The following is a 72,089-nucleotide window of genomic DNA, read 5'->3' as shown; positions in this document are numbered from 1 at the left end:
AGCTGCATCCAGCAACAACAGAATCTTGAATTTACTGGATGAGCGTCATTCTTGCATCAGACAGGCACTTTGATGGAGCTAGGTATCTCTCCATTTGTGACATTTGGTTTAATTATGCGGTTCCTGGCTGGAGCCAAGATCATTAAAGTTGGTGACACACCAGCTTCAGAAGTGTGGGTATTAATATCTTTGCCATCATGGAAACTTCTTTTCTTCTTAAAGGTAAAGGTAAAGGTCCAGTCGTGACCAACTCTGGGGTTGCGGCACTCATCTCGCTTTATTGGCCGAGGGAGCCGGTGTACCGCTTCCGGATCAATAAAGCTAATACTTTATTGAATTGTATTAACCATTTTGATGAATTTTTGTAGTTATTCCTTACAGTTTCATCTTAACACTGTAACTAGAGCTGCCACAAAAACATGCAAGTTTCATTCATTCATTGTCATCACTGAAGCATCCTTTGAACTGCCTTCTTCACTTACCTGGAGGGCAGTGAAGGCTGTAAGACTTCTGCATCGCCTCCAACCTCCTGCACCATCAGGTTTTGATGATACTGGAAGTGGTGTTAAGGTTAAACTTCTGGATAACTTCATGGCTTAAATCAAAAGTCACATTGTGTCAGCTACAAGCATACACACACTGACAAATTGGTGTTATAAATTTTTTTTAGGATATATATATATATATATATATATATATAATCATAAATGTACCAAGCAAACACATATATAAATATATAAACCACAGGTCTAAAACGCACAGGAAAAGTCCTAAAGCCATTTTGACTCTTTCAGTCACCTTAAATATTTCTCTACAAGGTCGAAGGAAATGCAGAAACCTCCTCATTGTCTCTGTCGTCACAATTCCTGCCTTAAGGGCACATTTAAGGTGTGAATAGGGTGAGCCTGTGACCTAGCTCAGGAATTAATTATTATCATTACAAAAGAATGGTCAGGCTCCCCAGGTAATCCAGTCAAGTGACCATTAACAGGTAACCGGGCAGACAGGGTAAAAACAACACACTCAGATTTCTGTTGTAGACCACCTTTTCTGTGATGTAGGTATGATGTATCTGGGGGGTGGTCTTGGGCTACACCCCTTCTGTGATATATGTATGATGTATGAAGGGGTGGTCTTGAACTCCAGGGCAGGGAATTTAAAATGTCTATATGAGGCCTTGCACACCATTGTTCAAGGTCCTCCGCCTTTCCTGCATGTGAGGGGAGCACCCTGTTGCAACAGATCAATAAAGATCAGGCTTACTAGCTGCTTTGCTTCTCAATATTCTCTGGTTGGCCTCTGTTATTTTCTCCTACCGATAGAGGACCTGCAAAAGGACTCTATATGGGCTCTTGGGTACCCCCATAAGGGAAAATGAGCAGTTGTGTTTTTTTACTTATATCACTAGGATGATGAGACACTTAGAATTATCCCATCCTAAAGAAACGCTAACTTGTTTGTTTTCTGTTCTTTCCCCAACTGTAGCGTTATTTACTTCATTGTGATCCGAACAATATGGGTTAAGAGCAAAGCTCACGCTGTCATTGTTTCCAACTGCTCAGGTAAGTGAATTGGGGCAATCACACCCAAGCATTGAAACTAATGACATTGAAAGAAAGTGGGTATGCAGTTGCCACATGTCAGAGCTGGCTCCTGGTCCCAGCTCACAGAGGACCAACGCTAGCCGGTAGTAATGTACAAAAGTCTTTATTGAAGTACAGTTTCCATTCTCAAGCCGGAGCGCCCCAGCTCTACGTCTAGGGTTTAGACCGGCGAAGCTCCATCTGAATCTCCGCCCCCTGTACACCAGTTTAAGATTCTAGCCTTACTCCACCTCTTCCGTCTCTCCTTTCTCCTCTGGGTCCTGCTACCCCCCGGGGTCCCTTCCTTCCTGGACTCTTCCGACGCAGACGTTGACCCCCCTGACTCCTCCCTCTCTCTTCGGCGGGCTTTGGGACCTGGCTCCCTATCCGGGCTGCCAACTGCGCCGCCCTCCTGTACATTTGAACTTGGCGCGCGCGCCCAGCCTTCAACCTTCCTCTCGACCGTTTCCTCGCTCCCCGATGTAGGCGTGGCCAGTCCTGCCTCCTGTCCTCCTGCTGGCAGCGCGCCGCCTGATCCCGATGCCTGGGACTCCTCCCCCCTACTGCACTCTGGTGTGGACGCTGGTCCTGATTTCCAACTGCTGCTCTCTGAGTCCCCTCTGGCCCCTTCTTCCTGGGGTGTCCCCCTAGGCACCCCCCTTGCCCTGACCCTGGGAGCCCCTTTCTGTGAATCTTCCGATTCGCTGGAAAGACTCAGAGACCTCGGACCGCTGTCATCGCTGCCATTTCCTTCGGACTCCTCCCCCTCGCTCTCCATTTCCTGTGCCTCTGCTCCTGAACCCCTGACACCACAGATCATTAAAAAGCCCACTGTTGATCAAATCTCCATGAGCTGCCAGGGGCTAAATTGCCAAAAGCATTTAAACATGTGCTCACCAGGTTGGCTGGACCCTAGTCATTTTACCTGGAAGTAGTAAGAGAAAATGACTGAGTGAAGTCTTATCCTAATAACCTGAGCATAACCCATGAAAAATACACACTAATTCCTAACTGAGGACCTAAAATCCATCAACAGTGGTTGAAATAGATTAATGTAAGCAAGGGAAAAATCAAGACTCTTTCTTCTGAAACACTAATTAATCAAATAAACATTGTAAATATTCAAAGGAAAAGGAAAGGAAAAAAACTGAGCCAAGCGTACTGTTACCTTAATTACTGCTTTAGAGACAGGAAAAGAAACATTGTGTTAATACATTCTAATGAATTCACAATTAGCTTTTCTAGCGTTTTATTTTTCTTTGGTTTCCACAAGTTATCTCATGCAAAGCTGTGCTCTGTTAAAAGTTTAAACTAAGAATTTCCAGAAATCCTTCCAAGTTCATCATGGATAGAAATATTGACCAAGATTAAGCTGATCAGTTATAGCAGAATATTCCCAAATGTCTGACTGTCTGTGGTTTCTTCCATTTTTGCCAATTGATTGAGAAGATTCTGGAGCACCATTTACATTTCCGTTTGGAGTGTGAAATTTTAAATTCAAAAGTTTCAGTTTTGGCAGGCTTCGCAGATGAAATTTTCCCCCCAAATAATTTTTATTAACAGGCTAATCAAATCGCATTAATTCCAAATCACATTAATTCCAAATTACACAGCCAAATTTTTAATTTTTTGTTGGGGGTACCCATGCTTCGAGCTCAGAACGGGATCCAAACATCTCTCTTGCTGCTGCTTTAAGCAGATGAAATCTTTGAGCTACAAAGTAACATAGAATTGCATCAAAAAACATCAAGAAGTTCTGCAACTTCTTAACGCACACAGCAGCTACCCCTCTCGAAATTGCCACAATTTGTTAGGATCATAGAATTGTAGGGATGGAAAAGACCTTTGGATCGTATTATCCAATGTTATCAGATCCTAAAGGCCAATGTTGACCCAGCTATGGGGACTACCACAGATCATGAATAATGCTTCATCTAAGTTGGAAAACAAAACTGGAAGTAGACCTACAGCAAGGCTCTTAGCAAAGATTCTGCTTATGAAGGCCATATGGAGAATGTCTAATACCCAATTATTCTTCAGCAGAAAATTATGCCCATAACATCATTTTTCAGAGGGGAGGCATTAACAGGCCTCTTTCTTCATTACTGGAGCCCTCTGCAAGCTGCTACCTTGTCTCTCTTCCTCAAGGTGAGCTCTTTTAGCCCTCGTGGGAGTAGAATGGGCTCCCAGCCAAAGGAAGTGTTAAGCTGAACACTCAGAGAGCTTCATTAAAACTTTCCAAGTGTTCAGGTTTAATATGCTTTTCAGGGTGGGCACAAGACTGCTTGCCTAACTCTAGCATATGGTCATTGGCTATAAACAATTAAAAATAAATAAATCTGTATCTCTAACATCTCTCTCCCCCTGCAAAAAATAAAATAAAAAATAAGGCAGGAACAGTAAATTGGGAGTTGGAAGGCTGTGAACCGGCATCAAAATTGTGAGAGTGGTGGTGTCAGCAAACATTTTAAAATCTCCCCAATTTACAGCTTTGCTTTGAAAATCAAACCTCACAAAAAATTGGCACGGTGCACTATTATGTTGGCTGTTCTGCAGCAGGATGGACCGAGGAGATTGTTTTACCTCACAGCTGGTAGCTAAGGGAGATGTCTTCGCAACTTGTTGAAAGCCACATCAGATAGCTGTTTACATTTTTTAAAAAGCATATAGCCACATCTATGATAAAAAAAAATCTCAAAAGATTGTGTTGTGTTGTGTTGTGTTGTGTTGTGTGTGTTGTGTTGTTTTTAAGATGCTTCAGCATAACTGAGGTCCTTGTGATAGGCTAGGTGACTGTGCATTGCGTAAGAATTCAGATAAAGAATCAATAACTAATGGGACAAATTGATAGGTTAGATGATATTATAGATGGTATATGTATTGCGAAATTGCTCGAGATTGGTCAGCCTAAAAATTTTAGGTGACACATTTCAGTCTTGGCTATGCATTTCTTAAATTTATTTTTCCCTTCTCTTCTCTTTGCAGATGGCAAATTCTGTGCTAGCTACACCCATCGGGGACTCATATCAAAGGCTAAAATCAAAGCTATCAAGTACAGTGTGGTAATAATTCTTGGTAAGTGACGACATATGCCAATTAATTAGACATCAGTGACCAGAGAAAGACTTTATTTTTTAAAAAATGGCTCTGTGGAAGGCTCCAGAGTTGCCTCCATGGTTTTGTCTCAGATCCATTCCATCCATTTCACTTCTTTCACTTCTGCTGCCACAGCAAGAGCGGCTTCTTCTGACTGCCTCAGCCTTTGATAGCCACATTTTTACTCAAGCAAGAATGTATACTGTTTTCTTTTCTTATTTTTAAAGACAGTAAATCAGGTTTTCCATCGCTGAGAAGCCCCAGTCTCTGCACCAAAATAAAACTTTACAGACAAGCCTAACCATAAGACAAAGTAGCATTAGCTTGCTTAGTAACTGAGGGTTCTTCAAGATTCAATTATGAGATGCTATTAAAAAGCTATTGTGTGCTGACCTTTTCCCAAGGATTATATCTGCTATGACGAGCGGAGTGGATAATGGACTGGTTTCGCTGTAACGTTCCTGGTTTCATAAAACCACCAAGCCTGCATGCAACACACACACACACACACACACACACACACACACACACACACACTTGGGCCAGCTCTTTACTTGCAAAATAAGAAAACTGTGATTTAATGCCAGTTTACCAACCAGGATCTGAAACCACAGTTTGATTCTGTTTTGAGATCTTGTTTGTAAAGTGACATTTCCCTGTCTTAGACTGAACAAGAAACTGTAGTTTAATTCAATGTGGATTGCAGTGACAATAGGAACGAGAGGAAGGGAGGGATGTGCAGTCAGACTGTGCGTACAGGACGCTGGGCCATTGGCCTGTTCCAGCAGACCCTTCTTACATGCCTTGTTCGTTTACACAAGCAGCAGATAAAGTGAGAAAACGATTCCTGGGCTGTAATTGTTCAAACTGCAGGAAAGGGATTGCATGAGTGAATGCTGATGCTTTTTTTATTATTTAACGTATTGTGGCTTTCTCAAAAATACTCAATTCCCCACCTGTATAGTCATACCTCAGGTTGAATGTGCTTCAGGTTGAGCGCTTTTGGGTTGCGCTCTGTGGCAACCCGGAAGTAATGGAGGGCATTATTTCCGGGATTCGCCACTCGTGTATGCGCAGACGCTCAAAATGACGTCACATGCATGCGCGGAAGCGGCAAAATGCGACCTGCAGACATACCGCCGCGTCTTCCGTTCCATTCAGGATGCGAACGGAGCTCCGGAACGGATCCCTTTCGCATCCGGAGGTACCACTGTAGTATGAAACAACAACAACAACAACAAGAATTTATTTATACCCTGCCCATCTGGCTGGGTTTCCCCAACCACTCTGGGTGACTTCCACCAAATATTAAAAACAATACAGCATCAGACATTAAAAACTTCCCTAAACAGGGCCGCCTTCAGTTGTCTTTTAAAAGTAAAATAGTTGTTTATTGCCTTGACATTTGCTTGGAGGGCATTCCACAGGGCAGGCGCCACTACCGAGAAGGCCCTCTGCCTGGTTCCCTGTAACCTCACTTCTCGCAGTGAGGGAACTGCCAGAAGGCCCTCAGCACTGGACCTCAGTGTCTGGGCTGAACGATGGGGGTGGACACGCTCCTTCAGGTATTCAGGACCGAGGCCGTTTAAGGCTTTAAAGGTCAGCACCAACACTTTGAATTGTGCTCGGAAACGTACTGGGAGCCAATGAAAATCTTTCAGGACCGGTGTTATATGGTCTTGGTGGCCACTCCCAGTCACCAGTCTAGCTGCCACATTCTGAATTAATTGCAGTTTCCAAGTCACCTTCATAGGTAGTCCCACGTAGAGCGCATTTCAGTAGTCCAAGTGGGAGATAACTAGAGCATGCACCACTCCGGCAAGACAGTTTGCGGGCAGGTAGGGTCTCAGCCTGCGTACCAGATGGAGCTGGTAGACAGCTGCTCTGGACACAGAATTAACCTGCGCCTCCATGGACAGCTGTGAGTCCAAAATGACTCCCAGGCTGCACACCTGGTCCTTCAGGGGCACAGTTACCCCATTCAGGATCAGGGAATCCTCCACACCCACCTGCCCCCTGTCCCCCAATAAAAGTACTTCTGTCTTATCAGGATTCAGCCTCAATTTGTTAGCTGACATCCATCCTCCAGACACCTCCAGACGCTCGCACAGGACCTTCACCGCCTTCACTGGTTCTGATTTGAAAGGGAGGTAGAGCTGGGTATCATCCGCATACTGATGAACACCCAGCCCATACCCCCTGATGATCTCTCTTTGACTACTACAGTGGTACCTCGGGTTACATACGCTTCAGGTTACATACGCTTCATGTTACAGACTCCGCTAACCCAGAAATAGTGCTTCAGGTTAAGAACTTTGCTTCAGGATGAGAACAGAAATCGTGCTCTGCCGGCGCGGCGGCAGCAGGAGGCCCCATTAGCTAAAGTGGTGCTTCAGGTTAAGAACAGTTTCAGGTTAAGTACGGACCTCCGGAATGAATTAAGTACTTAACCTGAGGTACCACTGTATATCTACTGGTTTCATATCTTCTGAGCAGGGGTCCTTCTCCACTTAAATTGTGACAAGACAGAAATGTGAAAGTTGCAAAGATGCAATCATTGCCGCTGGCCCTTTTCTGAGATAGGCTGAAGTAGCATTTTGGATTCTGTTTTGTTTAGCCTGGTGTGCTGCAGTAAAGATTGACTCACCCAGCGGATATAGCTGAGATCGCTTCCACGGCAATTAAAGCCTCCCTCCATGGCAACACAGTCACAGATTGCCTTTATCATCAACACAGTCAAGTCCTGTTCTACCTACTCTGTTCTGCCTCCCTCCCACCCCCATGAAATATTAAATGAGTGCTTATTTCTCCGTAGAGTAGGGTCATTTCCCCCCGCGGTTTTCCAAGCCCCTGAAATCTCTACAAGCTTTAGAACCACCTGTATAGCAACAAAATAGATTTTTTGCCAAGTAGTTCTACTGGGGGTTGCAAAACTCCCATTTCTGGTATGTCCCTGTGCTTCATACCATTTATTGAATTATTTCAAACTTTCCTGTGTCACCTTTCGGTGGGTTACACAAATTCACAAAAGCAACCAAAGGAAGTTATCTCAAAATCAGTTTTTAACAACAACAACAATAAAGAAAAAACTGATTTTAACAGTTTCTTTAAAGAAGCAGCCCCACACAATTTTAAAGAAGCAAAAGCTCATGATAAGCACCAGGATAGTGTCCTAGAAAGTTGGGTGGGATCCTTTATGCCGACAGATATTGCTAGACCACTACTTCCATCGCCCCTGTTTATTATCTATTATTTTTCTTTATTACATTTGTTAGTTGCTTTATCTTGCCCAGGGCAACCCAGAACTACTTAGAGTTGCAACTTTTAAAGGGTCATTGATTCGCCACTCCTGTCTTGTACTAGTCAGGCTGCTGGTCCATCTAAATCAGCCTTTCTCAACCTTGGGTCCCCAGATATTGCTGAACTGCAACTCCCATCAACCCTGACCACTGGTCTTGCTCGCTAGGCATGATGGGAGTTGTAGTCTAGCAACATCTGGGCACCCAGCGTTAAGATCTGGCTCAATATTTGCCGTAACTTGCCAAGACACCCTGGGAGCAGATCAGCACATGGCTTCCCCCAGGGTTTCCCAAACTTGGGTCCCCATTTGTTATTGGATCACAACTCCCATCATCTCTAGGTAGCAGGACCCGTGGTCAAGGATGATGGGAGTTGTAGTCCAACAACAGCCAGAGACCTAAGTTTGGGAAACCTGCACTAAAGAATCCTGAGGACTGTAGTTTGTTAAGTGTGCTGGGAAGTGGAGTTCTGTGAGGGTGAAAATAACAACAACAAAACAACAACAATTTATTATTTATGCCCTGCCCATCTGGTTGGGTTTCCCCAGCCACTCTGGGTGGCTCCCAACAGAATATTAAAAACACGATAAAACATCAAATATTAAAAACTTCCCTAAACAGGACTTCCTTCAGATGTTTTCTAAAAGTCAGATAGTTGTTTATTTCTTTGACATCTGGTGGGAGGGCGCTCCACAGGGCAGGTGCCACCACCGAGAAGGCCCTCTGCCTGGTTCCCTGTAACCTCACTTCTCGCAGTAAGAGAACTACCCGAAGGCCCTTGGAGGTGGACCTCAGTATCTGGGCAGAACGATGGGGGTGGAGACGCTCCTTCAGGTATACTGGGCGCTGTTTAGATTACAATTCCCAGTATACTTTGTACGATGCCATGTGCTTTAAATGTGCATTGAATGTGCTTTAACTTTACGTCGTGAATCTGCCACTGAGTTCTTGAGGAGTCTTTCCCAGCCCTGCCTTGAGATGCAAAGTATTGAACCTCAGAGGGTTTTTTATGCAAACTATACGCTGCAAGCATTATGCTCTTTGATTTCCATTGTAAGCTTTTCTTTTTTTTAATCTGCCTGTCTGCAAGCATACAGAAGGAGTGACCTCCATTAGCCAAGCGATTAGGCTTCCTTTTTTTCTTATTCAAACTTAAATATGCATTTTCTGCAGATGCTATCAAATGCAAAACTGAAGAATCCCCGGCTTAGGTGCTGGAATTTATATTGATTCAATTAGGCTGGCTGTTAATGCAAGGGGACACAGGAGAAAGTGCTCCTTGGCATTTGATAATGATTTAATTGGCTACACATCTGTGTTTAATGTGATTATATTGCTGTCGCTCAGTGTTTTGTTTGTCCGGATTAGTCCAGAGGGACTGGCAAACTGATATAACAGGAGGAGGGTGTGCTATGCACTTTCTTCTTTGCAGATGGGATGTGCAAATAAGGCTGCACCAGTATTCCTGATCCTTTGCCGATGAACCTCAGGGAACTTGCAACAAAAAGATTATGCAAAGAGAAACACTTAGTTCCCTTCTTTGAGAGCCAGAGGCAGATGTAGGAATGCCTTTGAGGCTCTCAGCTTAGAAAGCAATGTCCTTTCAGTATTTAATGATGGCCAGCCATTAAAATAAGTTGTTACATTTTTATTTTATTTAAAGCTTTGTATATTTGCAGCTGAATCCTGCACTTTAATAGATGGGATTTCAGCTGGAACTCAACAGGTTGGTTCTACATAGAACCGCCATGCAAAGGTTTACCAGATTTCAAAGCAATTCCCCTTTTTTAGTGAGAAAAACAGAACACTTGTGAGAGTAGACAAGCCAATTTTGCCCAGATCTCCTAGTGCTACTTTCCCCATTAAAACTGAACACTTTCCAAACCATTTCCTTGATTTCTTGCAGCTTTTGTACTCTGCTGGAGTCCTTACTTTCTCTTTGACATTCTGGACAACTTCAGCGTCCTCCCGGAAACCAAAGAACGCTTCTACGCCGCAGTGATTATTCAGAATCTGCCATCTTTAAACAGTGCCATCAATCCCATCATATACTGTGTTTTCAGCAACACTCTTTGTGATGCTTTCAGGTATTAGACGTCTTGGGTCCCCCACCCCTTAATGGGATTTATATGGGCAAAAAATGCCACCAAACAGTGGCGTAGCGTGGGGGGTGCAGGGGGGGCCGGCCGCACCGGGCGCAACATCGGGGGGGGGCGCGCTCGCACTCACAGCTCTCTGCCCCTACCTGGCTCACTCACTCTCTCTCACTGCAGTGCTGGCTGTACGAATCCGATCCGAGCCGCCGGGTCACCACCCACTGTGGAGGGGAGGGTGCCAGGCGTGCGGTGCAGTGCGGTGCGGTGCGGAGAGAGAGCAGGGGACTATCTGGGGGAGGAACAGTGCAGCGGGGGGGGGCGCAAATTACTTGCCTTGCCCCGGGTGCTGACAACCCACGCTACGCCACTGCTACCAAATAATTGCCTGGTTACACGTTGCGCTCTCCAGGTGAGTAATAGGACTATAACAGAAGACTTTAGAAGATACAGCTACCTCATCCTGAAGTCCTCCTTATTCTGCATTTTTGATTTGTGCTCATAATGGTATTAGGGAAGTTAAATGTGATCTTGCTTTCAATACTGTTTGCAGCTGCAAAAACTTCAGGGCAGACATACCGCTTCATTTCCAATTAGTGTGTGGCCTACAATTTCCTGCTAGAATCCTGCAACTTTCCATATCACAAATTTCTGAGGGAGGGGGAGTCTTGTCCTGTTTGTGCAAGAGTGCAAGAGTGCCCCTCCAGACACACTGATGTATTAAAATTGGGAAAACATTACAGAACACCTAATAAAGTAGAAGGATGGATGGATGGTCCAGTTTACAGTGTTGTGAGATACCCCCATAACAGAAGTTGCCCTCAGTTACCATCACACACAGAGGCAGGTTAAGGTCCAAAATAGTTTACTGCTGCAGAAGATAAGGCTTCAGTAATACATTTCCAGACATTGATATATACATACAGCTTGTAGGCTTTGCAGATACATATATACACAAGTACAAAGTATTTCTGAGGCTTCAACAATTCAAGGTGTAACACCGACTCTGACTCACTTCTCAACACACAGCACAAGACCCCGGCATCCTGAGCTGACTTACCTCAATCGCTTATATAGGCGGCACTGGGCTGTTGCCATAGCAACTGGTTTGACAGGCCTTGCACCTGTTATCTTATCTCATACATGAGGTGATCTGTAATCATGAAGAAAATTAACCCCTTCCTCCAAGTCCAATTAGGGACGCGGGTGGCGCTGTGGGTTAAAGCCTCAGCACCTAGGACTTGCCGATCGAAAGGTCAGCGGTTCGAATCCCCGCGGCGGGGTGCGCTCCTGTCGTTCGGTCCCAGCGCCTGCCAACCTAGCGGTTCGAAAGCACCCTCGGGTGCAAGTAGATAAATAGGGACCGCTTACCAGCGGGAAGGTAAACGGCGTTTCCGTTTGCAGCTCTGGCTCGCCAGAGCAGTGATGTCACGCTGGCCACGTGACCCGGAAGTGTCTCCGGACAGTGCTGGCTCCCGGCCTTTAGAGTAAGATGAGCGCACAACCCTAGAGTCTGTCAAGACTGGCCCGTACGGGCAGGGGTACCTTTTACCAAGTCCAATTCCTCCAACACCCCTTCTGTATTTTTGCTCATGGCATTGCTTTAACACAGGTATTTGATATTGGCATGTTTAGACCTCTGTTGGACTTTCTTTAAAACTACTTGGCTCGTATGCTGTACACACGGCCCATGCTGTAACCATTCAGGAGGCATCCCTTTTATACTGCATTTGGACCTTCTGGGAATGAATTCTTATTCATGTTTGAATTCAACCTCTCCTAAACCTGACTCTTCTTTTACATTAGATTCATTGCAATCATTGCATCCGTACTGCAGAATACAAGGGGGAAGAGCAGCTGCTAAGTTGAATGGAGTGGTTTAAACCTCTCCACACTCACACAGTGCTATGTTTACTCTCTCTTTTGGCCACCACTGTCACTGGGGGGGGCGGGGGCGGCAAAATATTAGCAAGCGGGAGAGGATCAGGCCCTTGGACCAGGGTTAGCCACCCCCAGTCTAGACATATAAATTAGCAGATAAAAAAGGAGCGCGTGTGCACCACCCTTATACTGTGAATTCATTTCAAATTTTCAATTATTGTTGTTATTCCTTTGTTCTCTAGGCGAAGAAAATCAGGAAATTTGGGGACTTTCAGAGAAAGAACAGAAGGGCAAGAAATGCAGGCCGTATCCAAGCCGGAATATATTTAGAGTTGATATGTGACTATAAAGGCCACATTGAGTCTGGGGGATGAAATAGAAGCCTCATCCTTGTTTGGAAATCTATTATTTAAGAATGAGGAGCAAAAATCATTCCTTGTATACCCTGGTGGCCAAACAGAACTGCCATGGTTTGTCCCACATTTGCAGTCAGTCCTTGCTTTTCAAAGGCGCCTCCACTGAGCGGTATGTTTCAGTGTAAATGGCTTTTCTCCATATGGGAATATTTTATCTTGAAAAAGCTGGTGCCAAATTTCTTCATGGTACCACACAGCTCGTTTTTGCACAATACTGTCACCGAAATCATCAAGACCCTTTGATGGCTGAAGAGCAGGAATAGCCTTTTCTCTCCTTTCCGAGAAAAGAGCATTCCCAGCGCACATCAAGATACTTTATCCCTGCAGCCCTATTTGGGGGGTTGCTGTGGCTCAGTGGGAGCGCATCTGTTTCACAGGCAAAAGGACTCCGATTCAACCCCCAGGATCTCTTGGTTGTGTTGAGATTGTTCCCTCTCTGAAACCTTGGAGACCCACTGCCAGTCAGTGTTGAGAATATGGAACTAGATAGACCAAGGGACTGACACCATATAAAGCATGCTTCCTGTGTTCCTATATATGCTTCGCCAGAAAATCCTGACCATTGTATAATGCGCTGAGAGAACAACATCTGAAACAATTCTTACGCAGTGATGGGAGAGGTTTACCTACTGAGTGGACAAGATAAATATGCAGTGGCGTAGCGTGGGGGGTGCAGGGGGGCCGGCTGCACCGGGCGCAACATCTGGGGGTTAGGGTTAGGGGGCGCAAATCCACAGGTTAGGGGGCGCAAATTACTTGCCTTGCCCCGGGTGCTGACAACCCACGCTACGCCACTGTAAATATGCCACTGTGAAGATTGCAAGTTTTCCATCTGTTGTAACATTTCTTTCTTTCTTTCTTTCTTTCTTCCTTTCTTTCTTTCTTTCTATTATTATTATTATTAATAATAATAATTGAATTTATATACCGTCCTATACCCTATACCCAGAGGTAACCTGTGAGAGGAGAGAATGATGTGTCTCTTGTCTGGGAGATTCAGATTTTTAAGTTTGCTTCCTGCTCCTCTTCATTTAGGTTTTGCATAATTCTATTCAGATTTGTGTAAATTCCTTTCATCTTAATCTTTTATTTTACTATTTGTTAAATGAAGGGCCTGTTCTCTGCCCAGGAAACTCGAGATTTGAAGTTTGGTTTTGGTTGTCTTTGGGTCTGGGTTAACTTCTATTGGTGTTACTTTCCTATTGTCAAACTTTTGTTTCTTGCGGAGGTCTGATGACAAATAAATGAATCTGATCTGCTGATCATCTGACCAGATCACCGGAAAGCTTCCAAAACAGGGGAGGCTGCTGATCCTCTCCCTATTACAGTAAAGTGGGTCACAGGTGGTGGAGGATGAAGATTCATCTAGAGTTAGCTGTCAGGAAGAGAACCAAAGCAATCCAGGCAAGTCACAAATTGCTGGCCCTTCAGCCCAGCAAGAACATGGCATTTAAATTTAGCCATGCCCCTCCCTTGACAGGCACAGAAAAAAATGGGATTTGTTGCAATTCCTGACTCCAGCAGAAAGGTACAATCCAAAACAAAGGAATAACAAAGGAATCAGTTATACACCCAGACAGTTGCTTTGAGATGGAGCCTAATAAAAATAAAAATAAAAATTATTATTTATACACTGCCCATCTGGCTGTGTTTCCCCAGTCACTCTGGGCAGATTCCAGCAAAATATTAAAATACAATAATTCATCAAATATTAAAAGCTTCCCTAAACAGGGCTGCCTTCAGATGTCTTCTAAAAGTCAGATAGTTGTTTATTTCTTTGACATCTGATGGGAGGATGCTCCACAGGGCTGTGGCCACCACCGAGAAGGCCCTCTGCCTGGTTCCCTGTAACCTCACATCTCACAGTGAGAGAACTGCCAGATGGCCCTTGGCGCTGGACCTCAGTGTCTGGGCAGAACGATGGGGCTGGAGACACTCCTTCAGGTATACTGGGCCAAGGCCGTTTAGGGCTTTAAAGGTCAGCACCAACACTTTGAATTGTGCTTGGAAACGTACTGGGAGCCAATGTAGGTCTTTCAAGACCGGTGTTATGTGGTCTCGGCGGCTGCTCCCAGTCACCGGTCTAGCTGCCGCATTCTGGATTAGTTGTAGTTTCCGGGTCACCTTCAAAGGTAGCCCCACGTAGAGTGCATTGCAGTAGTCCAAGCAGGAGATAACTAGAGCATGCACCACTCTGGCGAGACAGTCTGTAGGCAGGGAGGGTCTCGGCTGGCATAGCAGATGGAGCTGGTAGACAGCTTAAAGAGAAGTCATCAAGGCATCAACTAAACGGCATGACATGGCAGAGCCTAGAACCCTGGTTGGCAATTAGTTATCCAGAGTAGCCACTTGAAGTGGGAAGGCTAGATATGGAGAACCAGTGTCTTAAAAATGCACCCTCTATTGCAGGACTGTACCACTTGTGACCCATCTGCTGGGTGCAGCCATCGCTGGTGGCCCACCTAAAGTTCACATGACCTGCCAGCCTTGCTGACTGACTGCTACTGTAAACAGGGCAGGAGCTTGTCAAGCCACAATTCATGGCTGCTGGGCAACGTTTGACTTAAGAAAGCCACAAATTATGTACGCCTGCCCTATAGTGACATGCCAACACGCAGGGGAAGAGCAAGGTGGGGGCAGTGGGGGCTGTTCACCCCAGGTGTCACCTCTGAGGGAGGTGACAAAAAGCTGTGCGGCACTCAACATCTGTGAGAGACACTGTGGTTCTGGTGCGCACAGGCTTCCTGCTGCCAAAATGTCCGCCCGCTCCCTTCCCCTCAGCTCTAGGGCAGCAGGCAGGCACTGCAAAAAAGAAGGCTCAACAACTCTGGCTCCGCAAAAAAAAAGTTCAACAACTCTGGCTCCCCACAAAAAGCTCCACAACTTTGTCCCAGCAAAAAAAAAAAGGGGGGGGGGTGAAAAGAAATTTTCCACGCTGGGTACCACCTGACCTTGCTACACCACTCCCAACAAGTGTCCCGTTCACCTTCGCTTTTAAGTTGACAGACTAATGGGAGGAAGCAGAAAAAGTGGCGGGGCACTCCGGAAAAACGGTTTGGGCCAGATTTTGCTAAACTGCACTTTGTCTGGGAGCTCCGGCCTACATGTCTTTAAGGATTTGTTTGCAAAAATCGCTACAGTGGATGCTCAGGTTGCGAACGTGATCTGTGCGGGATGCACATTCACAACCCGTAGCGTTTGTCTGCGCATGTGCGGGTTGCGATTTGGCGCTTCTGCGCATGTGCAAATCGCGATTTAGCACTTCTGCGCATGCGCGACCGCCGAAACCCCAGATAGAAATAAGATCGTTGCATTTTCACTAATTACAAGCAGGAATTCAAGAACTGTGTGGGATGGATTATAACAGGAACTAATGTGATTTGGATAATGTGATGTGATTGGCCTGTTAATAAAAAAAGAAACCCGGAAGTAACCCATTCCAGTACTTCTGGCTTTTGGCGGTCCGTAACCCGAAAAATGCAACCTGAAGCGTCTGTAACCCGAGGTATGACTGTATTTTAAAAACAATGGGTGGAAACATGATATGACCCAATAGTCTTCCCATAGAAGTGCTGGGCTAATATATGTATGTGGCCTCAGATGTTACAAATTGTAATGCACACTGGTGCCCCTTTCATCTTGGCTTCTGTTTACAAAATTGTGCTCCTGCCTTGGCTGAAGCCTCTGTTCACAATTCAAGTGCTTGCAGGGCTTGTGCTTTATGGTTGCCATGGTGACACTGACAGAAACTCCCAGAGTTTCTCAGGTAATCCCCTTTCCTAAAATAAAAACAAATCCCTTTATTCGTTTCCCCCTTCATTTTCAAGGAAAGTTATTTTCATTCAATTTAATCATAAAGTCCATCCCAGTATGTTGACAGTTTATACCTTCACTAGTTTTGAAATTGGCTGTATATATATTTTCAATCTGCTTTTCGTTTCTCCTGCTGTAAGACTTGCTTTCCTGTGCAAAGTGAGACTTGTTAAAATGGTCTGTAATGCCTTTTAATTTAAAATAAAATAAACTTTTCCAGTCATCACGTTCTCTGCAAAATAAATCGTATGCAGTCTGTGCTTTAGCTTTTCTGACTTTGTGTCTCTTCGAACTCTATGATTCTATGATTCTATGATTCAGTCTTATTAATTATTGACCTCCACCATGTCTATTAATTTTACTAGAATCATAGAATCATAGAACTGGAAGAGACCACAAGGGCCATCGAGTCCAACCCCCTGCCAAGCAGGAAACACCATCAGAGCACTCCTGACATATGGTTGTCAAGCCTCTGCTTCAAGACCTCCAAAGAAGGAGACTCCACCACACTCCCTGGCAGCAAATTCCACTGTTGAACAGCTCTTACTGTCAGGAAGTTCTTCCTAATGTTTAGGTGGAATCTTCTTTCTTGTAGTTTGGATCCATTGCTCCGTGTCCGTTTCTCTGGAGCAGCAGAAAACAACCTTTCTCCCTCCTCTATGTGACATCCTTTTATATATTTGAACATGGCTATCATATCACCCCTTAACCTCCTCTTCTCCAGGCTAAACATGCCCAGCTCCCTTAGCCGTTCCTCATAAGGCATCGTTTCCAGGCCTTTGACCATTTTGGTTGCCCTCCTCTGGACCCGTTCCAGTTTGTCAGTGTCCTTCTTGAACTGTGGTGCCCAGAACTGGACACAGGACTCCAGGTGAGGTCTGACCAGAGCAGAATACAGTGACACTATTACTTCCCTTGATCTAGATGCTATACTCCTATTGATGCAGCCCAGAATTGCATTGGCTTTTTTAGCTGCACCCCTGAGAATTTTTCTCACTCTCCTGAGGCAATGTTCTTCCGCTATTTCATCTAGCGGATTCACAGGACAGCCCATAATATCTTGTGCTGTATTCACCACCCTCTGTAGGCACTTCCTATCAGATGATGTCAAACCAGCGCTCCATAGAAAGGCCTGAATGAATAAATATATCTTCAGACGGTGCCCAAAGGACAATGCTGAGGCACACAATGGAAGGGAAATCCATTATTGGACATGAAATATACTCAGAGTCGAGAGTGGATTTCATGCTCTTTATTCAGCTCATAGTGGTGAGGAGGAATGAAAGTTTCCCCAAAGTATCTGCTTTATATACATTATTTGCGCAATGGGCTGTACGTGATTGGCTAATTCTGGAATTCTCCTGTAGGCCAATCAGGTTGTGGATTCACTTCCACCTGGAGCTGGATTGGGTGGCTCCTGCAGACCAATCAGACTGCTGCATTGTTCTAGGACCAATCAGACTGCTGCATTCTGAATCCTATTGTTCTAGGACCAATCAGACTGCTGCATTTTGGATCCTATTCAACTCAGTACATAACAGGGAGGCCACGGCATGATGAGAAGTGGAGGGGGGGTAAAGAGCTCCTTTCCTGCATATCAGCCTACATGGGGAGAAAAGCTTTGAGATCAGGGCCACCTAAGACATTTGGGCACCTGAGGTGAACCACAAAATAGTGCCTCCCCTCCCCACCAGGGAAGAAGAGGTGAGTGAAGATCTACATGAGGAACAAGAGGGGAATAAAGATTGGCATCGTGGTCTGCTGCCCCTGCAGCTCCTGCCGCCTGAGGCAATTGTCTCATGTTGCCTCATTGGCGACACAATGAGAGGCACAGTAATGTTTCCAGAACAATGCTTTTTCATATACCCTTTAGCACATCCCCATTCTTTTAATAATTTCTGGTCCGATTGTCCCCTTATGAATGCTGTCGGTCTTGCCAGATTTATATATTCACAAAATTTACAGTGTTCTGGAGTAAGCATATCGGTATGTAATGAATGATGCTATGCAGGGTTAAAGAAAAAGAAATAGGGTGTAAAAAGTATAATCTACATTACACAACAATTTAGAAAGAGTAAAATTTTTGATGTCCTAGAACAAAGGAAGGAAGTCAATATGTGTATATGTATGTAATGACTAGATTAGAATGAAGATATGGTTTTATTTGTAGATGTGTGCTTTCTGGTTGTTGTTTTTCTTTCTTTTGTGTTCTGTTTTTTTTCTTGTTTGTATAGTTTCATTTTGGATTCAATGTTTGTAATTTTTGTTGTAGTTTTGCATTGAAAATAAAATTTATTTTAAAAACTATAAAAAAGAGAGGCACAATAATTAAGGAGAAGTTATGCTGGAGGGAAGATGGCTACCATTTTTCTCTCCTTACTAGACAAACCAAGGTCAAGGTCCCTTTGTGTAGATGGGTAGGTACTTTGGAGATGCAATTTATAGGAGTGTGTGAGGATCTACCCCACCTAAGAAGTCTCTTCATGAGTCCTTCATGTGGGTATGAACTTGGATATGCAATTTATTGTATGTGTGTGTCCATCTCACATAAGTTGTCCTTTCAACTATTCATTGATTTAAGCAACTGGCTAATATATTATTGATCTGGAAACTTGCATACACTTAAAAATAATGGAAAATATTCCCGAATAAGCTGTGCTTCGCATCCATTTTGCAATTCAGAATCAGATGGGCTACAAAAGCCCTCTTCAAACAGAGAGGTTGAAGGGTTGACAGCGGTATTTGCTCAAGGGTATAATAAATGCACGGAGGCAAAAGCACTCACTAGTAAAAGCATCAGAAAAATTAGCTGGAACTATTTTTTTAGATGCAAATTTAAAATTAAGCCATGAGTCACACATGGTTACAAATATAGAGGCACTGCATCCAGCCTTTCAAAAATTAAACTTCCCACAAATTACTGTGGGCAAGGTACTTACCGGTAGGTCAAACAAATATATAACAATAATATATTTAAACAGAATTTAAAACTAAAACCACTGGTAACATTTGCCATTTCCTTCAAATGTATAATTTTAGCTTCGTTTCATCATTTGACGATGATCAGCTGAGGGTCAATTAATAAAAAGCAAGCCAAAGCTGCAGATAGTCGGTAGCTAGAAAACGACGCCAAAAATAAGCATTTCATAATTATTCAGTTTTGCGTGTGTTCTCGTCTGATCACGTATTTACTTTTAGTGAGTGTGCCTGTGTCATTTACAGAATTCAGGTATTCTGTTTTGTTGACATCCGTCAGTCTCGGGAGACAATGGAAGAAGGTGCGTTGGGGGGTGAAGTCAAACGAATATTTTGTATAATCACCTCATAAAAAGAGTGTGTGCGCCTTGAATTGATAGAGTCATTTTAAACATATAGGAAAGACCACGTTGTCCATCATTAAGTCTGCTTGGTTGGGTTGTTGTCAAGCTTTTGCACCTTTTAAGGCCTTGGGCACATTGGGATTTTTGAGTGAGGACCATCACATGTCACTCCTCTGGTCTAAACCACTGAACCTCTTGGGCTTGCCAATCATAAGGTTGGCGGTTCAAATCCCCGTGATGGGGTGAGTTCCCGTTGCTCGGTCCCAGCTCCTGTCAACCTAGCAGTTCAAAAGCACGCCCAAAAGTGCAAGTAGATAAATAGGTACCACTCCAGCAGGGAGGTCAACGGCATTCTGTGCGCTGCTCTGGTTTTGGTGTTCCGTTGCGCCAGACGCGGCTTAGCCATGCTGGCCACAGGACCCGGAAAAACTGCCTGCAGACAAACGCCGGCTCCCTTGGCCAGTAAAGCGAGATGAGCACCACACCCCATAGTCACCTTTGACTGGACTTAACTGTCCAGGGGTCCTTTTTACCTTCTGGTCACTTTTTCGTTTGGCAAAGAGAACATATTTTAGTTTTCGAAGGGATCTGGGTACAAGTCAGACCCAGCTGAGTAACGGTGAGCCTTGAGAAGCACAGAGAGCTAAAAGAGAAGTGGGAAGGAGTCTCACTCTTCCAGTTTTCTTCTTTAGCTCCATGTACTTTTCAAGAAAGGGACGTGGGTGGTGCCACAGAGCCTAGGACTTGCCGATCAGAAGGTCAGCGGTTTGAATCCCTGCGACAGGGTGAGCTCCCGTTGCTTGGTCCCTGCTCCTGCCCACCTAGCAGTTCAAAAGCATGTCAAAGTGCAAGCAGATAAATAGGTACCACTCTGGCAGGAAGGTAAACGGCGTTTCCGTACGCTGCTCTGGTTCGCCAGAAGCAGCTTAGTCATGCTGGCCACATGACCCGGAAGCTGTACGATGGCTCCCTCAGCCAGTAAAGCAAGATGAGCTCTGCAACCCCAGAGTCGGCCACGACTGGACCTAATGGTCAGGGGTCCCTTTACCTTTACTTTTCAAGGGGCTTTGTGGGAACCGGGGGAAAGAGTGCTTTTGCAAAGCCAATTGCTGTTTGTGTTCATAAACTACTTGCTTTCCTCTGCAGCAGCCAACAGAATAATTATTTGACAGTTAATTTAATTTTTCAGTCTCCACCAGCTGTTTTAGCTGTAGAGTGTTAGCTTGTTTTATTCTCACTCTAATTAAGGCTTGGTATTATTTTGCTGGCATTTGCCCCTTTCCGATATATTCCCTTATCAATTAACTTTTCTGAAGTTTAAATGTTGTATATTCTAGGAACGGAGGGAACTGTATAGAGAGTCTTTGGAGATAGACAAGGTAAAAAGTAATGGCAAGGAACATCAGACCAGGAATGCTGAAAGTATTTTGATTGGAAGGGCATTGGTTTTGAGAAGAAGCAAAAGCTAACTTAAAGCTGAAGAACCCCAGACAATTCACATTAAACCAGCCATGTATTAAAAACAGAATAAAATCCTGGTTTTCACAACAACAGAATGTGCTGATCCTCACTACGCAACTTATACGCTGTTCAGACTGCAACACTTCAGGAGACAAAAGGGATCGATTCAAAATCCAGCTAAATTAGAGCTCTTGAGCCAAGCTAATTTATCCCAATTGATTTCAGTGGGACTTAATTTTAATTTTACACAGACTTTGGCTTAGTAGCAGTAAGGCAGTGAACTGTGTCCTAACCCTCCCCTCTGTACCCCATCTAACTCCTGCATCAGGACTTCCTCCCCATTTGTTCTAGTGGTGTGGGACCTAAGCTATAAGATTCCTGTACTATTTCTCTGTTCTTTAGGGCGCTTAGAGCATAACACTGAACTGACAATAAATAAATGTTGTAACAGTGACTGGGAAAAGTGGTTCATAAGAGCATAAAATGGTTAAAAAAACAACCCCCCATCTGGTCCAAAAATCAGTTCTCTGACGCTGTTATACAAATGAACTAAGCAAGTTTTTCCTGGGAATAAAGGTGCCAATTTCACAAGGCCCTGTTCCCGTGTGTTGATCTGTAAACCTTAGCAGGTAGCAAAGATGCCCTGAGGTTCTTATTATTTACTCACTCAACCACTCACTCAAAACCAACAACAATTTTTAACAAGGTTACAAATTCCCTTTTCATCCATCGAGTCCAGTGTGTCTGCTCCAGAAATCACTATCATTTATTTGTCGATCTTACCTCAGACAGTCTTTCCAAAGGTGTCAGTGGTGGTGTACATCTATGCCCCAACTGAACTGCACATGTAATAAAGCAATTCCAAATTGCTTGGAAGTTGTCCATTGCCATTCCTTTTCGCAGTGCGCTACCCTTGTGTTTGAGTTTTTCCATTAACGTCGTTCCTCAGAATTCTGGGTTCCAACTATGCAGTAAGCTATATACTCTCAAGGTCCTGTTTCCCCCCTAGCAGTAATTGAGTTCAATGTTTTCAAGTTTATTGTTGTAAGACAGGCAAGGAATAATATGTAATTTGTATATTCACTTGGTGCTTCGGCCATTTTGTTCAAATGAGGTCTTCTCCTAAGAATAATTAATGTTTCCACTCTTCACCAGGTGATTCAGTACACTTGTAGCATCTCTGCCAAAACTAATAAAATGAACATTTTGCTCCTTCATGTACTTTTGGATAATCCCTGGATTGCTTTGCTCCCACTGAAACGTGCATCTCTCTCTGTTACCAATATGAGAAATGAGACATGCGCGTATCAATTTGACTAGGGCTAACAGGCTTGGATCCAATGGACTCCGAGCATGAACAGAAGGCCATTGTACTTGTGCAACTGTGCCCCCGCATCAAACCCCATCCCAGAAATCCTTGCACTCTTTGTAGCGGCTTTGTGGTGCTCTATTCTCCAATGATGTGCATGCAGGTGATGCTGTGGTCTAAACCACAGAGCCTAGGACTTGCCAATCAGATGGTCGGCGGTTCGAATCTCTGCGACGGGGTGAGCTCCCGTTGCTCGGTCTCTGCTCCTGCCAACCTAGCAGTTCGAAAGCACATCAAAGTGCAAGCAGATAAATAGGTACTGCTCTGGCAGGAAGGTAAATGGTTTTTCCGTGTGCTGCTCTGGTTCGCCAGAAGCAGCTTAGTCATGCCGGCCACATGACCAGAAGCTGTCTGCGGACAAGCGCTGGCTCCCTTGGCCTATAGAGCCAGATGTGTGCGCAACCCCAGAGTCGGTCACGACTGGACCTAACGGTCAGGGTGGGTACCTTTACCTTTACCCTCCAAACAGAACTTCATGTGTAATTCTTAGCATCCATGTCATGGTCCGGCACAGAAAATGACATAGGTGCAGCTTCAAGTTTGAGAGGGCTCTCAACACAGTGCCCCCTAGATGGCCCTTTCCTATATCAGTGCCTCCCCATGAGGCCTGGCAGGCTTACTTGTGGGGAGAGGAAGTGGGCACAGCACTGGGGCAACTTGATGAGCACTTGGACAGCTTCAAATTCAAATTTCCTAAAATGCCCCGAAAGTATCATTGTTCCAGGGCTTCATAAGAAATTAAAATGGTATCTGCACACTTTCTGGAGCCTCGGAAAATAAGGCCTCAAGACAGGTGGCAACTTTCTGTACATCCTCTGTATGGAGGAGACTGTGACATACATCCAGTGGAGCTGTATGAACGCTTAGCAGAGTTCCGCAAGAAGCGAGGCTGTGTAGGCATGTGGCATCACGATTTTCTTTATTTACAGCAAATCAAAACAACAAAACATGGCTAGTGTGAACAGCATCTCTCACACGCGTCTCCTCTGTCCGAGAGCAGAGAACAAAGAGCAGAAAACAAAAGCACAAAGAACGGAAGTTCTGTATCTGAGTTTCCGTTCCACACTTCCAGCAGTGTGGAATGTAAATAAGGATCACATGATTCTGCAATGAGAGAATGAAATACTGACAGCAACAGTGGGCACTGCCTGGGCCCTGGCAGCTGCATGAGGAAGTTGTGTGCTGATGCCAGACCCACCCCAAAATAATATGAGAATTGGATATTATTCATTCATCTGGAGGGGAAAGGGCTGGAGGTGAATCTGCTGTGATGCACAGCACATGAAAGCTGAAGGATAGGGTTAGGATAATCGCCATCTTTCTGTGATCAGAAGCAAACGAAACAATAGCAGACAATTGATGTGTGACATTACAGAGATGGGCGATTGCCCACTTGAAAATGAAGAAGGTGCTAGCAGAGTTGCCCTCTGCCATCAAGTTGAGCCACGTTTCTCCTAAAATGGGAGGCAACACATTCAAAAGAGGTCCCTGCAGAAATGCCTGGCTGCATTCTAGGTAAAGGTAAAGGTACCCCTGCCCGTACGGGCCAGTCTTGACAGACTCTAGGGTTGTGTGCCCATCTCACTCAAGAGGCCGGGGGCCAGCGCTGTCCGGAGACACTTCCGGGTCACGTGGCCAGCGTGACATCGCTGCTCTGGCGAGCCAGAGCCGCACACGGAAACGCCGTTTACCTTCCCGCTAGTAAGCGGTCCCTATTTATCTACTTGCACCCAGGAGTGCTTTCGAACTGCTAGGTTGGCAGGCGCTGGGACCAAACAGCGGGAGCGCACCCCGCCGCGGGGATTCGAACCGCCGACCTTTCAATCGGCAAGCCCGAGGCGCTGTGGCTTTTACCCACAGCGCCACCCGCGTCCCTTGGCTGCATTCTAGAACACTGCAAAACTCATATTCCATTACAGAATCTCTTTTAAAGTTCAGGGCTTTCTCTTAATGTTTCGCCAGCACCTACCTTGTCTTAATAATGCAAGCTCATCCTGTTTGAAGAACAGGAGAGGGGCGGCACTCGTTTTCCCTCCTTCTAAATATCTGTCATGTCTCCAGCTCTTAGCAGATTTCAACAACCCATGGAGACTTCAAGGCACCGTTCCTGCATTTCAACCAGCTTTCAGGGTCCAGAAAAAATACCATTCTGCTTTGAATTTTGCAAACATTAGTGGTGGCTCTGCGAGCACATTTCATCATGGTGGCAACAATAAGAATGCTGTGTTGGCTTATCTTTCTGGATTCCTGGAAAGGAAGAAGGTTCGTTGACAAAATCTCAGCCACACATTAGTTTGCAAGCTTCAAGTGTTACGTAAATATTTTCTTTATTTCCATAAGCTAAACCTCTAGCTCAGTATATGCTGAACAAAACATATGGGATCCCATCTGGGACAGCTGCATATAATTTCTCCAAGGAACATCTTTGCAACCTGCTTTACCACTTCTGCAAAGAATTAAGCATAATAATCTAGCTTTAGAAAGATCACAATCCTTGCCCCATACCCAACCCAGAAAAGTTGGACAGGGAGGTGTTAGGTACTAAGCTTGGATCCTAGAACAATAGGCAGGTAGGATCCTAGAATGCAACAACTGATTGGCTTGCAGGAGAAGACCAATCAGGCTCCAGGAGGAAGTTAATCAGCCTATTAGGCTGGTAGGATCCTAGAATGCAACAACTGATTGGCCTGCAGGAGAAGACCAATCAGGCTCCAGGAGGGAAGCAGAATCAGCCAATCAGACAGGACTCATTGTGTAAATAATGTATATAAAAGCCTGAGGTTTGGGGGGCAATTCAATCACTGTTTTACAAGCTGCAATAAAGAGCATGAAATCACTGCAGGACTCCAAGTATATTTCAGAGGGGTTATAGCGTCATTGAACACAGTGGGACTTATCCCTGTCCTGAGTGAGTGTGCATAGGGCTTCACTGTGTACATGAAGCTAAAGAACCACAAACAGACCTTGAATTTTTCAACAGGCGAGTCTTTCAGGGTGGGAAGGGGACTTGTGTTTCAAGTGTGCCCCTGACTCAAAAATAATAAAAATGCCTCCTGGCCCTGGTCTTATTGGAAAGACCTATGAATTCATTCTCTCATTATGCACTCAGAACTGAAAGTCCCCCACATTCTTTCTCTTTGAAGGGGTGTGTGTGAAAGTACTGGAAAGTACTTGTTTCAGCCATGTAAAAAGGTAAAGGACCACTGGATGGTTAGGTCCAGTCAAAGGCGACTATGGGGTGCGGCGCTCATCTCACTTTTCAGGCCAAGGGAGCTGGCCTTTGTCCACAGACAGCTTTCCGGGTCGTGTGGCCAGCATGACTAAACCACTTCTGGTGCACCGGAAGCCAGAGTGCATGGAAAAGCTATGTACCAACTCTTAATAGATGCTCAATACCTAGACAGAGGGGGGTAGTGAGAGAAAAGGAGGCATATCTGAATGTGCAGTTCACAGACACAGAGTGGATAAGTGAAGCCCATTTCTGCAAAACGTGGGAACAGGACTAAAATTAATACACAGGTGACATTGAATTCTGATTTAACTTAGTTACATTAATCTGAATCTGTCCCCTTTGTGCTGCAGAGGATGTTCAATTAAAGGTGTACTGCTTTACCCATGGTGAACCTTTGAAAAGGAACTGAAATCCCGGGGAACAAATTTCATTTTAATAAGCTAGATTGTACTGCAACCTGAGCTACCTGACCCTGCCTGGGCACTTCTATTTTTAAAGATGGAACTTGACAACCCCTTGACGCACAAAGTACTGATACTTAAAGAGCTAGTAGCTGCCAGGCTGGAGAAATTTTGCCACTGGAAAGATTTGAGGAACCCCTCTGTTAATAATTGGGAGAGGAGGCTCTGGTAGTCAGCTTCAGACAAAAAATGGACTCCACAATGTAAAGGGTCAAGGGGAGAAACATAATCAGAAAAATTATTGGAGTGTTTGCTTCCTATTTATTACTTACACTAAGGCAAGAGATTCAAATGCTGCTCCAATTTCTTTTGGAAGCGATTTTCTGGTCTCCAGCTATGCAAGCATGATTTTTCTTTTATTGCGTTGTAGGCTTACCTGTCTGTAACAATACTACAGGAGGTTACTTAATTGTGGGTTTCTTTATTGTTGTTAAACAATAGCAACAAATTGATTTAAAAAAAAAGAATCAGAAGGGACTTTAAAAGGTCATCTCGTTCACCCTCCTGCTTGATGAAGGATCTGTAATGTAGAATCCAGCTGCAACAAGTGTCCTCTTTAATGGAGAAGAGCGATTGTGGAAGCTTCTGCAGTTGGTCTGTGCATGTTTAGTTCACAAAGCTGGACTGCTCAAAGGCCACAAAGAACATCTACAGCAAGGATGGAGAACCTGGCTCTCCAGATATTGTTGCACTGCAACTCTTATCATCCCTGACCATTGGCCATGTTTCCTCCCAGGTAATTTTTCTCCCAAATTCCGAAAAATTCTATGCTCAGTAGATACCCAGTCTTTAAAATTTATCCTGAAGCATACCTCACAGTCTGAAAATGAGAAACCATTGTTGATTTTGAAAAATGGTTCTACTGCAACACATTTCTTCAGCTGCCACTATTTCTTTGCAGGGAAGCAGCTGTAAGCCTGTGCACCTTAATTCTGTCTATTCTTCAGCCCTAGATTTCTTGCCATATACATATGTTCAAATAGCAGGTAGCAATGCTGCTTAGCTGGCTGGTGAGCCCACTCAAACAGATGGTTTTCTCGCTTGGCAGACTTGTAGCCATAATTGAAACACATAGACACTAAAGCTTCAGAAACAAATCCAGGCTGAATGATGAAGTCTTTAGAACTGATGGATGCATTATCATTTTGGGGGGTTGGGTTTGCAACTTTCCCACACCCCAGGTACTTAGTTGAACTAATAGTCAACCGAAGCACAGTGCCCCAGTCAAGGGAAGTAATAGTCCCATTCTATTCTGCCTTGGTCAGACCACCCTGGACTACTTTGTCCAGTTCTGGTACTGCAATTTAATATTGACAAGCAGGAACGTGTGCAGAGGAGGACGACCAAGATGATAAACGGTCTGAAACCAACCTTATGAGGAAATGATTGAGGGATTTGGGTATGTTTAGCTTGGAAAAGAGGACACTGATATGACAGACATCTTCAAATATCTGAAAGGCTTTCACGTGGAAGATGGAGCGAGCTTTTTTCCTCCTGATCTGGAGAGTAGGATCCAAACCAATGGATTCAAGTTACAAGAAAGAAGATTCCAACTAAACATTAGGAAGAACTTTCTGTAAGAGCTGTTTGACAGTGGAAAAGTTTCCTTCCTTGAAGGTTTTTAAGCAGAGGGTGGATGGCCATCTGTCATGAATGCTTTAGTTGAGATTCCTGCATTACAGGGGGTTGGGTTTAATGACCCTCAAGGTACCTTTCAACTCTACAATTCTATGATTCTATATTTCAAGGGAAGAAAATGTATGAAGAATCCAAATTGCAATTGCAATCTATTTTAGGAAGTAAAATAGTCACCTTCAAATCTTGGACCTGAATAGGGCTAGCAGAGTCGTAGAATCATAGAATTGTTGACTTGGGAGTTAGTTAGTTAGTTGAGTTGAGTTAGTCCAACTTCTTGTAATGCAAAAATCATAGTCTTATATTCAGCCAGACAATTTGTCTGTCTAACCCAGGAATCCCTGAGCTGAGTGCAGCCCCAATTCTGCTTGGTCCCCAGCTCCCAGGTTTTCCCCAAGCTGAAATTCTCTAGAAAAACATGTGATCTTCATCATCATTTTTATACAAAAAACCCCACACCTTTGGAATGTATAGTCTTTGATAAGAAGCCCAAATGGCCAGCATATCTGCTATAGGCAGCAGAACTTTTGTCATATCCTGCTAGCTGGACGTTTGACTCAGAAAGTAATTTTCTTCAGTAGCAACTGGAGTTAATTACTGTTGCTGTATTTGGCAGATACTATGACACATCTGTACAATCAAAACATACTTGAGATACCCCATTAGTTTTCTGCTCAATGGCGGACCACATTGTGCTGTTCCAATGTGTCTTTTAAAGGATAACCTGCACTGTGACCCTCTCCCCGAGCAGGATGAAAGGAAGTCTCCATTTCTGGCGCAACTGCTCACTCAAAGGAGTTTCATGTTGCACCAATTATTGCTTAGAGGTCAGTGTTTGTGGCCGTTTTTGTCGAGAATCACTTGCGGTATTGAGAGCAGAAATGGATCGATTCACTGAGGTTGCTTCACTTACACACACCCACTTTCAACATATTGATCTACGTTAGCCTAAGCCATTGTAAGTTTAAGTGCTGTCACAAACACGGCTGAAACAGTGTCCTTCCAAGCTGTGTCTTGAAGAGCCCTAAGATACGGAAAAGTGTGAGTCTCCACTATGCCAAGTCCAAGAATGTAGTGGAACTTTTTGATTAGCATTTAAAACTTTGCTGGCACACAGTGGCTCCCCAAATCCTGCCGCTCCCCTGCCCACAGACCATTTGAGAATTGCTTGGGGTCTTGGAAGAGCACATAATGAGTTTCCTACCTGTTCTAGCAATTGTGATGTACTGTGCTGGAGGCCGTACGGTTTTTAATTGTCGTTTCTCCTGGAATTCAAAATTGTAATGCACTAAAATACAGTACAAGAAATAAAAGGCAAAAAAGAAGTTAAAAATCAATGTGAATATTTGATGCAGGCAAACCACAGGCCACCTGAATGAAGCTCACAGACCATAGTTTGGAAACCCACGGTGGAAAATTAATCATTTCTTTAGGAAAGTCTATACAATCATATTGAATAACAGAACTATCTTTTGTATTTTCTCTAAGAAGATTAGGTGCCAAGCATTCCACCAGGAGGGTTATCATGCTTCGTCAGTATGTTTGCCTCCTTAAATACTCGATTGGCTATAATTTGATATTACAAGTATTGCAAATTCCTTCAGTAGCCAAGCGTCACCAATTAAGCAGTGTAGACAGTGTATACAAGGTCTTATCTTACTACACTAGGGATTATATCGCTATATCTGAAATGCCATGCATATCAGTTAATGTCTTGACACTCCTCCACAAAAATAGCTGTTTACTTGGCTATTTTCCTATGTTGTGAAGGCTCAAATTTCAATTCAGTGGAGCAGCGTCAAGATATTAACTGATATGCATGAAATTTCAGATATAACTATATAATGGACTGATTGACATTTTCCTCAGCCCCAGACTTTAAACACAGCCAGTTTCAGTGTCCAGTTTCAAGGAGGAGACTGACAAACTGGAACGTGTCCAGAGGAGGGCAACCAAAATGGTCAAAGGCCTGGAAACGATGCCTTATGAGGAACGGCTAAGGGAGCTGGGCATGTTTAGCCTGGAGAAGAGGAGGTTAAGGGGTGATATGATAGCCATGTTCAAATATATAAAAGGATGTCATATAGAGGAGGGAGAAAGGTTGTTTTCTGCTGCTCCAGAGAAGCGGACACGGAGCAATGGATCCAAACTACAAGAAAGAAGATTCCACCTAAACATTAGGAAGAACTTCCTGACAGTAAGAGCTGTTTGACAGTGGAATTTGCTGCCAAGGAGTGTGGTGGAGTCTCCTTCTTTGGAGGTCTTTAAGCAGAGGCTTGACAACCATATGTCAGGAGTGCTCTGATGGTGTTTCCTGCTTGGCAGGGGGTTGGACTCGATGGCCCTTGTGGTCTCTTCCAACTCTATGATTCTATGAATGTTGGGATGGTGGTACGTGAACATTATGAGATTCACATGGTGTTCTTTAGCTGTGATGCAGGGGAACTGAGCTTCATGGTGGAACTGAATAGGTTAGCAAGTCAGCAAATGGAATGCTAATTCAAGATGTCACCTTTGCCCCTGTTCTCAATCCACCCACTCTGTCCCTACCATCACATCCAGTCTCCTTTGTTGCCAGAAAACCAACTGAAAGGCTGTTCTTGCTGGCTTGGAGGAAATAAATAGTAGTATTGAGAAGGGGCAGGAAATGGCTGATGGCTTGAGTCATTGGTTTATTCCATTTTGAAGCTGGAAGAACCCACAGAGAACCTTTTTTTATTGTGGGTCCAAACTTATTCATTCTGACCCAAAACATCTGTCTTAGCATCAGGGATAAAGGGGAGGGCTGACGGTCCCCAAACAAACTTTTCTGTTATCAGGATGCTCTTGGAATCACACAATTCTTTAGAGGGACTCAAAACCTCTTCCATCAGTTTGGGGGTACCAAAACGCAATACCCTAAAAATAAAAAAATATAAACTTTACACTAAAAAGGTAAAGGTAAAGGTACCCCTGCCCATACGGGCCAGTCTTGACAGACTCTAGGGTTGTGCGCCCATCTCACTCAAGAGGCCAAGGGCCAGCGCTGTCCAAAGACACTTCTGGGTCACGTGGCCAGCGTGACATTGCTGCTCTGGCGAGCCAGAGCCGCACACGGAAACGCCGTTTGCCTTCCCGCTAGTAAGCGGTCCCTATTTATCTACTTGCACCCGAGAGTGCTTTCGAACTGCTAGGTTGGCAGGCGCTGGGACCGAACAGCGGGAGCGCACCCCGCCATGGGGATTCGAACCGCTGACCTTTCGATTGGCAAGCCCTAGGCGCTGAGGCTTTAACCCACAGCGCCACCCGCGTCCCACTAGTAGTTTACACTACTTCATATCAAAAGGTGGGACTTCTGGTGAAAAGGTGATGAGAGTCCTGTCACTTCTAGTTTAATATGTGGTAGTCACCTTCCAAGACACTTTCAGACATGGTCTTGTTACACCCAATAACATTCTTATAATATTGAATATTTATTTATGGATATTTGATTTATAAATTGATGCCTAAAAACAATGGTGGAATTGCAGCTATTAAAAAGAAACTTAAGGCTAACTGGTGCCATTTTATAAATACTTGCTGACCAAATGTTCCAACAATAAAGTTTTCCAGAAATTATTACACAGAAGCACAAATATGAACAAAGCTTTTATTTTAACCACGAACATCAACAATTGGCATAAAATGCATAAAAATACAGTATTTTTGTGCTGTAATATAATTACAAAAGACATCTTCTTGAATGTTAATTTTCCACAGCCCAATCCTCATTAGTGGTTGTCTTAACAAATAGGAAACAAAATGAGTTAAAAAAAAAATTCAATTAAAACCCTTTCTTTAGCTCTCCTCACTTTAAACAATCTGAGACACAACCAAAATATGGTTAATGCCTTTTAGATCACTATCTTGAAATCCACTTTAATAGTCTATGTAATAAATTATGCTTCTTGCTGCAGAATTTACTACATTTAAGACACAGACAAAGCTGTGCCTGCAGTACAGAAGTTAAAATTCAACAGAGAGCTGAAAAAACAGTTTTCCAGATGGTTCCTTATCTAGATGATTTGCAATGTTTTTTAGTAGCTGTTGCATAAACAGAATTCAAATTGCCTTTTTGGCAGAGTGTTCCCCCACCTCTCGCATATGACAATCTTGCTCTACCAATAAAAAAAGCGAATTGCTGCCTGAAGTTGAGCTGTGCGTCATCATCAGAATCTCACTAAAAGCAGAAATCAAAATACGTGGCAATTTTTTTTAAAAAAATGGCAAAAATACTGTTGTAGTTTATTTAATATTTGCCAAACTATTACTTTTACTTTTACATAAATTAACTATTCTAAGATGTATAAAAGAGCCACAAAAATTGAAATGAGTTTATTTCCATTTATTTTACATTGCTCTAGTGGTTACATTTTGTTTCTCAGCGAATGTTATTTCCTATCAATTTTGACTCTCTTTCTACAAGGTAGGCAAAATATGTTCTATTACTAAATTAAGGCCAAAGCATAAAAAGATTTTTCTAAACCCTGAAAACTTTTTCCTTGTTAATATTTCATATGTGCAAAACTTGTTAAGTTTTGTCTACTTTGGTGATAAACCATTTCAACAGTTGGTAGCAAAAATACTGCTTACTAAAATTAGTTTCATTGGTCTGATTGTAGCAACTACTTTAAAAAGAAGGCTGAAGATTGTGGATTGTGCACATTTGCCATCTAAAATATGAAAATTCAAAGTTATTCAGAATAATTTCCATGTAGAACAAAAACTTAAAATATATTACCTAGCTCTAAAATGACCTAAAACATTGGGGATTTTTCATCGGTTTTCATAAAAACAGCCACTTGCACATAAATGAGATAGTGGACACTATCCGATTCCTTCACAAAAAATATACATATTCATAAAAGGTGCAAGATGAGATGCATGCTGGGGGAAAGGGGTTAGCAATATAATGTGGCGACTGTGTATGGAATGCTGCGCTTCCTAGCTATTTCGGGTTGAAAGATGCACTGACTATACTAGGAAAGCTCATCCGCCTCTGCAATTTCACTGATTTTGAAACCTGGCATACTTTTCCGCAGCCATTTTTGCTCACTTGCTTTGGATCAGTATTTATTTAAAAATGTTTGAAGACATAAACATTTGCATAGCAAATTTTAAAGAACTGACCCAAGTCTACGACTGCGAATATTTTTTAAATGTCCTCATTGTAAAAGTCTCGTATTCCCTGCAGTATACTGTACTCCTGGCACCCTAGCGCTTCCAATTCTGAACATATGTATTCAGAAGCCATTATCGTTTACATCAATGGAATGTACTTCCAAATAAATATAACTGGACTCACCATTTAAGGCTGATCCAATGAAGTAGCCCTATACGCAGCTACATGGTTTTAAATATGAAAAAGGGATAGAGCCTATGTAGGCACGAAACTTTGGTTGCTACAACTGACAAAGGAACCTCCTGAGCATAGAATTCTCTGGAACGCAGCCTATGTCTAATGGTGCAATCCATTAAAACGAATGTCAAAAGTCCTGTTGGTTTTAATGGACTCTGAACTGAGAGCTCTCTTTTACTTAGTTGCCAGTTTAAAAATACATATACTGTCAGAAAATGGGCTGCACTGAAGCGTCATTCCCGGGTGACTTCTAGTACTTTGTATATATTGTTGTTGAACACTGTTCTGAAGTATGGCCTGGAATCCATGCTCATGAGGGTACATAAGGGAACTTTTCCAGCATTGGCAGTATCTTCTATATCCCAGATTTCTGGCATGCTGCAGCCGGGCCTAAAAAGTATTTAAATATTGTCAGCAAACAGGATACACATCATTTGAGTGAATGGCGGAAGAACAACACTGATCAAGTGTAATTATTTTACTGACAACAAAGCCGATACTTTTTTGCTTACTAAATCACTTTAATCCTAAGACCCCACTATCCCTCCTCTAAAGCCTCTCCTAAGGGTTGGGGTTCCTCCTGAACAATGTGGGATGCAACTAGGAAACTTTCATTCCGTGAACTAGTCAATTTAGGATCTAGGCCAAAATTGGACACCGTTTCACACTGTTTAGGCAGGGTCCCGACCTTCAGGAGAGGCTTTATCAAGTGTGCAGATGCCTGCTGGGGAGAGGGGGTGATGGGAAACTTTTCATCCACAACCTTTCATAAAATCCATGCCACAGTGGTACCTGGGGTTAAGAACTTAATTCGTTCTGGAGGTCCATTCTTAACCTGAAACTGTTCTTAACCTGAAGCACCACTTTAGCTAATGGGGCCTCCCACTGCTGCCGCGCCGCCAGAGCACGATTTCTGTTCTCATCCTGAAGCAAAGTTCTTAACCCGAGGTACTATTTCTGGGTTAGCGGAGTCTGTAACCTGAAGCGTACGTAACCTGAAGTGTCTGTAACAAGAGGTACCACTGTATTAAAATCCACACCAACAGGATGGGTTCCTAGAATGTTGAAGGAGACGTGACACACTTTTTAATTTGGAAATATGCCATGATGGAATAAGACCGAGCTGCAGTTATAAACAGTCATAGGGGGAGGTGAGCTGTTAATATGTCATTATATCTGTATTTCAAGTCTGATTTGGTAAATCTCCCCTGGAAAGGCTAATGTTTGATGCAACCGGTCTGGGAAAATTAATGAGCAAACGCCGAGATTTTATTTCATCGGAACTGAGAGAAGATGGCGTCTGCAGCAGCGAAATGACTTATGGATTGATTCCGCACAAACAGCAGCGTGTAAGAGATACTGCAACAACAGAGGGGACGGATACACATAAAATCCACACAGAAACACATCATTGCTTACTTCAACTCGCTTGTGGAAACAACTCAGAGGCCATGAAAGAAGGAAGGTTAACAACAGGAAGATTTAAAGGAACTATTGGAAAGACTATCCAAGGCAGCAGAGATATGAGATGATCAGAGCCCCAACTGAAGTTGAAGCATGGGAAGTCCCAACAAAAAAATTATAATTCAGGCAGAATATTTGGACTATTTGATATGTATTTGTATAATTTGGAACATTTAATGTGATTTGATTGGATTGTTAAAATAGGAAACTTAATAAAAATGATTTAAACAAAATTATAAAAATAAAATCCACACCAACATTTAAACAATGCAGTGGAATCTAGAGCAAAATACTATGAAAATTGGCATCCTTTCCAAGAAACTTTACAATGACAGTGCTGCTCAAGCAGCTTCATTCAGAATCTGTCCACAGTCGCAATATAAAATGACTCGAGGGATGAGGAGGAGGATTTAAATCACACACAGCTCTATCCAAGACAGGGGTAGCCAATGTGTTTTGGGCTCACATCCCCATTAGCCCCAGCCAGCAAAAGTCAGAGAAGACAGGAGCTGTATTCCCAACAAAACCAGGAGGAGGGGGCAGGCATGACCACATTGGCTGTCCCTGATGTAAAAACCCATTTAATTTCAATGACCAATCCTTACTAAGGGTCATCAAAAACTCAGGTTCCAACATTCCACAATGATGCCCATATGAACTTAAGAAAATCCTTAGAGATCCAAGTAGATCTTATTAATATTCAGAACATAGGTAAAGGTACCCCTGACCATTAGGTCCAGTCGTGACCGACTCTGGGGTTGCGGCGCTCATCTCGCTTTATTGGCCGAGGGAGCCGGCGTACAGCTTCCAGGTCATGTGGCCAGCATGACTAAGCCGCTTCTGGAGAACCAGAGCAGCACAGGGAACGCCGTTTACCTTCCCGGCAGAGTGGTACCTATTTATCTACTTGCACTTTGGCGTGCTTTCGAACTGCTAGGTTGCAGAAGCAGGGACCGAGCAATGGGAGCTCACCCTGTCATGGGGATTCGAACCGCTGACCTTCTGATCAGCAAGTCCTAGGCTCTGTGGTTTAACCCACAGCGCCACCCCCGTCCCTATAATTCAGAACATAAGAAGCAACAAAAAGCATAATATCATATTGTATCTGACACAGCGGCTACAAAAGCAAAATTCTAATTTTAAGAATTGCTTTGAAGATCACTTTCAACCATTAGCACCAACTGCCCAAATTCCAAAAACTAAAGGTGGACACCACCAATAAGAGTTGACCCAATGTCTCGTGGTTTATAGAAGGTGAGTGGCCAAATTCTCAAACCACCTCAGCATGACAAGACGTCACAGAAAAATCCCAAAGTTCTGTACCTGCACTTTCTCCTAATCAGCAAAGAAAGCACTCGAACTGTTAGGAAATGATCAAGGTAAACTTACATACTGATTACTTACTTAGATCTCCTCAGGCACCAAGAATCTTCTAAAATGTAGTAATTTACTCCTAACTTCAGCAATTCCCTTTTAACTTCTTTTGCTGGTTTTCGACTATACATGGAATAAACGGTTTTCGTTCTTGCCCTAGGAGGAAGAGAAAGCTACAAATATACCAACCAACCAAGGAAAAACATATAACTTGAGCAAACAATACACAGCTCATCAGTGAAGTAAAGTGGAAAAGAATGTTTGCGGTATTCTGGAGAGAGCTAATTTACTCTGGTGTATTTTTTATATATAGTTAATAACATACTTCATGAGATGTCTGACATATATATATTTGTGGTAAAATACACAGGAGGATAAACAAAACTAGTAAGATAAGGACTGAAGGAAATGGAAAAAGCACATACTGGTAGCTACTACCTGATTTGGTTAACATTTACCAGAAAATCAAAAATATGAAGTAATTTCTGGGGCACAAATCCTAACCCCAAATGGCAGGTGGTTACTTCCTGAAGTGTCAGAACAGAAAGTGAAAAGCCTCACTTACCATGAGTTTTATTTTTGGTCAAGAGGCAAGGGACAAGGAACAGCAAAGGGTTAACTCCTCCTGTGGCAAAAGGCAGCGCCAAGCAAAAACCTGGTGCTGGTTCCCAGGGAGAACAGCTCTCTCAGGTTCAGAATTCAACTTTAGTAGGAAAAAACCCAATACCACAGCTCCGACACTGGGTGCAAAACGGGCAGACTTTTGGCTCAACAACAATGACTAAGAAAACACACATAGGCCTAACAGTGTATGTCAATGTGTTTGCTTCTGGGGATGCGTCCTTCAAGAGGAGGGTTTTCCAGCTGGTATTTTGAGCAGGTGTTTGTCCCATCTTGGAATATAGGTAAATGTTTTGATGTTGCCCTTCTGATTGCTAACTGAGGTTGGGAAGATGGACTTTCCATGAACTTCCATTATATTAAGCAGGCAAGAGAGCATGGATATTCACTCAGTTATTTAAATATTCTGTGACAGAGATGCATTTTCCATGTTTCAGTCAAATGAGATCCTGAGTGGGGAGAGGCATTACTTTTTGAGTTGGTGTTCTGCCAAGGGACTAAGACCAAACAGGAAGCACCCTGGGCAGATCTGTGTGAAGCTCAGGCTGAAGAATCATATGAGCAGGCTTGAATGGTGTTGCTTTGACACAGACTAAGACTTACATAGAGCTGCAGTTCTGTGTCAGTGTCTAGTTCCACCTCTTATGAAGAAAAGCTAAAGGGGCTTTGTCTGTTTCCACAACTGTTGATTCTAATGGAGCAGGGAAAGTACCATTGGTACTGAGCCATGGCCACCTCAGCGCTGCAGACCCAAGGTTACTATTGTTCTTGGTGCATCTCTAAAGGGAGTGCCTCTTTGCGGATTGGAGTCCTTGGTCTACCATCACACGGCTTGACAAAGCTACTGGAGAACTCTGAAAGGAGGAAAGTGGCCACGGCAACTGGTGGGAGCAGTGATTGCCCCAAAGTGTCAAAGTGACCATATAACACCAGTCCTGAAAGACCTACATTGGCTCCCAGTACATTTCTGAGCACAATTCAAAGTGTTGGTGCTGACCTTTAAAGCCCTAAACGGCCTCGGTCCAGTATACCTGAAGGAGAGTCTCCACCCCCATCGTTCTACCCGGACACTGAGGTCCAGCACCGAGGGCCTTCTGGCGGTTCCCTCACTGCGAGAAGCCAAGTTACAGGGAACCAGGCAGAGGGCTTTCTCGGTAGTGGCGCCCTCCCTGTGGAACGCCCTCCCACCAGATGTCAAAGAGAACAACAACTACCAGACTTTTAGAAGACATCTGAAGGCAGCCCTGTTTAGGGAAGCTTTTAATGTTTGATGTATTACAGTATTTTAATATTCTTTTGGAAGCCGCCCAGAGTGGCTGAGGAAAGCCAGCCAAATGGGCGGGGTATAAATAATAAATTATTATTATTATTATTATTATTATTATTATTATTATTATTATTATTATTATTATATCATTTGGGCTGCTGAAATACATAGGGCAAGAACTTTTGCCATGGATGTGACGTTGGCTTTGTTGGACAACATCAAAGTCCTGGTCACCACCTTGATCTTAGTGATGCGCTCTGGGGAAAGCGATATCAGCCCCTCTGTATATTTGGCTTCTTGAGGTGAACAGAACTAGACCTTCCCTCACTATGCTTCCCTCTCCCATCTGTTTATAAGCATTAGGTAAAGTTAAAGGGACCCCTGACCATTAGGTCCAGTCGTGACCGACTCTGGGGTTGCGGCGCTCATCTCACTCTATAGGCCAAGGGAGCCGGCATACAGCTTCCAGGTCATGTGGCCAGCATGATTAAGCTGCTTCTGGCAAACCAGAGCAGCACAACGGGAGCTCACCCTGTCGTGGGGATTCAAACCGCCGACCTTCTGATCGGCAAGTTCTAGGCTCTGTGGTTTAACCCACAGCGCCACCTGCGTCCCTCCTAGAAGCATTAGGGAGAACAAAAAAGGCTGAAGAAAAAGCAGGGGGGGGGGGGGAGTTCTATTGCCAAGTAGGATCTCTTTAATAGCAGGGAGATGCTGCTTTGAAATCAAAGGCAGAACCACAAAACTGAAAGGACTCTCCTCCCTGGGAGGAATGCAAATATTTTGCTGTCTTTTGTCAGGCCTTGCTTTCTTTTAGAGGAGGAGCTTGCCCTTTGCTGCTGCCTGCTCTCCATCTCGTTGATACAATAGCAACTCACACTCTTTATTTTAAGCCAGGAGAAACCACAGGATTAGTGAGCTTGCATGCCTGAAGGAAACAAATCTATCGCTGACTTACTCATCTCTCTCTACAACTTCTGTCTAAAGCCAATAACTATATTTTATTCATCCTATTTTAATCAATTAAAAAGCAATACAACATAATGCTATATTAAATCAGTTAACATGTTTATTTGAAACTATCCAGCTAATTTCAAACTCATCCAACCCTGTATTTTAACCTTTCCTCCCAAACAATACAAAATAAGATTTGCTCAGTCCACCACCACCTTTGATCCATCTCTATAGTCACCAGCTTCCCATTTAAAGCACCGAGTGACAACCAGTTTTTTTTTTAAATCCAAGAGTATGATAATTTGTGAACAATGTATTCAAAGCACACAGGGGGCCAGAGACCTCTATATGGTATAATAAACCAAACGACCTGGAAGAACACAAGCCAGACCCATTTCATTGTTTGTTTCAACAAAAAAGGTACATGCTGCACCTGTAGAACCTCACAGAATTATAAAAATTATAAAAAAGAGATAAGATTACACTAATCAAAAGTGGAAACAGCATTTTAGATGCAATCTGCAAAAGTCCAAGAATCCCAGCACACAAAGCTCCAGCTCATATAATTCAGGGAGCAAAAGGAACAGCTTATTCCCAAGTTTTTAGAAGTCTTGTTACATCAATTTCCTTGCTGAGTAAATCAGAATATAGCTAGCCTTAAAATCTGAAGTTTAAATCTTACCGTAAACCTGCATCTTCATAATGAGGATGGTTCACGATAGGCCGAAGAGCAGACAATTTTACACTTGCCATTGTAGGCATTGGACCCGCAAAAACAGCATCTGAAATATATAAAAGAAAATTAAAAATCAAACAATTGGGCAAAGTATTGTAAAAATGTAGAATAAAGTAAAGATGACTAAACTTTTTAAAAATCAGAGCTCAAAATGTACATTCATATTAATACATTCAGGCATGACATCATTCTTAGTGGCAAAACTAAAACTACATCAGATTTCATCTAATACTCTACATATCTTACATTGATATTTTAAAGTTATAATACTTCAAATTCTCTACTTAATACAAGTCTTAATGTACTATAAAACAATACAATTACAGAAACCTTAGAGACTGGTCCTTTCATTCTTATGTCACTTACTATAAAACACAACACTGCAGTGGCGTAGCGTGGGTTGTCAGCACCCGGGGCAAGGCAAGTAATTTGCCCCCCCCCCCCGCTGCACTGTCCCTCCCCCAGATAGTCCCTCGCTCTCTCTCCGCACCGCACCGCACCGCACGCCTGGCACCCTCCCCTCCACAGTGGGCGGCGACCTGGCGGCTCGGATCGGATTCGCACTGCAGTGAGAGAGGGTGAGTGAGCCAGGTAGGGGCAGAGAGCTGCGAGTGCGAGCGCCCCCCCCCCCCAGATGTTGCGCCCGGTGCAGCCGCCCCCCCCCTGCACCCCCCACTGCAACACTGGGGAAAACAGCATAATAATCCTGTTCTTCAACACAGGACACAAAATTGCTGCTTGCCTTATGATAGATGCTGTAGCAGATACTGAATAAAAAAGCACAAAGGCACAAAAAAAGCAGGGGGTCAAGTGTTTGTTTTACCTGGTTTGGTCTTTTCTTTTATCCATAACAGTAGCTCTTCCTGGGGCAAGTTGCTAAATTCTCCCACAATGCTCCATTCTCTTTGAAGGTTGGCTACTCCTTCAAATGCCATCATTGCTAAAATCGCAAGAACAAGTGTTCCAGGCTGGATTTTGCTAAACAGCCATCCAAACAGCTGATATGAAGAAATTAAAAGCCATTTAACTTTACATACAACTTAAGTTTCTAAATTTCCATTTTTTTCAAAACACCAGCTAAACACCAGCTTAACAAATTACACAGAAAAACATGACAACTCAGTTCACGATACATTTTCCACTGAAATTAACAATAACCATAAACTCTAATATTGATATTAAAAGTATCCACTGTAGCACAGTGTGTTATATCTTGCATGTTAATGCAATCAAAATTAAAATAATTAGGCTGTGTTATTTTATTGACTAAGGCATGGATGCTCTGTATGTATATCAATATTGACCACTGGAACAAATCTATGTTGAGAGGTAACATTAGACAAAGGTATTGTCACTAACATGAGTTTCCATTGATTTCTTATCCTTTATATTGTATATATGCAGTATGTTTTCTGTCAGCTCACAATATTTTGATAGCCTGTTTTTTCTGTATTGTGTATTTAATAATAACTATATCTTTTTGTAATTCTATAATCAAGTAATTCAAAATATTAAACATTTGGCATACTGAAATGCTATATCAGCCCCTCTGTAAAACATATGAAGTAAATTACTACATCAGCCGGACAAATAAAACATTGGCTTACTTGCTTTGAACATATCAAGGATGCCATGATGCACATATGAGGTGTCAGAAACAGCTTTAGTCTCATAAATAAAATAGCAAGAACAGTAAAAAATATAAGCTGCAGTGCATGGTATACTATCTGAAAACAAACAAACAAACACAAAGGCATAAGAAAATAATGCTTATTAAAAGAGCTGTCAAAACTATGAACATAAACCTATTAACTATAAAAAAGAAGGTTTACCCTTTTTATGTAGATGCTCCTTGGAGCACTGCATTATTTTTACATTTAAACCCATTGGGGGGCAGGGGAGAGAAAGACTATGAATAAGAGACAAAACATTTTAGAAAGATGTATACCCCCGTGGGAATGGAAGAGACTAGTCTGAAGCTCAATTTTAATTGCTGTGTTTTTCCTGTACATTTATTAAAATAACTGAATTCCATTTCATTCTTGTTTTATGCCACACCACCACTCTAATCCAACAATGATTTGGATGCAAATAACCCATACTGATGAGTTTCAGAGAAGATAACACTGATGTGTAAATGGAACTTCCAGAAGTATAAGGATTTACTCATTCACTTTAATGAAGAATATTCCCCCTTTGCTGCCTGAACCTGTCCTCCTACACAGAAGGAAAATGCAAGATATTATGCAAGATATTTAAAGCCCTATACGGCCTAGGGCTAAGATATTTAAAGCCCTATACGGCCTAGGACCCTCGTACCTACGGGACCGCCTCTCCTGGTATGCCCCACAGAGAAACCTACTGTCTGCAAATAAAAACATCCTGAAGGTCCCAGGCCTCAGAGAGGTTAGGCTGGCCTCAACTAGAGCCAGAGCTTTCTCGGCTGTGGCACCAATCTGGTGGAACGCTCTGTCACAAGAGACTAGGGCCCTGCGGGACTTGACATCTTTCCGCAGGGCCTGTAAGACAGAGCTGTTCCGCCAGGCCTTTGGTCAGGGCGCAGCCTGACCCACTCCTCTGGCAATCTGCACAGGGTCTTGCTTGCTGGTTGCCATCAATTTGTTTTTGATTGATTTTATGGTGAAAAGTTTTTAGAATGTTGGATTGTTTCGATTGTTGTCAGCCGCCCTGAGCCCAGCTTTGGCTGGGGAGGGCGGGGTATAAATAAAATTTATTATTATTATTATTATTGCTTCTGTGTGCACACAGCACGTGTGATTAAAGGTAAACTGTGGCTATGCTCCAAGTAATCATTGCAATAGGGGTGTTGTGAATATTCAAGCAATACTGGGGCAAAGTATTGGGGCACAGCCATGTTCCCAGGCCCATTCTCATCTTGATAATTCTTAAATCACCACCACCACATTCACTTGCTCCATAAATTCCCCACAAAGTACAGGAAGGTGTTAGATGCCTCTGCAGAGCATCTTTTCCCTCTGGGGACTGTGACTTCGTCCCAGAATCCCCAACAGAAACCGATAGCGCATCATTTCCCCCCGAAAGCAGGCCTTGGAGGGTTTCTTCCCTTCAGAATTGACACCTGCAGTGTTATGTTTTCACTGGAGGCTTTAAGATTGGCAATTCCAATCCTGGGCAGGAAAAAATAAACTGCAGGGAGATTTCAGATGTTGGACGCTCTCTCTTTGCCCTTGCCCCAAAATAAATTTCTGAGCGGTTTTAGCAGAAATGTTATAAAGAATTAAGCAAAAACTGATTGTTAATGGGCTAAAGTGGAAAATTTAAAGTTAGATTGTGTAAAGATAAATTACAGAACAAAAAATTGGGAAAGATGGAAAGGATTTGCTGAAATAGCTAACTGAACTAGAATACAAAAAAGGGAGGTGTGAGGAGGTCGATGAAACAAGTAAATGAAAGGTAAAGATATGGAAACATTGGATGTGTTTTTAAATGTTTTTGTTTTTCTTGTTGTTCTGGTGTACTTTTTTGTTTTTGTTTTTATTTTTGATGTATTGTATGTTAAATTTTCTATTGTTTTTTCCTTTTCTTTTTTCCTGTAACTATTAAACTTTTAATAAATATTATTTAAAAAAATAAATTTCTGAGCTCTGAGGCAGGAATAGGAGGCAAAGTTAAAATGTGTCATTTGATACTTAGCACTTCACACCTATGTAAAAGAACAGTTTGATGTAAATCCACACCAAACAAGCAGTTTTTGTTCACGTCAAACAACTCGGCAAGGAAACTGGCCTATGCTTGCAATTTTAATTCTAAGAACCCTGGTGTGCACCACCAATTTAAACTTGTGCAATCATTTCCTACTATCTCCATTGTTTCTCTTAAATCAGCACTTCCATTTCCCACAGAAGGTAACTTTTCTAAACTTATCGAGGGAGAGCTCAATAAGCAGAGTTGTAACATAATTCATGCAGGATGAGATCCTTACCTCCCCATGATTGAAATTATCCTCCTGTCTGAACAAAGAACAGTAAGACTGTTATTTGTTTGTTGCATGGAATCAATATGCCTTATGCTACAAATAGTTATTTACAAAACACATCCTCTGTTTACAATCAAACTAAATTAAAAATATTGCAGTGTTTTTAATTTATAAGTCCCTTAAGTTATTACAAAGTTACAATAAAACTGTTACTACTAAATATATTTTGTAAACTTGTTTTTTATCAATCTGGGGGCTACTCATATGTACAGATGCTCTGATGCATTTGTTGAACAAGTCTTTCATTAATTTCTAATTTTCAGCAGGATCACTGCTTTAAAAAATGTAATTACAGGGCATGGAAGACTACAGGCCAAGACCTCTATAGACACACTAATTGCAACCAGCTAGATTACTGGCATGTTCACAAGGCATAAGAAACATTTACTTGCTGTACATATTCATTCCACAAAGTGATGGGAAAACTAACTGGAGACTAGAAGTAAACAATAGGAGCAAAGCCTGGCTGCACAATTACATATAGTCCTTTAGGTAATAATTCATTCAATGGATTTGCACTCTAATTTCAAAATTTATTTACCTTTCAGATAATTCCTTGCGACATACAACATGTTGAAATGTCTGTGAACAGACGAGAACATGCTTTAAATAGCCTTTTCTCTAAAGCAGATTTAATCATATGCCAAAATTACAATTTCCCAAAGGTTAACAGACAAAATTTTCCAATTACATACTTTGGAATAATTGCTCTTTTTAATATCAATTCCTTCTTCAGGATTATGTAGACTAGATTTTCATTTTTGGTAATCAACATGCATGTCTTTAAAGATGCCTGCAGAAATAAGTCTGGTATATAACGGAACATGTAGCTGAAAAGCCCAGATCCAAGTTCATATACTTTGATTTGGCTTTTTGGTCACATGTTCTGCTCTTTTTGTAAAGGTAAAGGTAAAGGGACTCCTGACCATTAGGTCCAGTCACGGAAAAGCCGTTTACCTTCCCGCCGGAGCGGTACCTATTTGTATGTATGTGCAAATACATGCATGCTAGACATACTCAAATTTAAGTATTAATTGCCCCCTTTTAGCATACTATACACACTAAATGTAAACCAGATGAAAAACAGCAAAGACCTTACCTTCATAACAATTACTGAAAAAACGACAAGAACTACCGGAAGCAGAAGTGTCTTCATGTACTTTACTGGAGTCTGAAACACAGTTTCAATGGGTGGAAAATTTTATGCACAGTAACTTTTTTTACAAAACCATTTTCTTTTAAGACATTCTTACTCTAGATTTTCACAATGAACCTCTCCCCAAGTTATTCTATCCAAGAAAAATTGTCAAAACTATTGTGCAGCTAATCTGAATAATGTTTTTCAATTATTCCATTTGTTGCCCGAAGCTTTCAACCTTCACTGTTCATGAACATAAATTATGGCCAGTAATAAAGTCAAGACACTGACACTTTAGCCAAATATTTTGTTCTACCAACTGCTAACTCAGTTTCATTAAGCAATAGAAGAATCCTGAATTGTTATATTTGTTAAAAAAATAGCATTCCAATCAAACATGATTTTTCTGATTAAGGAAGAAAAAACTGCATAAACATTAAGGTGTTCCATACTTCATCCACTGATATTTAATTACCTGTTTTTCCATGAAATCAAACTCCACAGCACATGTGTACATTGAAGTATGGAAATCCCTATAACCAGTAAATTTTGCCTTCAGCAGGTTGCTTATATGAGCCTGGTAAAAAATTACAGTGAAAATGTTTGTTAAATGAATTATTTCAGAGATTAAAAAAAAAAAAAAGGTGGTACAAAATGTTGGATTACGCTACATTAAAATTGGTTCAATACAAATAAATGATCATGGAAATGTCTGAGAAAAAGAACAGCAGTTAATTTGCCATGTTAAAAATAAACAACTTGTAGACCATATAGTAGACACTAGGCGAGGGGTTGTCAACTTTTTGGGTGGGTGAGCACATCTGAAATTTTAAAGAAATGCCCCTGGGTACCAATCACTAACTGGCTGCCACATCTAAAAGGGCAGAGAGATGGGATAGAAAAGAGTGTGGACGTACCTCCATACAGTGGTACCTCGGGTTAAGAACTTAATGCGTTCTGGAGGTCTGTTCTTAACCTGAAACTGTTCTTAACCTGAAGCACCACTTTAGCTAATGGGGCCTCCCGCTGCTGTCACCATGCAATTTCTGTTCTCACCCTGAAGCAAAGTTCTTAACCCAAGGTACTATTTCTGGGTTAGCGGAGTCTGTAACCTGAAGCATCTGTAACCCGAGGTACCACTGTAATGGGAAATGCACCTATATTATCCACTGCTGTTTGCTCAGAGATAACTATTCACAGCTCTCCTCTGTTCAGAACAGGACTGTGGGTGTCCAATCCCAGCATCCAATGAAAAGTGGGCATGTTGAAGCGTGCGTGTTCAATGTAGGAGAAACCAAGTCAGTGCAAACAGAAACTGTGGAGGACAGCAAGCAGCCTCTCTCACGCATTGTGGGATTCTGAGGGACTACTTACCAAGATTTTTTGCGAGTGTCATAGGAGATACACGTGGGCACAATGGTATCAGTGTGCACCACATTGGCAACCCCTGCACTAGGCCTCAGATAACTGACATGTTGCAGTTTTATTAGATGAAATTCGCGATGCATCCAGTGGAAGATTATATGTGTTCAATTCTTAAGGTGCATGAAGAAGATGATTGTAATTTTTACACTCTATAAAGTTCAGAATTCAAAATTTGTGCTCAGAAATGTATGCTCTATGAAAGAGAGAATTTGGGGTGGTGTTTGTTTAATAATAATAATAATAATAATAATAATAATAATAATAATAATAATAAATTATTTATATCCCGCCGTCCCCAGCCAAAGCCAGGCTCAGAGCGGCTAACAACAGTAAAATAATCAATTGATTATAAAATCAGTTCAAATCGAATTAATGGCAACCATTGGGCTAGAGTTCTGTGAGGATTACCAAAGGAGGGGGTCAGGCTGTGCCTTGGCCAAAGGTCTGGTTCTGAGTGCTTTACCATCCTGACAGATTTTATGTGATTAAAAGAATCAAACAACTACACTACTTGAAAGTTTTGCTGAGTGTTCAGCAATGAATGTTTCTTTTCAATAGTTTGTAACACTTAATTGTCAATAAATTCTCAGAGTCCCCTCTAAAATGAGACTGATTTTTAAACCACCATGAGAACTGTAGCTCTGTGAAGGGAATAGGGGCTCCAAACAATTATCAGCACCTTTAAGAAACTATATATCCCAGTATTCTTGGAGGGGGGATTAAAGTGGTGTGCTACTGCTTTAAATGTATAGTGTAGATGTATAGTGTATGTATAGTGTATAGTGTAAATGTATAGTGTAAATGTATAGTGTAGATATGATGAAGAAGACATACAAGAAGAATTCTGACAGTGAACAAATGAAACAATGAAGTTTTAAACTTACATCATCAGCTGTTCCAAATATTAGGCACATCAAGAACTTCAAGGTAATTGTCCCCAAAAAGCAAGAAAATCCTTCAATGGCCTGTAAAATGAAAGGCATGGTTCAACTGAAGAGCAGAAGCAATACTCAGCATTTAATACAAGAGGCACTTTAATGAAAATATATATTATTATGCAACTGTTTCTCTTATTCTTATCTACAATTTTTTATTATGTTGTGTGAGAGCTGAAATGGTAGTTTTTAAATTAAACCCATTCCTATTGGTGAAAGTGAAGTCAAGATTTTTATGCTACTTTCATGCAAAATTTAATATTCACTCCCTCTGATACTGAATTTGGATGGGCTATGCTGATGGCTTTGTGGCCAAAACAGAGAAACCCATGAAAGCATGGAAAGATTAAGCATATTAGAGGAGTATATGATCTTTCCCCCTAAACAATCTTTCCCCCTAAACAAGTAAACTAGCTGTTGTACATACAACCTCTCAAGAATACAGAAGAGCAAGAAATAAGTGCACATAGCCCACCAAGATGCCAAAGACGGTTACTTAAGGTTTAGAGGAGAGTGAAGTTAGGAGGAAACCAATGCCCACAAAGGGCTGTCCAACCAGTCCCACAGAATGCCAGACACCTGCACTGTACAACTGCTGAGCTGTGATGCCAGCATCACACAGGTGAGAGGTTTAGAACCAAGGAGAGGTTAAAGGCAATACTAGACCACGCAGCATCTAGAGCATGGGAGGCTACAATGTCCTCTGATACTTCCCTTTTCCAATTCATTTATTACTTTGGCTTCCCACCTACAGAGGTTGTTCACAATATGTGATGGATTCAAGGATTCAAGGCAAAAGTCACACACAAACACTCCCCACCCCAGCCGACATGTAATGCCAACAGAGAAGTGAAGGGCTGCATGAAGCAATCTCAAGAGTGCAGCATCTCCTTCAGGTCTTACTTGTTAATAATAAAGTTGAGGTTATAGAAAACATAATGATCTACAATGCATCTATTTCATGTAGTGTTCTCTCTCAAGAAGCCATTAGCAAATCAAACAGGAACTGACAACATTAGCAAAGTTCAGTTATTCAACTTACCAAAAAGTTGCTTAAAAGGGACAACAGTCTCCCAATAAATTATTCTCCTTAATACCAGCTATCAATCACTCAGCTGCTGGCCAATGACGCCCAAGGCCTTGGGATAGCCTTCCATCAGCCCAGCCCAGCCCAGCCCCTTCTCTGCTAGGCCCAGATGCTTTTCAGTAACATGTGGCAATGCTGGCTTTGAATGGAAACTATCACCTACAGATCATCCTACTGACCAACAGAGCTGGTAATATATTCATAACATGAAATGTCAATCCTTACCCATACGCTGATACCTCTTCTACTACACATTTTCAGGATGTATTTAGGACCCAGTTCAAGAATACCCTGAAAATAATTAAATTAGTTCATTAAACAGCAATATTTATATAGGACTCCTCTCAAATGGAGTCCAGAAGGATGAAACAATAAATAAGTCAAAATGAAGTTAGAAAATGCTCAAAACCAGCATTGTAAAAGTGTTAATACCAGACACTGAAATTATTGGTTTTATTGCATTACACTTCCATAGAACACTGAAACCCATCGTTACTGCTTTTTAAACATATATTGTGCTGTCTGTTATGCAGGATTCTACTGTACAATGGCACAAACTATTTGCACATCACATAATCGGACTTAGGCAGACCCACGGACGTCCAATTTTGCAATATGTTAACCCAATAACCATATGACAGAATGGAAACAAGTAATGAGCTAAGCATACGTACACTTCTCCAAGAACATACATAACCAATCATCCAAAAAGACAAACCAGGAATGTCAAAGGACCACCCTACAGTGTCATCCTGCTATCTTTTTGAAGCTGTACTACATGCATACTTCTTTTTATTTAGTTCACTATTTTTGGCTTTCATAAATAATGAAAAGTTATATAATCACACTTATTTTATCTTATCACCAAATAAATGGAATGTTATTTTTTTCTGCAAACATATGGTGCTCAGAAGTTGCCTGATTAAGATTAAGTTGCTTTCAGAGCATGAGACTTGCCTCTTGTTTATTAAGCTGATCCAGAAGATGGAATTCTGATGCATATTATAGTGCTCTTGAAAACCTGAGTTCTTCCCCATTCACTGTAATGTCAAGGCACACAAATCCATTGTGACAACAGCATTTGTTCCCAAACCGCAGTGAGTAGGAACACTCACAAGGGGCTCTATGTATTCACTGCAAAATGTTTCATCCTTTTGGATAAAGCTTATTTCTGAAATGGTAAAATCTCCTGTCTCCAAATATAGAACCAGTCTCTCTCCACCCCCCACCCCCCGTCGGAGCCTATATGAAGTGTTTTGTTCAGGCAAACTTGTAAATTATTGCAGTAACTCAGTATAGTACGACAAAGGATTCTTGAGTATTCCTTAACTAACTTACCCAACTAATTACCAAAAAGGCAGCATAATATGATGTCAGCAACATAGAGTTTCCAAACATAAGGACAAAACATACTCCAAGTGATGCCTAAAGGGATATAAACATTTGAACATATTTTAATGCAATCTTTAAGCTAATAATGGATGTGACAGATGCAGTGTCTATGAAAACATTAAGTTTTATTAAATCTCCAAACACAAAAGGCGCTATCTTGAAACAGCTTTATTTCATTGTAAATATTTCTTATCACAGTAACGTAGCTTCCTAAAACAATTTTTACAAGAATCTCTCAGAATATGCAAAATATGACAATATATTGCTCTTATGTACAATATGTACAGCACCATACTTATTTTTAATACTAAACTAACATGACATGCTGCAGATATGCAATATAAGTCTATACATGTCTGCTCAGACGTCTCATTCATTTTAAAGGGACTTAAGCTGAAATAAGCAAAAAAGCAAATACACACTTTCATTTTTTGTCTACAACCCCCCCCCCCTTTATGAGAAACTTACAAATATAAACTTTTATATTTCTTTTTTAATAAAGAATTTGGCCTCTTTTTGTATCATGACATTCGGAATTATTATTTTCCAGAAAATTTGTAGATAGCCTTGCTTGTCCATTGGGGGGGAGATGGAAGTAATACATGTATTCAGGCCAACTAAATTGCCACAATACAGTATAGCACAAGAAATTGCTCAAGTTCTCTTGAACTCTTTAGGCTGGATAGCAAGCAAAATTACCACCACCACCAGTGGAAGAAAAGGCTGAGTGCAGTGATCTTGGGGCAGGGCTAGAGCATCATGTGATGTTGGGGACAGGCCCCCAGTCCTTGCTGAACCTGAAAGTGCTCCCCTCTCCCCATGCCCCCCCCCCCCAAGAAGACAATGCCTAAAGTCTGCAATTTAAAATATCTTTATACAGGTGTGCAGGAAGGTATTACACAGACCTGGCTGAATACCCAGTATGAAGAAGTGTCCTAGGGAACTCAACATGTCTGTTCTCTAATGTGTGACATTTGTTTGTCCTTATAAAAGTGTTACCCTTAGGGCTGTAACTCTTGAATTTTTCAGAAAGCTACAATGTATTTGGAAAATTCATATCATTTTTCATTTTCCGTCTTCCTTACCCTTCATAGTGGAAAGTCATCTCTTGAGTCAGGTTCACAATGAATCTTAGCACATATTCTGTATATTTGATGGGATATAGGAGTGATCATCAAGCTTGCACACTCTTTGTTTTAAGTGAATTTATATACCTCTCTATACCTGGGGGTCTCAGGGCGGTTCACTCTCCCATCAAAGCACACAGAAACTTTAACACAAACTAGGACCTGCCCATGTAAATGTCTAACTGGATGGAGGATAGTTCACCTGAGTAGAATAGGGGAGTGAGAACTTAAAATCATAAGCAGCACCATTTACTGATAAGACTAAGCCTCCAAGCAATTTAGTTTCTTTCTTCACTTGCTTTCTTATTTTAAAAACCAACTCTGTGTCCACTATATTCATGATTCAGAAGTAGGTAACTTTAAGAAATTGATTCTACCCCTAAATAATTTAGGACTAAGTATTACCATATGTGCATAAAGTATCTTCTGTAGTTTGGATGAATCAATCAATCCTAAAATATAAATTCCAAAAACTGATGCCACCTGCAATTGAAAAGAGTAAAGTAATTGGAAAAAAGTTCTGTTGAGAACATTATTAAGTAAATTAGCTAGGTTCCAAACTACTATGCAGTTCCTTCCGGGAGACATGGGGCTGGGCTGGGGACTATTTCTTATGTGAGCCTAAACAGTAGTTTGGATCCTGGCAGTTGCATCACAAATAATCTGAAGAGATCAGCCACTTCTATGAAAAACTGGAAAGTGAGGCACTGCAAAATGTCTTTTCCAAAGACAATGTGTTTACATCATTGTAACACTCAAACACAAGAATGACCATTCAACATCACAAGACTGATTAAAGTTATTTCACCCATGGCAACTAGCTCTGGGGGTGAATTTGACACACTTTCAATAATGGCGACTGAAGCCACTGCTTCAGGAAAGAAGCAAAGGCTGTGTCTACCCATAATGTTAAGTCATGATTTGTTCAATAAACCACAAGTTGTCTCAAAGACAAGCAAACCATGACTTGTTTCTCCAAAGCTTGGTTTATGTTTCTCCCATCTACTCCTCACTCCTTGGCCTGAGTTTCCTGCCAGGCAAAGGTTTCTTTAGGGAAAGTGTCAATGAAAGCTTACTAGCTACTCATGCCTCTAGGTTGGTGAGTATCTGGGGAAGGTGTGACCAAATATTAAGCAAGGATGTTGTGTGCAGATATAGAATGCTAACCCAGTACAAAGCACACTTCGGCTCAACAAACCATGGCTTAGGGTTATGAGTAAATCAGACCATAGAATTATTTTAATGCATTCCTTTAACACGTCCACCATGCAATACAAATTACACCATGAGCTTATTTGTACAAACATACACATACTGTATTGCATACACCCTCCCACCATCACAAAGGAACCAGCTATGAAGGGAGCTACTGAAGAAGTGCAGCAGCAGCAGCAGTCCTGGTCCTCAAATGAGCCTGCAGCTCCCACAAACATGTGTGTGAACTCTATTGCTACACACCTTGTTGAACTGTTATTTGAACTGCACTATAAAATAGAAATGGATAATTAGAATTCAGATCCCTTTTACTGAAATGATCTTACCTGTGTTAGAAGAACAAACTGAGCAAACTGCCACGGAAGCATGAAAAAAACATTAGAAACAGATAGTGCAATCAGGCTTCTTCTATTAACATTCTGAGTCCTTGGGGAAAAAATAAAAGAGTAGTAAGTTCAGTATTAGGACTGTTCATTAATGTGAAGATCAATAGAGAATGAATTATTTCAAATTGCTTTGTACTTTCACTTAGAGTAGTCACAGCTAAAAATATATAATTTTAAAAACTTTGAATAAGCCTCAATGATATGAATTCTCCCACTCATAATAAATGAATTGTAAAGTAGAAATTTACACGCACAAAGGATATGCAAATCAAAATGTATGTACCTGCGATATTTCTTATCACCATTGCAAAACTATTGTATCAACACAGGGGAGGAAAACACTCAGTAACATTTTCATCTAATGTCATGCAATATGTCTTAAGCTCACACACAACCTCAACCAGCTACCCCTTTTACCAGAGGCGGGAAGCAATTTCTGACCAAGCCACTTACTGGATTTAGGTGTATCCAGGATCACCCTGAACCCACTATTCATCCCTAGATTGAAAGAGGAGAAAAGATAGCAGTTTCAGGAAGATCCTGTGTACACATCAACCTGGTATTCAGCCATGTCAGATAGTACTTTCATTTTCTCCAGGAAAGGTTGACGTCTATGGATATGTAGCAAGAGAAAAATGCCTTTGCTACATTGCCACGTATGGAGAAAGAAGAACCCACCATTATAAAAACCTCTGACTGAGGGGAAACTGCCATCCAGCCATAAGCCCCAAGAGTGATAGCAGACTGGGAGGCAATTGTGTTCCCCACCACCATCAGGCTTCCATGACTACAAACCTTTCTCTAATCAAGCCAGTGAGCAGTACTAACAACACTGATCTGTATAAAGAAAGGAAAGCAACCATGAAAAAGAGCTACCATGGTGGGATGGGTATTCATTTGCAGCAACCACGTTTCTGGGGCTGCAATATCACTTCAAGGCAAAGGCACAGCTAAAAACAGTTGAACCAGTGCCATTCACTGGTCCAGTTTTAAGAAAGCGGCGCTGAAAACTTTCAATAATGAACATTCCAAACGTAATAGGAATATCACGCTCTTCACAAGATAAAAAGGTAAAGGTAAAGGTACCCCTGCCAGTATGGGCCAGTCTTGACAGACTCTAGGGTTGTGCGCCCATCTCACTTAAGAGGTCGGGGGCCAGCGCTGTCCGGAGACACTTCCGGGTCACGTGGCCAGCGTGACAAAGCCGCATCTGGCGAGCCAGAGCCGCACACGGAAACGCCGTTTACCTTCCCGCCAGTAAGCGGTCCCTATTTATCTACTTGCACCCAGGGGTGCTTTCGAACTGCTAGGTTGGCAGGCGCTGGGACCGACAACGGGAGCGCACCCCGCCACGGGGATTCAAACCGCCGACCTTTCGATCGGCAAGCCCTAGGCGCTGAGGCTTTTACCCACAGCGCCACCCGCGTCCCTCCACAAGATACAAGTATATAAATCAATACCTGGTTTGGGATTTTGTTTTAACTCTTCATATTTAAGAAGAAAGGAGAAAAATGGAAACTACCTGAGAATGTAGGTTAGTAATAGCATCTGAACCACAAGGAACGGATATGAAAAGCTTTCACGAAGAGGGGGAGTCCACATCACACGAGTACTCTGGAAGTAAAAACTAGGTGAATTCACTGTGTGTTCCAATACTTGTTTTCCACTTCAAAGCAATGTGCTTGCAACTGAAGCTTATATATAGCAAAACTGAAATTGTGGACACTTCCACTAGCAATTAATATCTAAAACAGTGTTGCAGTAAAGACTTTAAAAGCAAAACAATGTATGCTTGAAGAATAAAAAGGTAACAAAGTTTTGCAATGCTGCTGAAAAACAACTGATTTTGTTTTAACAAAATTTTATCATCTACTCTGGTAGCTTCAACCGAGAAATGCAGTGGTGCAAAGCAGTAAAAGCAAAATTGCAAAAATCTCCTACACGTTCATTATTTTACAGATTAAATGATGCAGCTCATCTTCTTTCTGGCATTCTTAGTTCCAGGTGGTATAAAAACATTAGGTGGCATTCAGTGCAAGTCCTACTCAGAGTACGCCTATTAAAAGTAATTAATATGACTAATTTAGTGTCACTAACTGAGGGCACTTGGAGAAGAGATGGATATAAATTCAATAAATTAATTTTTGTGGGTCTACTCATGAGTAAAACACTTGTTGAATACAACCCATTAGTCATATAATATAATGATTTCAATTGGTCTACTGTTGATTATGGCCTACTTGGATTTACTCTCCATATTTCACTCAATCACTGCCATGTTGGCTTAGTAACACTCCTAGTCAAACCATTTAAGTAATACAATTTATATACAGCTAAATATTAAAAGAATCGGATGTGAAAGATACAAGATTGAAATATCTGGAAACAAAACAAAAAACATAGGACCAGTCATCGGAATTATTATTTTATATTAGATTTTGAAGTGGCTACATGCATATAGTTAACATGTAACATTGCTTCAAGAGGTTACGGCTCTTTTCTTTGTCAAATAAAACAGGCGTCATGGGGGGAAATCTAGTAAAATAATTTCTAATGTTCCTGGAAAGATTAATACTTGAAGAGAAGGGGGGAGAAAATATTTTCTGGAACAATTAGCTCTTTAACGACAAAGCTTTATTTATTTCATTAATAAATATATTGTGCAAAAAAGTTTAACTGTTATGCTGTTTTAATGGACGTGCTTATTACACTTTTTAATTATGGATATTTTAATGTTTTGATGAAACAGTTTTACTATGTGTTTTAATTATGGGTAGTTATATTTTTATAATCTCTTTTATACTTGCTGTTAGCTTTTACTTGTTTTACCTTGGTTTTTCTTCTGGAAATGAAAGGTGAATTATAAAGTATTTTAATAACAACTTAGTTCAAGTGCTATCATTCAAACAGATATGAAGGCTGGAAGCAACACAGTCTTTGCTTGGGCTCCTTCCTGCTAATTTAAGTAGTGGCTTAGTATTATGTGTAAACCAAACCTATGCTTTAACAGTTATCTCCACATTTCCATAATTAAGAACAAATGTACAAAAAAAAACAAAAAAAACCCTTTCTCATTTGTTTATTACAGTGACAAAATAAATTAGCAGCTATGGTTTAACTCTCCAGTAAGCAACATATTGGCCACATTTGCGTGTTATGCTAAACCAGAGCTCAGTGCAAAGTTCATAAGCAAGAACCAGGTACAGCAACGGCAGCAACAACAACAACCACAACAATTTATTTATACCCCACCCATCTGGCTGGGTTTCCCCAGCCACTCTGGGCAGCTTCCAACAAAATATTAAAAGCCTTAGGCTCACAAGCACCTCCCCTTCTCTCACAAAGTGGCAGGAATTCAAAAGCTTCTGACAGGGGTGCAGTCTCTGCGGGTCTCTGGGTGCCTAAAAAGGTAAAGGTACCCCTGCCCGTACGGGCCAGTCTTGACAGACTCTAGGGTTGTGCGCCCATCTCACTCAAAGAGGCCGTGGGCCAGCGCTGTCCAAAGACACTTCCGAGTCACGTGGCCAGCGTGACATGGCTGCTCTGGCAAGCCAGAGCCGCACACGGAAACGCCGTTTACCTTCCCGCTAGTAAGCGGTCCCTATTTATCTACTTGCACCCGAGAGTGCTTTCGAACTGCTAGGTTGGCAGGCGCTGGGACCGAACAACGGGAGCGCACCCTGCCCTCTGGGTGCCTAGGCATCCACAAATTTTTCAATAAGGGGGTCGGGGCTCCTCAATATTCCGCAGCCAGCTCAACACAGCCTGTTGCAGGGCTGCTGGAAGGAGCCCTGGTGTACCTTCCGAAAAGCTCTGCATGGCCTGCTATGGCTGCGACAGGCTCTGCTGGGCCCTCCCATTGCAGCAGTGGGCCTTTTGGGGGGCATGTTGGGGTTTCTCCCAGCGTGTGACATCACAGGCACACTCCATTCACCCACAATGTGGGGTGGAATCCAGGGCCTGCCTAGCTTCTGGAGTGACACAATGCGTTAACAGCAAATATAGTTAATTTCAAGAATGTCAGTGGTAGGCTATCAAGCTGGCAGAAGGAAAGGTTTCTGAACTGGTAGCTTACACCATGAAGGAGGAAAAGGAATGGAAGGTGAACACACAAATCCAAGGCTTGCTGCATTGTTCTAAACCATGGTTTAATCACATAGTTACATCAGTACCCAATCTATCCTACACAATGAATCAAATATACAGGTAGTCACAGATTTTAGACACATTTACTTGTGAGTAAGCTCTGCCAGTTCTACTGAACTGTCAAGTAAACATGCATAGCATCATGATGCACATTACAGGAGTTTTTCAATTGCAAAGGTAAAGGTAAAGGGACCCCTGACCGTTAAGTCCAGTCACGGACAACTCTGGGGTTGCAGAGCTCATCTCGTTTTACTGCCTGAGGCAGCCGGCGTTTGTCCGCAGACAGCTTCCGTGTCATGTGGCCAGCATGACTAAGCCGCTTCTGGCGAACCAGAGCAGCACACGGAAACGCCGTTTACCTTCCCGCCGGAGCAGTACCTATTTATCTACTTGCACTTTGACGTGCTTTCAAGCTGCTAGGTTGGCAAGAGCAGGGACTGAACAACAGGAACTCACCCCGTCGCAGGGATTCGAACCGCCAACCTTCTGATCGGCAAGCCCTAGGCTCTGTGGTTTAGATCACAGCGCCACCCGCGTCCCATTTCATTTGCAAGCAGCAGTGCAAATAAAGGAATACTGACCAACAGCCTAGGACACTTTCAACCTTCCAACTTATTTTGTGTTTTAAACCAAAACATTTACTTTAAGGGATATGAACATTATCAAATGATCTGACCTTGTATTAAACAAAAGATTTTAAATTCTGAGTAACCTACCTCCCCATGGTTGAAAAAGTAGCACGCCACTGTAAGCAGTCCTCCAAACCTATTGCCACTGTAGTACAGGGGAAAGAAAAGGAAAGTAACAAATTTTGGAGTCTTTAGAAGGAGCAATTCAACATCTTTCACTACAAAATTAAAATATTGTTTACTGTATGAACTTAACAGAAGTTTACATCCAAATGTCAGATAAACAAAAAGAATTACTTCTTAGCAAAGGGTGCTCAAACTCTACATGTGAAAGATCAGGAATGATCCTGAGGTTTGTGTAGTTCCTTTCCCAGGTTTAGAAAGTAAGGACTGTAACCTTTCAGGCTACAGCAGCTGTTTCACAAACTTGGTCTTGATATTTACATCTGAACCAGGAGCAACTGTCTCATACAGAGCTAGAGATGATGAGAATTAATACTGCCTATTATGTTAATATGGACTCTGCTTTCTGGCTTTGAGAATGTTTTAAACCAAGCATTCCATTCTAAAAGATGCAGAAAGGAAATCAAAACATTAAGAATTTGACTACAACTTAACTATTATGTAGCTGTTAAACATTCATCTATTCTCCTTAAGAAGATACTAACAGTTGTAGTTATACTCGTAGTAAGACAGCTCTTTTGAGACTAGAGAAAAAGACTTGAGAAGACTTAGGAAATGGTAAGGGCGATGCAGAGAAAGTTGACTGGTAATTTGAAACTACAATAGCTTTAAAAATAATTTCTAAAATATCCATCTAATTGCTTCTCAAACACTGCCATCTAGGGGATTAATGAAACCATGATTTAAAAGTAGTTCTAAAATACGTGTCTCAGTATTAAAATTGGTAATAATTTTGAATTACAGTGCATATGTTATGTTTGCTGTTCAATCAGCAGTGGTATCTGTGGTGTTTTTTGTTTGTTTGTTCTTGAAATCTTCTATATGTGATCCCAGCCAACTGGATGTCACATAGTTTATGGACGGAATGGACGTTTATGGACGCAACACACTTGGATCACTTTGCAATGATGTGTAAATAATGAAAAACTCAAGTAAGGGCAATGATTCCAGCCCTCTCAGTAGCAGCAAATAATTCTGCCCTTATTTGCACAAGCACACACCAAAAATTGCCAGAAGGGGAGTTTCCGTCACAGCCCACAAAAGCTTTAGTGTGAAACTTCCTCTTCTCCATTTTGGCTTAGCTTTATTTTGCATATACTGGAGAGGAAATATGGAGCAGCTCATCTCTGTAAATTATTATGTTACCAGTGTCAACAAAGCACAGAAAGATCCATAGAGGGCACAATTTACTCCTGATTTCACAGACTTTCCATTCTCTCAGAAAAACGAACAAAAAACCTTAAAGCTGCTTACATTTTTAAACGAGTGACCATAAAAGAGTAAAAAAAGCACAGAAGTGAAACTAGCAACATAATACACGGCTACAGATTATTGCAGAGAAATGCACTGCCACCCATAGAGCTTTTTCCTTCTGGCAGCAGCTTTTCATGTTTCATGGTAGGAAGAATATTGAGGCCTGCTGCCAGAATTGGTGGAAATGAAAAGGCTGCATATGCATGCAAAAAAGCACTTTGGTTCCTGACCCACATCTGCTACTGTTATTCCCCATGGCCACTGGTTTCCACTGCAACTGACTTTTATGAGAAAAGCTGCTATTCCAACTGAAATTTTGAAATTTAAGCTACACTTTAAAAATTCTATCAGCGATTTATTCATGCTTTGAAACTATTTAACCACTTCAGCTACTCAAGCTTTCACATATGCCTGAAGCATCCAGTTAATTGCAATCAATTACACAAATACAAGCAAAGGGAACTGTTTAAACTGCAAACTGTTAGAAGCTAAACGTAGCTTTAGACATATACCCAGGAAATGGAAGGTGCTACTTTTTATGCACCCCTACTCTGGGAAGACGCTCACTTCTGTTACATGCCAATTGACATTTGTTCTAATTCAGCAATAAACAACGGGTTTTCCAGAGGAAAGTGGTGGGACAAAAGAAAAATCTCTCAGACCCATGCCTAGAAATCAAAGAACAAACAGAAATGAGCCCGTAGTTACTGTGATATCAAACTCTGAATTGACTCATTGAAATTAATGGAAAAGTGCATTTATTTCAATGGATCTGAGTAAGATTTAGATGCTTATATGATTGTATGTTATTCTCTAGCTTTATTCCAGTGAAATAGAGAAGTGACTTCGGAATCCTAGCATAAATGTTTAGCTGAAAAATTAAGTACAGTACTAGCTTCCCTTAAATTCAACCAAGAACTGATATTCTGCTAGTAAAAGTCCAAATTTACAAAGTAAAAAGGAAAGAACTCAACTTTTGGTGACATGACAGCATCCTGACTCACGATTCAGAAGCAAGTCTCTAAAGGCTACGTTTTAAGATTGTATCACCATTGTGATCCCAAGCATACCCTTGGCATGTATAAGTGTTGCTTCTGACACAGCTTTTCAATGTAACATAAATAAGCACATTTATATCTTGTGACCAGCTTTTGGAGTTTTGCCAATGTTAATAAACTGGCACACTTCCTACAAAGGATTGAAGCTATTCAAAATCAATACTTCAGAACTATACTTAAGGTGCCGAATGGTACTCCGGTAACCTTGTGCCTTCACATTAACACAACTTTGGACCACATCCAGCAGTATATGTATGTTAACTTGAGTTCAGATATAATTAAGTTTGCAGGGCAGGGTCAAACAGCCTAAATTAAGAATGCGATACAGACTGAACTACATTTAGAGGCAGAATAAATATTCCCTAACACTACAAAATCTGTTCTTGTTGTATTAACCTGCCATATTTCCTTTGGTATATTTTTCAAACAGCAAGCTACAAAAATTTAGTCCAGATTTCAAGAAAGTAAATTTTTTGTTTCAGGGAGATTTAAAAGAAAGGGGGGAATTACTAGATAAGATTAGAACAAACATCCTAAAGCTCAGTTACATCATTTGGCTCTTAGTGTGCAGGACTCCACATAAAATGCAGTGTGCTGTATATTTAAAAATAAAAAAATCGATAGTAACTTTCAATGTATCAGCTTTTCTTCTTGTGCACCTTACCTTAGGTATGTGCCATATAGGAAGAATATTGACACCATTAATCCATTCAGAAGAAATATCATAGCCACATAAAAAGAAGCAGGATCTCCCAACCCTACAGAACAAACAAGTATTATTAAAACTATATAATGCAACAGTAAAGACAGGCTACAAGGGAAAAAGCATTTCAGAAAGCCAAATCTGTTCTCCCCTCAGAAAAAGATGATCTTTGTGATGGCAGTTGGGGGAAGGGGGGCCACCTCAGCTGGAACATCAAAAGCTCTAGTATGAACATCTTCTGCAGTATGGAAGCAAAAAATATTTAGATAATTCACTGTCACATCAGCTAATAAGAATAAATTATGAACTGACTTTAATTTTTCCCTGTTTTTGTCTATCTTTGGTCTTACATTAACAAGTCTTCAACTCAACATGCTGATAAAGAATATTTATGTATTTATAAAAAGGTTTATATATGACTAATTCATTTGAAAGAATAAAAGCAGTTTACAACTATGCATAAAACCATAAAATAAAAACTATGCACAAAGTTAAAATCAGACATCAATTAACTGTTGTAGAAAGATATATTCCTAATTGCCTGCACAGACCTGGCAGAAAAGAAAAGTCAGCAGGCATTTAAAAGTTGAAACAAAAGATGTCTGCCTGCATAAATTAAGCCCAGGAACTGAGACAATTTTCTCCACTGTCATTAGTTGCAAGAGATATTTGTCAATATGCATGTATCTATAACCATTTTATGACTGCAGTTGTAAAACAAAACAAGGACAACAAAAAGGATGCAACTGTGTAACAGTTAGGCATGATGCACACCTAATTTGTGAAAACAAATCCATAAGACTGTACATTTTGTTATTTCCATATAGGAGATTGCAAATTTCCAGCTTGATATAAAAAGAAAACAGATTGAGATCCAGAAGCATTATTGCAAGGAATCAAATGTACGAGTGTTGTGGCTGCTAATTGGAAGTATCCAATCACCGCAAATGCAGTACTCCCTGCCATCTTAACAGCAGTTAGGACTGAGTAAGGAGCAGGAGAAAGGTCCATGAATTTACAGAAATATAGCAACCAGCTACTAATCTTTCTCCTACCCTCCTAGCTATCCTAACTTTTAGTCTGTTGCTGAGATACTGGTGCCATCCTTATTATTTTGAGATGAATGTTTATGCTTCATCAGTCATACTGATGACCGGGGTGAATTTGCCCACATACTCCCTGTTTCTTGGTGAAATAAAGGTAAAGGTAAAGGTACCCCTGCCCGTACGGGCCAGTCTTGACAGACTCTAGGGTTGTGCGCCCATCTCACTCAAAGAGGCCAAGGGCCAGCGCTGTCCGAAGACACTTCCGGGTCACGTGGCCAGCGTGACATCGCTGCTCTGGCGAGCCAGAGCCGCACACGGAAACACCGTTTACCTTCCCGCTAGTAAGCGGTCCCTATATATCCACTTGCACCCGGGGGTGCTTTCGAACTGCTAGGTTGGCAGGCGCTGGGACCGAGCAGCGGGAGCGCACCCCGCCGCGGGGATTCGAACTGCCGACCTTTCGATCGGCAAGCCCTAGGCGCTGAGGCTTTAGCCCACAGCGCCACCCGCGTCCCTTTCTTGGTGAAATAGAGAACAGCTAAGACACAATGTGTGGTTAAGGTTGAAGGTTTCCAAACTGACAGAAAAACTAAAGATGGCGTTTTCATCTAACAAGTTTACAAAACCTGAAAAAGCACACATGCCCTTCAGCATCTTTAAAAAGCCACTTGAAGATTCTTTGCAATATAGTAAATTGTTTACTGCAATTTATTTTTGTAATTTAGCAAATTATTTATTGCAAGCTAAAATCTTTCATCAGTCCACAGATGTAGCAAACACCTCCGTTTTTCTTTGCCTACACAAAGGAGGCTTTGTAAACCTTCCCCTGGTGTTCCATATGCCATCATGCCAAACATCCAATAATGAACAAAGACCAAGCAGCACTTGCCTTCACAGCTCTCAACAGGACTGAGGTCTTCTCCTCTATTCACTGTCCAACATTTCTTTGTCGGAATACCCATCACATTCATCGTTTCTGTGTATAATCGGTACCAAAAGCCTACAACAACCTGTGCAGAAAATAGGATTTAGAATTTCAAAAGAATTTTTTGACTCAGATTATCCTGATGATTAAAAGAAGCTTATCTGTTGCTATTCAGAAATATCTGTCTAGTTTAAGATGTTTTTTCTTCCAGGATACTACATTTGACCTCTTACAACATTGTTTATGAGATAGAAGCTCAAACTACAGAGCCAATAATCTTGTACCACAAAGCATACTCATACAGCCTTCTCCAGGTTTTATGTTAAGGGTTGAACCAGCTGTTGCACTCGATACTCATCTGGCACTAAAATAACCCCAGTGTATTTATCTCCCTCCTACAACTGGCAAGGAGTTTTACCTACGCCTTGACATCAAAATGTGAGCTCCACTGGCTGTCCATTTGTTTCTGAGCCCATGCAAGGTACTAATTGTGACCAGAGCCAAGGGATGGTCATCCATGCTAGGGCCTTCTTAGTGGTGGTGCCCTCATTTTGGCACTCTGTGCCTCTGGGGTTGTATCATGTCATCAATTTTTCAGTTGCATCCTATTACAGTATTAAAGATGCACCTCTCTCTTCACTCAGGTATTCAGGCTCTCTTGATCAATGCATCTGTAGACACAAGTATTTTGACCCGTGACACAATCTACAGAGCAAGTACAGAACCTATGGGCTTCCAGATGTTGCTGGACTCCAACTCCCATTAGCCCTAGCCAGCAGGGTCAATGGTCAGGGATGATGGGAATTAGAGTCCAACAAGATATGTTACATGACTACAATTTGATATAACACTCAGTAATTGAACAGCAGCATTCTTATAAAAAGCATTTTTAAAAGTGTAAAAACTAGATTAAAACAACCTAAAACACACCAAATATATATATAAAAAGGCAGAGCCAACTCAACCTCATTCCAGTAAAAGATAAACAGGAAATTAAGATCTAAAAACCTGGGAGACCAGCGTTTTTGCCTGGCGCATAAAAACAAATGGTGATGGTGCCATGCATGTCTCACTTGGGAGTGTTCTATAAATGGGGAGCCACTATTGAGGAGGCCTGTTGCTGCCTTGCCTTTTAAGTAAAGGTGTTTAATTCTGCACAAGAAGTATCATTTATTTCAAGAGGATTTATGCATACAACCACATAATGGAATTAAAGCCCAAATGTAAGAAGTGCCTTACCTCTGGATAGACATTAAATCGTTTCAGTGTGTTGATTACAAGGGGATACTCAGTTAGCTTGTCATTCATAATCGTCCAGACTCCATTCAGAAAGGATGGTGCCTCAGTGATGGTCTTGAAATAAGAATAATAAAGACCCTAAAGAGAATATATATATATTAAGATGAAATTAATTAGCAGGAACCTTCACATTGTATTATTCTCTTACAGCAACAGAAGTCAATAAATTACAGCTATTAATTTAAGTACCAATGAGTCTACTTAACCTTTTTAAAACCACACCTAGGATGTGCCCTTCTTCTATTCTTGAAGGATGGGCACTGCTTGTTAATACAACAGTGATTCGTACTGTATGTTTTCTTAAAAACTTGTAAGATGCTTTAAGACTATCTTTGCAGTTAGTGACAAACAAACAAGGTTCACTGAAACTCAGCAGCTTCAAAAAATGCAGTTTGAAGTTGACTTATTTCAATATTCGTAGCTAAAAACTGCAATTCAAGGTTGGCTTATTTAAAAAAAAAACCATAGATAGAATTTACTAAAGTTTGTTGGGACAGTTAAGTGAAAAGCTGCAGTTAAAAACACAGAAGCGGAAGCTTCCAATCTTCTCACAGACATGCTAGAGAACAGGGTGGGAGTGGGGAGTGAACGAACCTAAAGGGAGGCTACACTCATTGCTACCACAGTTTAGTGTGATGTCCAAACTCAGCCAAAAATAATTTGTAAGCAGTGTTTGCTTTCAAAAAGTAGAAGACCAGAAATGTTGAATAAACACGACTAAATATAAATTTAATCATTCTAGGTAATTTGAGAGAATGAAAGAACAAAAATTAAAATCTTATTTTATTAATAGCTTATCATACCAATATTTGCAATACCCATTTGATTCAGAAATCCACTTTCATGGCTGTTTCATTTTTAAAAAATAAATCACAGGCAAGAATGTATACTATTTTAAACTACTATTACAGAACTGGTAAGTATCCATGGCTGGCTGAAAAACACTAAAAACACATTTTGGGTAACAGCTTTAAAAATAGCAGTGTCACTTCAAGTACAGAAGCTCTAACCATTTCAGTTCGAAAAGCCATTTCCCTTTCCAGGGTTGAAAGATGAGAAAAGTGGCGGTCATTTTCAAAGAGAGCTGTTATATGGCACCTAAAGAAACAAAAAAACAACAAAACTCAGAAATAAATCTGCAGCTTGAAGGAACTAGTATTAAATTACAACAGCCTTGTAAACGAGATCACAAAAATAAATGGTGTACTTTTTTTTGTTAGCCTACACAGAGAGCATAGCAGATGAGGAACAGGGCAATACAGCTGTCATCCCCCAGCCACTTTGTTTCTATGCAGGATGCAGGAGCAGAGTTCCCTAAGCAGAACCACATGGTTCCTTAAACCAGGATGACAGTTGTCAAAACAGGGCCAGATGGCTCAAAAGTCGTATTTTACAATACAACTTTTTAGTTCCTGAAATTTATTCTGATTGTGCAGATAAAATATCACAGATTGAATTCTACAGTGTGTGAATTGCTAGTGTGTGAAGGCAAACAAGATCCGAGGATCCCCAGGCATGTACCTCCAAATGATGGAGACATCAGGCGCCATCCTGGTGCCCAGATATCAGCCCATAAGTGGCCAGTAGCCAGGTGCAAAATGCGCCTGGCGAATTTCAAACTCTGGATCCCCCCCATGGCAGTTCATCAGGAAAGGGTCTAGCTTTCTGGACCTGGGAAATAAACCATCCCCCAAAGAAAAAAATATAGCAGGGGAAGGTGCATGCATGAAGATGTGTGGGTAGACAAAAAAGGTTGAGTAAAAAAGAATGAGAGATTGAAGCTCTGATTCATAGAATCATAGAATCATAGAGTTGGAAGAGACCACAAGGGCCATTGAGTCCAACCCCTTGCCAAGCATGATTGCTTGTCCATATGATTGCTTGTCCATATAAAAGGAGAGAGACAGGAAAACTCAAATATAGGAACTATTGCCTAAGGCATTAATAATATAACAAGATCACAATTTTAGGTGGACCTTGATGAGACACACATGCCTGCTGAGACCTTGTAACAGAGATAAACTTACCAGTGAAGAATTCCAGCAACGGCGGCTGTTTAAAACAAATAATCAAAAAGGTAAGTTACTTCAACCTCCTGTTTTAAAAATCTTTTAAAAGTTACACCTAGTTCTTAGGAACAGCAATAGGGACCCAGAATGTTACTCTTTCTTATTTTTAATGTATTTTAGATATATAACTGTACAAAAGAGAGCATGACCCAGACCAACAAAGACTGAAGTCAAACTATTTGAATACTGGCTCCTCAGAAGGTAGAATCGTGATACTATGTCCAGAGAGCAATTTCATTACACTAGAAGCACAGAGACATGAACAAATCAGAAAACAGTAGAGATTGTATCACCAGTACATGAAGTCTATGGCGAATTGTGCACATGCGTCTTACTTTAAAATTAGGGCCCTTGTCATTAGAATTGTGAAAACCTCAAGTATTTGGTCACTAGATGTCTGAAAATGTGAGATCAACTCTAAGAATGAAGTTAAATAAACTTAAGTTTCATCTACAGTACTCAAACAGTGACAATATCATACTTAATGAACCGAAGTAATCTAGTAACATTGGCCTCTATCCAATTGTGTTCCTCCACTGCCAGAACCCTCCTCAACCCAGCGAAGTTTCCATTATCAAAAGGTAGGTTTGTGTGTGATTTTCAGTGACCCTCACTTCCTTATGCTACCTCCTGTACTCTCCCAAGATCTACTCCAAAGGGTTGGGGACCCTTTAGAAAAGCATGCTAGGTGACTGTAGAAAAAAATCATTTTCTCTACACTAGCTCACAGCAACCTCTGCTGGATCAAAAGGCCTGCCAACACCAGAGGCACACAACTGGATACAAACCTCTGTCTTTATTAGAATCAAAAGTATACCAGCAGCTGAGACTTAGCTTGCAATCCTGTATACACTTACCTAGAAGTAACTCCAACTGAACTCAGTAAGAGTTACTTCTGAGTAGAAACGGAGGACTGCATTGTTAAAAAACTACAATTTTAAACATATATTTCTTCCTACCCATTATAAGGGTAATCCATATCTTGCTATCTGCTCTTGCGATGAAGATTCCTGTTTCATTCAGATAAGCTGTGTTAAAAAACAAAATAATTTCATTAGACTTTCTAATTGCACAAAGTTATTTCTTTAAAAGTTGTATTTCAACTTACAGCAGTTCACAAATTTGCTCTGGGCAAAAAGCGATGACTTTTACAAAGTTCTTTCATGTGCACTTTTTTGCATTTTTTGCTTTTATTTGAATCTAGGGCTTTACACCCCTACCATCAACAATAGCAAGTATCAATACTGAGTTACAGCATGTATAGTCCAAATGAACCTGAATAACATTTTGTTTAGTTTCTGCATGATTATTAATACTTGGACTAAATGCAGATCTAAGTTCCCAATTCAAACAAATGCAGATCATTACTTTGAATTCATGCTATTGGTTAAATTAAAAGCCTTAACAGTTATTTAGGTAATAAGCTTATTGCATGTGAAGACCAATCCTACACATGTTTCCTCCTAAGCAAGTCCCAGTGAGGTTAGTGGGGTATACTCCTTAGAAAACACATGGGATTGCAGTCTTATGCACCGTATCATATAGCATGTTGCCTGAGGAAAGGACAAGTATGCACAGTCCTTAAACAATTTTGTAGTAATTCAGCAAAAGATACTATGTTACCTAAGGAGATAAAAATCACATTCTGCACTGTTAAGGAAAGCTGACAAACCCCGCCATGTTTTTCTTACATCACAATTTAGGAGACAGCTTGATAGAACACAATCTACAGAGAAAAAGGTACGGCTCTTATGATTGCAGCACTTTTAAAAATCACAGGAACATGGAAAATAAAAGCCTAACTTATCCCCGCCCCCCCAAAAAGAAACCTCACAACCCTTTGCTTAAGCTCTATAAATGTAAACCCAGTACCACTGAAATTGATCACAAGGATTTTCATTAGGTTGCCAACCTTCCAAGTATCAGAGAAGCAAACTGAAGAAATGAAAGAGCCATAGAGGTTTTATTGGGTGTCTTGGATTTAAAGGAACAATTTATCGTCCCAGCGAAAGGGTGATTTAGAGAGCAGCATCCCTAGTTGAAGTCAGGGTGATGTCCTCTGCCTTCTCACTCATAAATTCTCGGTCCCATCAGTATCTAAGCCCTTTCCCATTTTCACCCCTTCCAAGAATGGAGCAGCAGGTTGCATCCTCTCCATTCCCATTCAAGCCCTACCGGCGAAATATATATATATATAGATACATAGATATATAATAACCTGCTCTTTCCTCAACCTGCAAGAAGCTGGCTCACAGCACGCAAATTCAATGATGACCAATCTACAATTAAAAACACCCCAAAGGGCAAGTGGAGCGACTTCTCGTCAAAAGGGGGCAAACCCGTGTCCCGCTGCGCGAATGCGCGCTCCCATCGCTCGCCTGCCCATCCATCTATTTCTAACTATCCTAACGACTCGCTTCCTTTCTGCCAACCTTATTTCTGAGCATGGATAGAAATGTCCAAAAAAATGCCGCATTTTGTTACCTGTTTGGATTACCTCCATCAACGTAATTTTTTTTTTAAAAAAGCTTTTTTTAATGTATATTTTTTTTGAAGGGGGGCGGAAACCAAATATTGCAAGCGAAACACCCCCCCCTCCAAGAAGAACTCCCGTTAAATCCGAGGAAGGGTTCGCGTTCACACGGAAGCGAATTCCGCCTCCGCCACATCACTTCTCGGACACATTTGGATACCTCCATCAACGTTTTTTTTTTTTTTTTTAAAAGCTTTTTTTAATGTATATTTTGGGGGCGGAAACCAAATATTGCAAGCGAAACACCCCCCCCCTCCAAAGAAGAACTCCCGTTAAATCCGAGGAAGGGTTCGCGTTCACACGGAAGCGAATTCCGCCTCCGCCCCATCACTTCTCGGGGTTGTGGGCTCGCTTGCTCCCGAGTAAGCCCGCTGGGAAGGGCCGGGCCCCGCTCCCTCCGCCTCTCACCGCGCAGCCAGTCCTGGCACTCGCGGAGCCCCCGGGCCAGGCGCTCGCGCTGCTCCTCCGGGCGGGGGCTGCCGTTCTTGGCCGCCGCCGCCCTCCTGCCGGCGCCCCCCCGCTTCATGGCGCTGGAGGCCCCGCCGGGGAGCTGCCTGCCCAGAGGCTGCTGGAGGCCGCGGGCCGCTCCCTTCTCGGCGTGGGCTCGGCTGGGGCTGCGCTCGGGCTCGCCGGCTCCGCTCAGGCCCCGCTGCTGCTGCTGCTGCCGCCTGCCTTCCTGAGGTAACGGCGGAGGGGGAGAAGGCGGAGGGGAAGCGCCGCCTCCTCCTCCGCCGCCTGAGGGGGGCGGCGCCTTCTTGGCCAAGCCTCGCCTCGGCCGGCCCATTCCCGGAGCGGGGCGGGACCAGGCCCGAGCGGGAGAAAGGGGATGCCTCGCAGCGCGTGCGTGCGCGCGCTCCCGCGGCGAGGTAACGGCCGAGAGAAAGAGCCTCTCGCGCGCCCGGGCAACTGTCGGCCCGCGCGCCCGCGCCCGGACACGCCCCCTCCCCTCTCGCCTCGCGGAATTCCAGAGTTCGAAAGGGGATCCCCGGGGGTCATCTAGTCCAGCCCCGCCACGTGGCCTCTTTGCACCAGCGGCGCTCCTAAAGGCACGAAGGGAAGAGGGCTTCCTCTCGCCAATGTCCCATCTCCCCGGCAGCTGGGGTGCAGGGGGCTTCTTTTAATTTGGCGATCACTTGTAGCTGAGAAAGATTGGCTTCCGTGAACACGGTTTAATTTTTTTATTTTTTAAGTAATATTTATTGCTTTTCCAACAATTACAAAGAAAAAGTAAAAGAAAAAAAAAGAAGAGAAAAAAACAATACAATACACAATACAATACAATACAATACAAAGACAGTTTAAAATACATCAAACACATCCAATATTTTATCTTTCATTCACCTATTTCCACAACCTCCTCACGCCTCCCCTTTTTGTATTCCACTTCCATTAATTATTTCAGCAATTCCTTTCCATCTTCCTCTGTTTTCTATCCTGTAATCATCTTAACACATTCTAACACGGTTTTAACAGTGAGTCCCTAAGTGACTGTGGAGGCCAATTCTGGATCCACACGTTCCTTCCACAGTGGGGACATTGGTTTCCGTTTGGGGGTTCATCACGTTGTGGCTTTGCCAAGCGTGCCTTCCTCTTAGCACGTTTCTCCCTTGCGTCCTGAGTTCGAGTGTCTTCAAAGCCCATGACACCTTTGGAAAAGGCTGTTCTCCAACTGGAGCACTCGCAGGCCAGTGTTTCCCAGTTGTTGGTATTTATACTACATTTTTAAAGATTTCCCTTGAGAGAGTCTTTAAACCCGTTTTGTTGACCACCAGCATTACGCTTTACATCTTTAAGTTCGGAATAGAGTAGTTGCTTTGGAAGATGATAATCAGGCATCCGCACAACCAGTCCAACGAAGTTGATGTTGAAGAATCATTTATCCAACACTGGTGATCTTTGCTTCTTCCAGTACACTAGCATTAGTTCGCCTGTCTTCCCAAGTGATGTGTAAGATTTTTCGGAGATCTATCAACCATACTGTATGCTTGTGAAACATGGGCCACTTATAAACGCCATCTCCAACTCCTCGAAAGATTACATCAGCGGTGTCTCCGAAAAATTGTACACATCACTTGGGAAGACAGGCGAACTAATGCTAGTGTACTGGAAGAAGCAAATAGCTCTGTAAACAAGCATTTTGGTTTCCCTGAGAATGTCCCGGTCCTCAAACACTCTGCACTTCAATCAGGAGAAAGCTAGACTCCATCTCTCTGGCAGCTGGGATGCAGGGGTAGGCTGCCCCTTCACAAAGAGGCTTCGCAGCTCAGGATTTGACAAGCCAGCTTCATTGCTCATAATAATAATAATCGTAATAATAATCAGGCCTCCTCTCCTGACAACTGTCATCTGGGAGCAGCCATTCCGTCCATGCTCCACAGGCACTTACTGCCTCTGAACTGTGCCAGCTGGTCCATATAGGAACAACTGTCTAGAAAACTGGTCCCTGCGTTTTGAGTTTTATTTTCCTCGGCCTTCCTTCTTTTCCCCATGTGTGTGATCTATTTATTTGAATGTAAGCCTGCAGGTAGCCTTGCTTTGAATTCCTGTAAGCTGCCCTGGGAGCCTTTTCGGCAGGTTACAAATGCTCAGGCCTAGCTCTCACCGGTCTCACAGACAACAGATTCAGCAATCTGCCTTCCTTATGCCTTTTATGGAGTTTTTTTCACTAAGACTTCTTGCCAAAGAAGTAAAGTTGCTGTGCGGACAGAGTCTTTCTAACTCCCAGCAAGTTGGGGGAGGGGGGGGGGTCACGCCTATTTTCTTTCTGGCACAGAGCCACTTCCTTTGTTACCTTAATGGCCCATCCTTCGACGGTCATTACCTTACCAGGAAGCTAGCCTGGCTGTTCCAGGGATTGAATGCATGATGGATCCAGGAATTAGATATGCAGCCTACCACTACCACCACCCTGTACAAACTTGTAAGAGTATGCTGGATTCCCCCAGTTGCTGCCCATAAGTATCAGAGTCTTTGTGATTAAGTGATTTTTATCTCCAGCTTTCTCCATTTCAGATTCCTTCTACTTTTGCTGCTGCTCCTTCAGATGCCTTGTCCATCCTGTCCTGACATTTGTTTGGTCTAATCTCCTAACAGTTCTGGCATCACTAATCTGCATTATATGTTCTTGAGTATGTACTCTTCCTTAAGAGCGTTAGGAAACTTCCTAGATCAAAATCTGCTATTGCAAGAACTTGCTAGCAAGGATTAAGTGATCCATCCAAAACTGATGAACTGTAGTGTTCTGGTCAGGTGAACCGTAGTGTACCTTCTGCCTATCAATACCCTAATTAATAAACTGTTCATGCAAAAGAATAGCTTGTACTTTTTAAAAATATATACCGTATTTTTCGCTCCATAGGGCGCACCGGCCCATAGGACGCACCAAGTTTTTTGGGGGGGAAATAAAGAAAAAAAAATTATTTCCCCCCCAGGCGCTTGTGGGGCCAGCAGCGGGGAGAAGCGCTCTTCTCCCCACCGCCTGCCTTCAGACCAGGTCCGGGGACAGCGGGAAGACGCGCTGCACCTCCCCGCTGTTCCCGGAGCTTGCGGGGCAGGCAGCGGGGAGAAGCACTCTTCTCCCCACTGCCTGCCTTCAGATCAGGTCCGGGGACAGCGGGAAGACGTGCTGTGCCTTCCCCGCTGTCCCCGGAGCTTACGGGGCTGGCAGCGGGGAGAAGCACGCGTCTCCCTGCCGTCAGCCTCCAAACCACATCGGGAGACAGCGGGATGGCGGCGTTCCGCCTCCCCACTGTCCCCCGACCTTGTGGGTCTGGCGCTGGGGTTCTCCTGAAGCCTGGAGAGTGAGAGGGGTCGGTGCGCACCGACCCCTCTCACTCTCCAGGCTTCAGCGAAAGCCTGCATTTGCCCCATAGGACGCACACACATTTCCCCTTCATTTTTGGAGGGGAAAAAGTGCGTCCTATGGAGCGAAAAATACGGTATATATAATTTTAAATGTGCCACTTCACTAGCTAGCTTCTGAACCACAGAAACTGCATCCCATTAGCTCTTGCTTTTTGTGTACTGTTACACTCTCAGTCACGTCCGCCCACATTCTAGAAGCTTTATC

General features: G+C 42.2%; 2 protein-coding genes and 1 long non-coding RNA gene across 5 annotated transcripts in view; 1 reads left to right on the top strand and 2 right to left on the bottom strand.

Annotated features, from left to right (window-relative positions):
* The window catches only part of NPSR1 (neuropeptide S receptor 1), a 68,042-nt gene extending 55,709 nt beyond the window's left edge, over positions 1 to 12,333 (top strand). For all 3 annotated transcript variants that reach the window (XM_083407104.1, XM_083407106.1, XM_083407105.1), the window contains 4 exons: positions 1,486 to 1,562; positions 4,569 to 4,658; positions 9,885 to 10,065; positions 12,195 to 12,333. In XM_083407104.1, coding sequence (XP_083263230.1) covers positions 1,486 to 1,562; positions 4,569 to 4,658; positions 9,885 to 10,065; positions 12,195 to 12,282 — 436 coding nt within the window. In that variant the 3' untranslated portion in view covers positions 12,283 to 12,333. The remainder of the gene's footprint in view (positions 1 to 1,485; positions 1,563 to 4,568; positions 4,659 to 9,884; positions 10,066 to 12,194) is intronic.
* Positions 12,334 to 14,180: 1,847 nt separating this feature from the next.
* LOC310661231 lies at positions 14,181 to 15,658 on the bottom strand. The gene is made up of 3 exons (XR_014503847.1): positions 15,558 to 15,658; positions 15,330 to 15,502; positions 14,181 to 15,229 (listed from the first exon to the last, which is right to left on the bottom strand). It is a non-coding gene; the product is annotated as an uncharacterized lncRNA (long non-coding RNA).
* Positions 15,659 to 31,450: 15,792 nt separating this feature from the next.
* Positions 31,451 to 68,875, bottom strand: DPY19L1 (dpy-19 like C-mannosyltransferase 1). The gene is made up of 23 exons (XM_083407031.1): positions 68,429 to 68,875; positions 66,447 to 66,515; positions 65,446 to 65,470; positions 64,429 to 64,516; positions 63,359 to 63,496; positions 62,084 to 62,204; positions 60,110 to 60,203; positions 57,038 to 57,095; positions 53,698 to 53,789; positions 52,116 to 52,215; positions 50,980 to 51,057; positions 49,394 to 49,480; positions 48,281 to 48,346; positions 46,918 to 46,998; positions 45,084 to 45,185; positions 44,570 to 44,641; positions 44,012 to 44,052; positions 43,417 to 43,444; positions 41,060 to 41,179; positions 40,276 to 40,450; positions 39,399 to 39,498; positions 35,905 to 36,030; positions 31,451 to 33,426 (listed from the first exon to the last, which is right to left on the bottom strand). Exons 1-23 carry the CDS (start codon positions 68,802 to 68,804, stop codon positions 33,270 to 33,272), a joined length of 2,394 nt encoding a protein of 797 aa, XP_083263157.1. The 5' UTR covers positions 68,805 to 68,875; the 3' UTR covers positions 31,451 to 33,269.
* Between the last annotated feature and the right edge of the window lie 3,214 nt (positions 68,876 to 72,089).

This window comes from Podarcis tiliguerta (assembly GCF_965153285.1).
Source record: "Podarcis tiliguerta genome assembly, chromosome: 12".
NCBI classification, from domain to species: Eukaryota; Metazoa; Chordata; class Lepidosauria; order Squamata; family Lacertidae; genus Podarcis; species Podarcis tiliguerta.
Note: the sequence above shows the minus strand (reverse complement) of the source record. Positions and strands in the feature narration are given on the sequence as shown.

What these genes read in the sequence shown, in the direction of transcription:
- DPY19L1 (XM_083407031.1), bottom strand. Translation starts at nt 68,804, where the DNA reads ATGGGCCGGCCGAGGCGAGGCTTGGCCAAGAAGGCGCCGCCCCCCTCA. An exon ending in AGATACTTTATGCACATATG is followed by an intron (nt 49,481 to 50,979) that starts GTAATACTTAGT and finishes ATATCCCTTTAG; the next exon opens with GCATCACTTGGAGTATGTTT. An exon ending in ATAATTTCAATCATGGGGAG is followed by an intron (nt 41,180 to 43,416) that starts GTAAGGATCTCA and finishes GTTTGTTTTCAG; the next exon opens with ATAGTATACCATGCACTGCA.